General features: G+C 34.2%; 2 protein-coding genes across 8 annotated transcripts; both read right to left on the reverse strand.

Annotated features, from left to right (window-relative positions):
* Nucleotides 1-1,042: 1,042 nt before the first annotated feature.
* LOC120071408 (fasciclin-like arabinogalactan protein 17) lies at nt 1,043-6,002 on the reverse strand. Its single transcript, XM_039023680.2, has 3 exons — nt 4,528-6,002; nt 2,108-2,213; nt 1,043-1,436 (listed from the first exon to the last, which is right to left on the reverse strand). The coding sequence occupies exons 1-2, from the start codon at nt 5,852-5,854 to the stop codon at nt 2,140-2,142; spliced, it is 1,401 nt and encodes a 466-aa protein (XP_038879608.1). The 5' UTR covers nt 5,855-6,002; the 3' UTR covers nt 1,043-1,436; nt 2,108-2,139.
* Nucleotides 6,003-29,542: 23,540 nt separating this feature from the next.
* Nucleotides 29,543-35,973, reverse strand: LOC120070958 (E3 ubiquitin-protein ligase RHF2A-like). Of its 7 annotated transcripts, none has more exons than XM_039022892.2 (8): nt 35,614-35,973; nt 34,824-34,964; nt 34,694-34,740; nt 31,105-31,167; nt 30,912-31,020; nt 30,440-30,822; nt 30,251-30,358; nt 29,543-30,146 (listed from the first exon to the last, which is right to left on the reverse strand). In XM_039022892.2, the coding sequence occupies exons 1-8, from the start codon at nt 35,617-35,619 to the stop codon at nt 29,834-29,836; spliced, it is 1,170 nt and encodes a 389-aa protein (XP_038878820.1). In that variant the 5' UTR covers nt 35,620-35,973; the 3' UTR covers nt 29,543-29,833. The 7 variants fall into 7 exon arrangements, with proteins under 7 accessions (XP_038878820.1, XP_038878822.1, XP_038878821.1 ...); XM_039022894.2 differs by lacking the exon at nt 35,614-35,973 and adding an exon at nt 35,305-35,533; XM_039022893.2 differs by lacking the exon at nt 35,614-35,973 and adding an exon at nt 35,085-35,381.
* Between the last annotated feature and the right edge of the window lie 36,116 nt (nt 35,974-72,089).

Consider the following 72,089-nt stretch of genomic DNA (forward strand, 5'->3'; position numbering starts at 1 on the left):
TTAAAATATACTTGTAAAGTTGTTTTGAGTGATTGTTAAAACACCCCAATTTTTTTTAAAATAACTTGTTTTTTAAATTAAACATTTGAAAATTTATTTCAAACACAGTCTAAATCGAGTTGATATAGATCATTTCTAACCACTTTACGATACTGTAAAAAATATTAATTCGTAAAACTTGCTCATAGACATTTTTATAATTATATTTCACTTTTTAATTGGTAAAAGAGAAAAGTCAAACAAAGTCAATTAAAATTAAAATGAAAAAGAATAAAATGTAAACACTTTTTTTTTATGAAGTACATGGATATGAGATTTTAAATTGGATGGATTAAGAATGTCAATAGTTTTTTTTTATTCAAGAGTCAAGGAATATTTTTATCCAACCTAACTTCATGCCCATACATGTGAATTGTGAACAACTCCACAATTATCTTGTTTTCTACAATTTTACAACTAATGTGGCTCCTTATATTAAAATAGAAGTGCTTTTTGCATACCACACCAATGTTATGAAAAAAAAAAAAAAATTGTAAGTACTAATTTGATCCTCATATTTTCTATTTTAGTCTATGTATACTTTTAGATTGTCCATTTTAGTCCTTATACTTCTAACAAATAATCCTTGTGGTCCTTTAAAAAAGAGCTAACATGAACCAAATTTATAGAATGTACTTTGATTATTTTGGTTTTTATACTTGCAAGATCTTTATTTTGATCCATATACTATTTTAAAAAAGTGGTCATTTTAGCCTCTTAGAAATGAAAAGACCAAAACAATCAATAGTTTAAAATAAAGAATTAAAATGAACCAAAGTTTAAAGTACAAACGCCAAAAGAAATAGAAATTACAATGATGAAAGTAATATAAGTTTAAAAATTCAATACTAATCTCAAGATATTTAAAAAAAAAAAAAGATGAAAAATCAAAAGTAAGACATATGAAGTAATAAAACTTAAATGAATAAATAATAAAAAGTCAAGAAGTGTACTCAAAGCAAAGATTCATGTCATGATAATAAAAAATTAGGAAAATTGGTAATAGAAGAGGGAAAATACTAATTTATTGTATTGCACAAATTTCTGCTTTGAATTTATTATTAAGTGGGGGAATAATACAGAACAAGACACTCCACCCCCATCTATGTTGCCATTTCAACCACTTTACTCATCACCATAACATCTAAATTTTTTAAAAAAAAGAAAAATGTAAGAAAAAAAATACAGTTATGTACTAAACAGTATGGTTGAGGATTGAAATTCACAGTGAATTTTCCTTTTTTTTTCTTTTTTTTTTTTTTTTACTCACAAACTCACATAAAAAAAAAAAAAAAAAAAAAAAAAAAAAAAAAAAAGAGGAGAAAAAGGGGGATGAAGGGCATCCCAAGTCCACCCATTAAAGGAGGTCTACATCTTCATGTAAAACATTTCTGCATCTGAATCAACAAACATGAATATCTATATTAATCAAATTGCATTGCAACTCAAGAAATTGACAAAAATAAACAAACAACAACACAAATGGTTTTAGGTTCTTTTTAAAATTAAAAATAAAAAAATAAATAAAAAAATTAACTTCTTGATTGGTCGGAGATATATGCCTAAACTAATTGACCTATACTGAAATTGGTTGTGTTTTTTATTGATATATTGGAATTTCTCATTTTTAAAACATAAAATTTTCTCTATTCTTTAGTAAGTAATCTTATCTTATCTTGCTCATCCTTTATTAACATATCTTTATCTTGTCCTACTTTGATTTTGTATTTTAACATTTAGTTCGAGTTTTGAAATTGGTTTTGGAGGTAGATTACATGATCAAAGAGGAAAGTATGATTATTAGAAATAAGAGTAAGAACTATGATCATTATTAAACAGACCAAAACAAGGAATTTCAGAAAGAGTATTTCATCCCACGTGTTAAGTATCTACATTGAAAAAATCAAAAGACCTCGCAATATTTATAAGTCATAACGAATTGGTTTTGAAATGGAACTATATATTATCTAATACTACGAACAAATTAATCCAAGCAATCATACATTTGCAGAAAAATTATAAGATGGGCAGCAAGAAATGAGTTTTAAAAAAGAAGAATAAAAAAAACCTGTCTGTTTGAGAATTGTGGGCGAAAACTGTTCATTGGCAAGTTGTGAAATGAGAATCTTGTCCAAAGGCTCCTAGCATCCGACATGCCACTTCAAGTAATTTCCCTGCCATTGGAATAACACAAACAAAACAACACCAATTTTAAATCCCATTTACAACCTCTCAAATTTTACACTCATAAAATGTATTTCAATCTACTTTTCTTTTGATAATCATATGATTTTTTGTTTTTGAAAATAACACATATAAACACTATTTACATATCTATGAGTTTCTTTAGTTGTTACTTTTGAGAAATTTTTTTCAAAATTAAACCAAATTTTAGGGCTAAAGGAATTATGAAATATGAAAACTATTACTAAAGGAAAAACTAGAACCAAAGGGTATGTTTAGGGCAAAGACTATCCTAAGACTAATAATCATCTCTTGCTACAGTAAATACTATTTAATGTTCCTCAATTAACTACAGTCGTGTCAAAACCTTTATTTGCTATAGTATTTACTATTTGCTACAATTTTTACTATTTTACATTTATCATTTTTTCCCTTGTTACAATGTTTACTATTTCCTTCTCAAACGAAAATAGTTTACATCTCAAATACATACTATTATAACCCAAACTAAAATAATCTCCATCCTAAACACAAACTATTATAGCCCAACTATAATAATTTAGGACTATAATAACAACTTATTACCCAAATGCCTCCGAAATGTCTACTAACAAAGTCTTAATGGCCAAGTATTTTGTTTTGTCTACAAACATGGCATAAGAAACAGATGTATGCCAATGCCAAGTCAAGTTTATGCTAAATGATTTAAACAAAATTAATCACAATGAGTAGAATGAAATTTTATATAAAATTCAATGAATGTTTCTGTGGTCAGAATAAATGAGAATAATTAAATCTAAAACTTGTGAAGAGGCCAACAATATTTTAGGTAAAGAAGAATAATATGTAAAGGGGGCAACTTAATGGGCAAATGACAGGAGCTTTTTCTCTCTACCAGCTGTTGTTTTAAATGTTTTTCTCTTCAAAGGGTCCCATCCCTTAAAATTCCATAAGATATTCTGAGTTCACCAACCCAATTAATTATTTTTGTTGTCCTCTCATACTTCTCTTTTTTCCTATTCATTTTTTTACCTTTTATTAACAAAACAAATTGAGATAGTCAAAAAAAAAAAAAAAAAAAACTATTTAATTATTTTTCTACTCATTTGGTGATTTTGATAACTCAACAGCCACTCCATTGATAATTCTAATCATGTCCAATCCAATTTACATAAAGACAAACAAAACCCACATGCATAATTATCACAACAATCCAAAGATTAATACAAAATAGAATGTGATCTTAGTGAAAAAAAAATTTGTTGACAATGTCTTACTAAGTCAAGCTACTGAAAAATAAAAAAATAAAAAAAAATGAAACCCTAAGGAAGATTTTACTTGGAATTTTTGTTTTCATCAGATTATTATACAGAGAGATTCCAAGCAACCCCATTGAAGAAACTCACTCTCTTTCTTCAAAAGTAAACTTCAACCACAAAATTTGTTTCATAAAAGGCCCATCTCAACGCATCAAACTTTGCTACCAAATCCCCACATCCCAAGCAATTCCAATGAGTGAATTTCACTATACACCACAAAATTTCACTGTGTACCTATATAATTTCTTTTTAGGTTAAATTATAAGTTTAGTCTCGAGATTTCTATCTTTTATCTCTGAACTTTCAAAATTATAAATTTAGTCTTATGAATTTTTTTAATTCATTGATCTATCAGATAAAAAATTGAAATAATACGGTTCTATTGATATAGAATTTCAATTATATCGAATAGATCAATTGATAGATTGCTTTGAATCTGGTATATGACGCTTCAAACGACGAAGTACAAGGGTCTTGCTACACTATATAAACTCTCTAAGCCTAGAGGTGTGTCAATTTTGTAGTCTGTTCTCCCTAATAAAATGGTTCTTCCACCGTCCCGTAGACATAGCTAACACACTGTTAGTAAACTATTTAAACCTTCGGGTCGTTCTCTTTTGCTTTACGTTTTCTATTTATTTTTTATCGTTGATTCTTAACATCAATTATTATTAATTTTTTCAAATTTGTTCGGACCTATTAGATACCAAAATTGAAAGTTTAAGTACTTCAACGCAAAATTAAAAGTTCAAGAAGCTATAAGATATTAGTTCAATGACTAAATTGACACAATCCCAAAGTTTAATGACCCGAACTTGTAATTTAACATTTTTCTTAAATCCCCAATCAATCCGGCCTCCGGAATTAGACAACTAGAGCTAAGAACCGCCGTGAAACCCTAAACTAACAAAGATAACAGAGCAATAGATTCATGGAAAAAAATGTACTGCAAGCTAAAAGCAGCTGAAATTTAGCTTTCACATACCTCTTCTTGGCTTGGCCACTACCTTCACGTGTTGAACTGTTTTTGCCGACACTTTCGCCTCCGTCTCCTCCGGCGGAAGTAGAACTCCGTCGATCCCCTGCACTGAGATACGGCCGTCGGTGTAAATGTCAGGGTCGAACAAGTACGCCGAGCTATCTCCCTGCCCAAACTTCACCGAACCGTCGGCCTCTTGCGCCACCACTTTATGCGGCAGTCTCAATGTATCGTATCGGATTTTTCCAAATCGGCGAACCGCATTGTACATACTCTCCTCCGTTTGATACTCTGGAATCAAATGGTAGTACATGATTTGCTCCGGCGCCCCTGGCTCGCTCAGTTGGTCCGTCGTCAGTTTCGCCATCGCCTCATCGTTCGGCGCTAAAACGGTTAATACATAGCCTTCTGAAACTAACCTTCCCATTTCCGTGGCTAAGGACGTTAGATTCACTAATATGTCCGCCATTTCGTTGTAACCGCCGTAGTGTAAAAGAGTGTGAATGAAATCTTTCACTTGCCGTTCCCCGTTGAAGTGGTGGTGTGGTCCACCTGGTCCCGGCGCGGGAGCCGGAGCTAGCGATGGTCCTGGAGCCAATGCGTCGTATATTGGAAGAGCCGGGGGAGAGCCAGGTTCGGCCGGTGGAGCCGGCTTCTTCAGACGGTGAGTCCTCGGATCAACTTCTGGTGCTCCTTCCGGTTTCACGGCGGTTATAGCCTGGAGATTCCGTCGGCGGTTGAAGTCGTCTTGTACGGACTGAGGAATGAGGAGTCGTTCGATTCCGTGGATGACGCCGTCAGGCCGAGTAATGGCGTCTGGTTGAATGACCTTAGCGAGATCGACGGTTCGTTCGCCGGTGCGGTGGTGAGTCAATCGGAGGATGTGATTGGAGAGTGTTTGGTGGCGAGTCGACTCAGAATGCCTTGGCCACTCGCTCGATCCAATACGAGTCGGAATGACGTGAAACGTCAATAGCGTCTGAAGTGACTTCAAATTCCTTGGCTCGAGAAGAAACCGCTTGAACTCGGGGTCGAGATCGCGCTCCAGAGCTTCGTTTCGCGGTGCGAAAATGGTGAGATTATGATTTCCAACAGCATCTTCGAGAATCTGCAATAACAGAGCCTTCTCAATCAGCTCTGCAAGCTCGGTGTAATGCGAGTCCAGTAGAGCGACGAGGACCGAGTTGGAGTTAATCTGGCCGGAGGAATTAGCGGAAGGAGACGACGGGCGAGGCTTTGAATATTCTGGCGAGGCAGATGAAATTCCAAAGGAAAGAAGAAGAGAAGCGAATATGATGGAGAGCTTTACGGCGGCGGTGACAGTAGAAACCATGGCGGGCGGTGGCCGGAGAATGCGGCGGATTCCGACGAAGAAAAGACGAAAAAGCTTCCTTCTAGAGGGAGAAGGTAAAGCCACTGTGATAGTTTGTGAGAGCAATTCTTTTATGCGGTTTTTTTTTCCCTATGTTATTTATTTATTTGTTTATTTTTTAGAGCTTGTTTTATAAATTATAATTTTAATGCTTATTTTTATAATACTAAAATATATATTCCGTATTAATTAAAAGTACAACATATGTTTTCTTTTTTTGTTACATATTGAACGTGAAATGATAGCATAATTACGAAATTACCTTACATACTTAAATTTATATTAAATGAGAAAAGAGGTGGAAAGTCATTGGGTCTTTCTCGACAATCAATTACAACCAACAAATGGTTACATCTACCTAATTTTGTTAAATTATCAATCTGGTCATATTGATTAACTTAAACTTCAAAGGTTTTCTCATTAAAAAAAAAAAAAAAAAATCTAAGGTTTTTATAAAAATAAAAATTTCAAAAGTCATTTCTAAAAAAACTTTCTCACCTTCTCTTTTTTTACAATACGTTTGACGATTGGACCTCTAATCTCGAGATCGATAATACAAAATTATGTCAAATGAATTTTGCTCATTTTGGCTTCTCTAAATTAATTTTAAAAGCTCATTGTTAAGCAAAAGGTAAATATCATTTTTAGGATTAGCAAAATTTCTCACAGGGTTGGGTTCTTGGAAGGCCCCGATCACGAGAATCTCCTGTCTGACTGGGGATGGGATCAAATTGGGGACCTCTTTAGATTAGGTTTTTAATATAATTCTTCGTCCCCGGCCTAGCTCCAATTAGATTTTTAATATATTCTTCTATGTATATTAGGTATTCTAACTATTTATATTTAGTAGTTTTTCATTTAGCCTAATCTAAACCCAATTAAAGTGTCCAAGCCCAAATCAATCAAAATTTAAAAAGGTCCCCATGGAGAAACAAAAAAGGAAAACGAGGAATGGATCCCCATAGAGACCCATTTCCTGACGAGGAATCTCAGCCCCCATCCTCACCTTCAAATGGCAGGATGGGGTAAATTCCTCCATCGGGGATGGGAACGGGAACCCTCCCTGCCTTGCCCTGACCTGACCCCGTTGTCAATCCTATTCATTTTATACTTTTTTTCATAAATATATGAATCTACACACTCGTTCATATTCAGTTCGAAACATATTGTATGAGACTTATAATTTATGTGTTTACGATTTCTTTTTATTTTATTATTTTTTGTAAAAAAATGGTATTATTAATATAACTTAAAATATTATTTTTATTACTATACTTTGAATTTTGTTACATTGTTATCTTTATATTAAATCAACAATTAAAGAATACGAAAAAAATCATAAGGAGCATCAACACATATATACGTGGTTCATTAACAGTATGTTAGCTACGTCCACGGACAGAGGAAGAACAACATTATTTAAGAGAATATTTTCATAGTACAAAATGGTGTCACGGTTAGAGAATTTATATAGTGTAATTCTCTAAACCTTAGGTCATAATCGTAAATAACCATAAATAATAATATTTTGAATATGAATTCTGAATAGATTTACAAGACAATCGTATTCAGTTGTTCGAAATGCTAGATAATAAATTCAAGATATTCCAATATTTCAAATATTTAATTTTAAAGTTAGTTTATGCAATTAGTCCAAAATGAATCAACATGTTAAGAAAGTACAAATAAACAATTAAAAATATAGAATAAAAAAATACAATGAAACACAAAATATAGCAAGGAAAATGGTATTTGAACAATTTGTTAATTAATTTTGGCGGGGAAAACGAAAAACACAAAAATAGTTTGTGTGTCGGAAAACGTGGTGGAGGAATAAACGGGTTGAGTGGCCAAAGGAAATGTCGGCAATGGGCAAATAGATTCAGTACACGTGGCGATTTTTGATTGGCTATGAGAAATGGTAAAGAATAGAACTGAGAGTAGGTGATTGTTGAAGCTTCCGACAGCTCACAGTGGGGGCACTCTTCTTTCCCCATTTGACCATAGTTTTGCTTTTGTTTTAATTGCAGTTCAAATAAAAATATCTTTCAATATCTTCCATTACTTTATATATATATATATTTATATATAGGGTAAAAAAATAAAAATAATGACCAAATATTAAAAATGGGTAACTATTAAATATTTTAGGGGACTGTAAAATTCACACCTAAGGTATAGTCGTAATTACAATTATACCCTTAAACTTTTAATTATAGAAATTGAACTATATAATTTATAAAAGTGTTAAAATTGGACATTCGAGTTTATATAATTGTAAACATTGTAATAATCGTATAAGTTTGGATTTCGAATTTTATCATTTAGGGTCTAATTTTTACAACTATTATAAGTTTGAGGGTCAAATTTTTACACTTCTATAAGTTTGGAGGCTCGACTTTTAAAATTAAAAGTTTAAGGGTGTAATTGCAACTACCACGATGCTTCAGGAATAGTTTTTGTAATATGCCCATAATTTTGTCTCTATATAAAGAGTTTACTTGATATTATACCGTAAAAATTTTAATAAAAGAAGATGAAGTAACAAATTGTTACCCATGAGAATATATTATAAATAAGGTTAAACTACCATTTGGATTGTTGTATTTTGAGAGTTATTCAATTTAAGTCTCTTTACTTTCTAATGTTTAGTTTTAGTCTAAGTACTCTAAATAAATTTCAAATTAGTACATCGAAAATAATTTTTATTGAAATTGGTTAAGCAATAATAATAATTTTCATTCAAAAAAATACATTATGTGAATATATAACAAAAAAAATATATATAATGAAAATGCTTATAGATAAGAATAAAAAAAAATTGACAATAAACTCATAGTAAAGACCAAATTTAAGGTATATTGAAAATATAATGACTAAAATTAGATAAATCTCAATATATAACGACTAAAATAGTATTTTAATGTATAAATAATAAGCATTTTGGCTACTTAAAAAGTATAAAATACTTATTAATTAATTTAATCAAGTCTTTTAATCTTTTTGCTTTTATAACTTTCTTAAAATATCTCTTGGACATTTTTCATAATATTGAGACTTTTAAACCTTGTTATGTTATAAAGGTAAGATATTTATTTATTAGTTAGAATCATTTTTAACAAATTTAGAAAATATATTAATTTTTAACCTTGAACTCAACAAAATGCATCAACTTTCATCTTAAACTTTTCAATTTTACCAAATTCTACCTTAAAATTTGAAAAATGTTGTAATCTTAATTTAAACTTGAATTAAGCGTTTGCAAACTTTTTAATAAAATTTGATTTGTACAATTGTCAATGGAATTGATCTATATTATTTTAGATATATCATAAAAAAAATATTTATGTAATCAAACCTATATTTGATTGAAGAAGAAAGTAACAGAAACAACTAACTATTTAAACCATGCTTAAATCAATATAATCGGAACATTTTTGCTTTTAACTAATCATTTAGATAACATTGACTATTAAATTGTTCAATAACTCAGTTGACATACGAGTGTACTAGAAATCACGAATTTTATGATTTGAATCTCCTATCCCAATTATACTTTAAAAAAATAATGTTAGGTTAATTTTTTTTAATCATGTTAAAGAAATTAGGACAAAAAGAAAAAAGGCAATTACTTGGAAGATAGAAATTTTATTAAAGAAATATAAATATATACACTTTGGAAAGAAATTATACAAATATGATCTTCTAAGTGTTTCTAACTTTCTCTAACTTTTCTTGCTTTAGCTTTCTATAATTTGTCTAACAAAGGACACAATTCCTATTTTATAGAGGTGAGATCACTAAGGTCCAAGTTAAATATTTTTTCTAGATACTTCTCGAATATCTTAGATAATTCAATGAATGTTTTCTCGTGTAAAGGAAATCTCTAGAATTTTATGGTTTCTCGAGAAATGTTTGGATATTTCTAAAACCTTTTTTTGAGGTATTTATTTACATACTTCAACATAATTCTAGAAATTTAATTTATACACTTCCATCACCTCGTAGATACTCAAAGAAGTTTCTAGAATAGTTAATGTTGTCTTTTACCTTTAACATATCTATCTCTAATCTTGTATCACATCCCATCGTACACAACTATATGATATAAAACATCATTATATATATGCTTTCAAATTGTCATTTGTCTATTGTATTACATCAATCATAGTAGATTGTTAACCTTTAAATATTTATTTATTTTCATTATCATTAGACGGATAATCAAAATTTAGTCTAAAGAAATTTCTCTCAACGGTCATATTATTGTGTCAGTATATATTAAATAATGTTTCAACTTTTATGTATCTTTAATCGTAATAGTTATTTTAAATATCTCTATTCATTTTTCATATGTCATATTGTGCAATTAATCCTTACGTATTAATAAATATTGAAACTATTGAAGAATTTTGATAGAGAGAAATTGTTTTGATTTATTTTATATATACAAAGATTGTCTAATCAATACCAATAATAATATCCTTTTGAAAAAAGAGATGGCTAAAAAAAATACTTGGCTAGAAGAATTGAACACTAAAATGAAAAGGTGAAATACCCTTTGATGCATAAGTTGTACCAAATCTAGAGATTTGGTCAATCCAAGTAGGGAAAGTATTATTACATACTAAAAAACTCATTCCTTCTATTTAAAAACAAAAGGAGTTAATCCTTTATATGATGATATTACCTTCTAGTTTAAGTTTTTTTAAAAAAATATTTTTATTAAAAAATATAATTTTATGTAAATTTTTCTTTTCTCAGGTATGTTTTTGCAAAAAAAGTTTTTAAATTATCCAATTTTGTAAAGATATTTTTATTTATTAAGAATAAATTAAAAAATATATTTTTTTTATCCTCTAAAATCATTTTAAAAAAAGTTATGTGTTTAAATATAGGAAAATGAGCCAACTTATTTACAAATATAGTAAAATGTCACTATCGATCACTTACATGATACATGTTTATCAGTGTCTATCACCATCTATTATTGATAGACAGTGATATTTTGTTATATTTGAAAATATTTTCAACCGTTTGTCATTTAAAACAATTATCATTTTAAAAAACACTAAATTAAACACACTTATAATTATTAATTTTGTAAGGGCACATATAAATAAAAAGTGTTTTTGTTTTTAAGAAATAAAATGGTAATAAATACACTATGGTGCAATAAGTACACGTGTCATTCTTTTACTTGTTAATAAAATTAAAGATTTTCAAAGAGTAATCGTTTCAAATAACATAACCGTTAAAATTATTTTCAAATATAACAAAATGTCACTGTCGGTCAGCTAAATAGTGATAGATACTAATGGATACTAATATTAATATATTTATCATTGATATATAGTGACATTTTACAATTTTTGTAAATAAGTTGATTATTTTACTGTATTTGAAAACAATCCATTTGAAAAGATGGACTAGAATCTAGAATGGTAAACTTGCTTGGACACAAGAGAAACTTGGGATGAATTAATGATGATAAAATTACTTTTTATTCACTCTCTTATAAATGCAAATGTTCTAGGTTAGACCTATAATGTACTCATCCTATCCACTTTGTCTTATTTTATGTTTTGTTTTAATTGTTTGAATTATAAGTAATCCTTTTAATTGTTATGTACAAAATTATATTATATATAGATAACATATGGGTGTATAAATATTTGAAAATTTATCATTAAGAACGAATAATTATATATCATCGAGTATGAAAAAAATAATAGAGAAAGGAAAAGACTAGATAAAACTATCAAACGAAACAATTGGCACTCTTTTTGACAATCAAAACGGTATATAACTTAATTTGAGATTTTTATTGTAAATTAACATATTAAGAAACCTACTTAATGAATGATCTTAGAAAAGAACTATTCAAAATTTAGAACATAAATAATACTATCCTAATTCTTCAAAAAAGAAAAAAAAACTTTAAAATAGAAGAAATTAAACCTAATTTAGGGACTATTTCTATACTCTTGAAAATATTTTGAAGCAAATTTTAAGCATGAGAAATAACATGATGAATGTGACTTATAATAAAGCATACACTAAATATATAAAATTATGCCTTCAATTGAAATTTTTTAAAATAAACATAATATTTTCATGCATAAATAATTCAATCTTTTTGGGTTAGCTTGCCCATATATATTCTTTTCCTGTTTTTCTTTTCTTTGCCAAAATTTATATTTTGTTCCTTATAAATATTCATTCCCTTAAGAGAAACTTTACTTCAACCAAAGATTTTTTTTTTTTAAAAAAAACTTTTCCATTAATTTAATTCACAAATAACTTTGATTTCAATTGTTCTCCTCCAATTTTCTTTGCTTTCTTTTACATCTTTCATCATTTCTTTAAGTTAAAATCTTGATAATAAAAAAGAGGAAAAATAAAATGTTTTTTCATCTGAAAAATGTGTATATAAAATTTAAGCTAATGATCGATATATTTTGGTCTCTAATATTGTTTCTATTTAGTTTTTAATATTTTAAAAATTTTCAATTTCTAAATTTCTCGTATGTTAACTAATTTTTGTTTAAAAATAAGTCATAACTATCACAAAATGTGGTTATAATTAACTTATATAATATATTTTATCAATAGAATTAATATTAAAGTACTCTAATTTTAATTTGATGAAATTTAGATATTACTCTTCACCAATCAAATTTATTTAAAAAATTACTAATTTTGTACGATTTAGTGTGCAAAACTTTATGTGAACCAAAATTACACAATTTGTAGTATCTGTTATATATTAAGTATTTTAACCATTGACAAACTCATAAAATTATCGTTTTAAAATTCATTTATCATCATTCTTGTAATAATTAGTTATTGTAAATACTTTTTTACAAGAAATTTAATATATATGACTGACTAAATTGAAACTTTTAAAAATTTGAAATTGGAAAAATACACAAAAGTGGTCATTGTTTTTTTTTCTTTTTATAATTATATATTTTCGAGTCATTTTTTCTACGGGCATAGTAAGTTCTTATAGGGTGGGCTTCTAGATTACCACATTTATTTTGTGTATTATAATATCTCTTGGAATCGATAAATTTTTGGACATCCTAAGATGCTCTTGTAGAGGGTCTCTGGAGAATTTTGGATACCCACATGAAACATGAATTTTATGAAATTATCATGTTGAGAGCATTTCTATTTTATGTTTTTGCCATTCCTTTTTTTTCTTATATATAATTATAATTATAATTAAAATAAATATTATCAATCATATATATCACTCTTTTTTGCTTATATCATAGTAATTATTTTCTTAGCAAAATATTTAAATTTAAATTTAAATTTATTTTATAAAAAAACTTAAATTATTATATATTAATTTGTTGAGAAAAACAACATATAAAAATAATATAAATTGTATAAATTAATAAATGATCGATATGTTATATAAGTTCAAATTATATTAAATTAATTATAAATTAATAAATAGTTATAAGGGTATTCTTAAAATATTGTAAAGTGAAACAAACATAGTTATCAATATATTCTTAGATATATGCAAAAATATTCCAACAAAATAAATATGGTTAAAAAAATAATAATAATTTTCATGCAATAAAATATATCATGTGAATATGTAACCGGATTCATAATGAAAATGCTTATAGATAATAAAAAAAATTTAAAAATCAATAATAAACTAATAATAGGAACTAAATGTAAGATATATTGAAAATATAATGATGAAAATTGATCGAATCCCAATGTATAATGGCTAAAATTGTACTTTAACCTATAAATAATAAGCATTTTGGCTATTTAAAAGGTATAAAATATTTATTCATTCATTTAAATAAATTTTTTTTAATCTTTTTGTTTTTATACATTTTTATAATATTGAGACTTCCACATTAAGATATTTTTATTAGTTGGAGTCATTTTTAACAAATTTAAAAATTAATTTCTAACCTTAAACTCAACAAAGGTATCAACTTTTACCTCAATTTCACCAAATTGCACTTAAAATTTTGAAAAGTGTTTGTAATCTTAATTTTGAACTTGAACAAGTGCTTGCAAACTTTTCAATAAAATTTAATTTGGACAATTGTCAATGAAATATTCTCATGTGTATTGATATATATATCACAAAAAAATATTTATGTAATTAAACCTATTTTTTTATAAAGAAGATAGTAACAACTAACTACTTATACTTAAACTATGCTTGAATCAATATAGCTTGAACATTTTTGCTTTAGACTAATAATTTAGTAGATATTGGGTTTTCCAAAACATTTTTTTTTATCATGTTGAAGAAATTAGTACATATAGATAAAAACAATAATTATTTGGAAGAAACAAACTATTATTTAAAGAAATATAAATATGAATACTTTTAAAAGAAATATAAATATGAATACTTTTAAAAGAAATATAAATATGATCTTCTTAGTCTTTCTAACTTTTCTTCTTTTAGCTTTCTATAGTTTGTCTTAAAGACGGACACAATTCTTATTTTATAGATGTGAGATTGTTAGGGTCCAATATGATTAAATAATATTTTTACACACTTCTTGAATATTTTAGATATTTTTACGAGTATGTTCTTATGTAAAGATCATGGATTTTAAAGAAGTGCTAGGATAATTATAAAATCTTTTTTTGAGGTATTTATTGTCACACTTCAACATAATTCTAGAAGTCTAACTTATATATTTTGTCATCTTGTAGATACTCGAAGAAACTTTTATAACAGTTAGTTTTGTCTTCGACTCTAACATATCCGTCTCTAACCTTGTGTGTAACATTCCATCTTGAACAATCACACGATATAAATTAAAACATCATCTTCTTATAATACATGTATTTTCATTTTGTCATTTGTTTGTTGATCTCTAAAAATTTATTTGTTTTTATCTATGATCAAAATCTAGTTTAAAAAATTCACAATTTTTATGTACTTTTTACCATAATAATTATCTTAGATATCTCATATGTGTTTTTTTTTCATACATCATAGTGTATAGTTAGTCATTTCAGACTTATAAATGCGGTTACTATTGAAGAATTTTGATAGAGAGAAATTGTTTCAAATTTTATTTATATATACATGTGTTATAATCAATATGAATAATATTATTAAAAGAAAATAGGAGGCTAGAAAAATTAAATGAAAAAGGTGAAATACCCTTTGATGCATAAGTTGTACCAAATCTAGAGATTTGGTCAATTCAAGTAGGGAAAGTATCACATACTAAAAATCTCATTCCTTCTAATTAAAAAATGGAGTTAACCCTTTATATGATTATAGCTACAAACTTATTATATGATGTGTTTAGATTATCTTTTAATTAATTTTTTTTTTAAAAGAACATTTTTAATAAAAATGATAATTTTATGTCTTACATTTTAAAAAAATGTTTTTGAACAAATTATTTAGATTAAAAAGTAATAGTTACACATACTTATTTTTTTCCCTCACTACATAGTTTGAAGTTTTTGGGGTGATCACTTGGACACTCATTTTCTCAAGTATGTTTTTTTTTTTTTTTTTTTTTTTTTTTTTTTTTTTTTTTTTTTTTTTTTTTAAGTAGCTTTTAAATTAATCCAATTTTTTAAGAAATTTTATCTGTTAAGATTAAAAGAAACATTTTTTGATTCTTTAAAATCATTTTAAAAAAATATTAAACACACTATAAATTATTAATTTCTTTCCAAAGTACATATAAATAAAAAGTATTCATACTATCCTAATCTTTCAAGGACGATGATGAATGTTATGCTAGATTGAGTATTCTTATCCTATATATATCTGGTTCATAAGAAATTAATCGTTTTATCTTAACTTTATCCCTATCAATTTTAACTTTGATCTTTCAAGATGAGCTCTTACCTTTCTAGTTTTAACATGTATATTTTATGTTTTCTCTTACTGTTTAAGTTGTAAGCAATGTTTTAAATTGTACTGTATAACATTATATACAAGTAATATATAGGCGTATAAATTTGTGAAAATTTTTACTAAGAAGGAACAATGTATCATTGAAAAAGAGGAAAAAAAAAAAACTAGATAAATCAATCAAAATAAACTATTTGCTTGACTTTTTTACAAACAAATTGGGATATATAATTAATTGAGGTAATTTGTTTATTGTAATTTGTTCAATTTTAACATATTAAGAAACTTAATTAATGACTGGTTTTGAGAAGACTCTTCAAAATCTAGAACATAAATAAAGGGGGAAAAAAAGCTATAAAACACAACCTAATTTAGGAACTATTTCAATATTCTTAAAAATTTAGAAGCAAATTTTAAGCATGAAATAAAATAATATTAAATCTCTTTCTTAGGTAAGAATATGAATGTGACTTAAAACAAGCATATACATAAATATATAAAATCATGATTTCAATTAGAATTTTTTAAAATAAACGTAAGGTTTTCACATGCGTAAAATAATTCAATCTTTTTGGGTATTTTTCTTCGTCAATAATTCTATTTTGTATTTTGTAAATATTCATTCCCTAAAGAGAAACTTTACTTCAACCACATATTTTGTTAAAACTTTTTCCATTGATTTAATTCACAGATAACTTTGAATTTAATTCTTCAGTTTTCTTTGCTTTCTTTTACATTTTTTCATCTTTTCTTCGAGTTATGATTTTGATATGAAAAGTGAAAAAAGAAAATGTCCTCTTTTGTTAGGGTTGACTCTCCATGGAGTACCATCCCGATTGGAAAGGAAAATCTTTGGTTTGATCGGAGACCTCTTTAGGAATTCGGACCTAGACCCGGATCCAGACCCGGACTCTGATTATATATATATATAACTTTTTACATTTAATCTAATTTTTAATTTAGTCCAATCTAAACTCAATTAAAGTGTTCAAACTCGAACAAAGGAAATTTTAGGTTTTTTTTTTTTTTTTTTTTTTTTTTTTAACAAAGTCCTCAGGAGAAAATAATAGGAAAAATTGGGAATGATTTCTCCGACAGGATGGGACAAATTCCTCCATCGGATACGAGGATGGAACCCTCCCCCGGCCCATTGCCAACCATATCTTTTGTCAGAAAAATGTGCATGTATAAGTTAGACTAAAGATATATTTTCTAGTCCCTAATATTAGGTATTGTTTTAATTTAGTTTGAAATATTTAACAATTTTCAATTTCAAATTTTCTTCTCTATTAAATTTTTGTTTCAAAATAAGTGGCCGCTATCACAAAATATTATAATTAACTTATAATGTAATACACTTTATTATCAATAGAATTAAAATGAAAGTATTCCATGTTTTAATTTAATGAAATTAACATAATAGTCCACACCTATACAATTTGTTTTTCTAACCAAAAAAAAAAAAACTACTCATTTTGTACGATTTAGTGTGCAAACCTTATGTGATACATGTTTTAGTAAATTCATCCATTAATGTGTTTGGTAGTTTAACCATTGATAAGCTTATAAAATTATTGTTTTTAAATTCATATATCATTATTGTTTTAATAATGAGTTATTGTAAAAAGTTTATTAAAAGAAATTTAATATATAAGAGATAGTTGTAACTTTTAAAGGATTTGGAACTAAATTGGAAAAATACACAAAAAAAAAGAAAAAAACCGTCATTGAAACTAAAAATGTTGTTATAATTGTACCTTTCAATATCTCAATTTGAGAACACTACAAGAAATATCCTTTCATTTTCTAGCTTCACATGCAAGCAACAAGCTTTTTTACCCGTGAAAAAATTTGCTATAATTTGTCTTTTATCACACTTGCATTTGATCTCTAAAGAGAACAAATTGGATGGTTGAATCAATTCTAGCATGAGAGAACCAATGATGCATAATGCCAGAGTCAGAGTGCAAGTCTATCAAAAGAAGATTTAGGGGCGTTTGGCCCACTGAATCGAGTTAATATGTCGAAATTAGTAAGAATATGTTTGGAGTATAGAGTTGTAAAATAGAGTTCCTCGATAATTGTAAAAAGTAGATTAAGAGAGAAAGATGAAATTACTAATAAATGTGAAAAGTAGAGATAGAGGAGAAGTATGAAATTCCTCGATGAATGAGAAAAGTAGAAAAAGATGAGAATATAGAATTACTCAATAAATATAATCTTTAATAGTGTTTACTATTGAAGTTAAATTGTTTACACCAACTTAAAACGTTGGTGGGCTAAATAGTCACTTAGTGTCCTAACAGAATATGGAAATGCTTGACAAATTGTAACACCCTCATCATCACAGGATTCCCTTAGAGGTAGAAAATAACTTGGAGTGCAAACCTTGAAAGTAAAAGTTTAGCTAAGTCCCTAAACTATGCTTTGGCCAAAATTTAGATAAGTTCCAAACTATACTATGAGAATAAGAGTTGAGTTCATAGCATATGAGAGGATAGAAATCTAGGAAAATTTGGCCAAAGGGAGTTTTTGGACAACTTTGGATGCTTAGGGGATGTGCAAAGCTATGCTATGAAATTAGGTCATAAATCTAGGAACCATGCGTTGAACACCATCATTGACGCATAGGGAAGGCATGATGGACACATAAGGTACTATGAGAGAGAAATTGGCTAAGTGTTGGACAACATAAGGCACCATAAATGGAGAAACCCTAAAGAGGGAAGGGTTGGACACATAGACGGAGCATTAATGGCCAAGTGGACGCATGTCTTGGAGGGAAAAATAAGACACATGGTTAAGCCTTGAATTTGAAGGAGTAATCTATGCCTTGAGAAGAAGATAGAAACCAAGGGAGAAGGAAGAGGAAGAAGGATTGGCGCATGAAGATGGGATGGGCGCATAGAACTAAAGTTTAGTGCATAGGAGGTTTTGTGAATTCCATTTGGACTCTATGAGGAGTAAGATGGAAGCATAAGATAAATCTTTGGGAGAGAGTTACACCAAGGAAGCCAAGAACCCTAGTTGGATGCATTCTTATGGTAAGATGGGCACATACTTTTGCTAAAGGCCTAAGAGGAAGCTATGTGGGGAATAAGAGTCAATTTGGTGACATAGTTAAGAAGCCATGTGTCCAAAACTAAGGAAGCATGCGTTGGAAGCACCCTATGGATGCATGAAGGAGATGTTGGACGCATGGAGTGTTGTTGATGAAGTAACCATGCGCCCAACCTAGGCCAATATGCGTTGGCTTGAAAAACTTGGAGAGCAAGGTCAGATTGACAACAAAATAGGGTTCGTGGCTCAACCAAATAAAGTCTTGGTCGAGTCTAGGGTAAGGTGGACATATAATAGAACATGCAAAAAGCTGGAGCAACATCTCAAAAGGGCCTTTGCATTGGATTATGCACGGTGAAGACACCTCAAGCTCACATACAAGTAGGAGGTGTCAAGGACCTTTGTACTAGACTTTGCATGGTGCTGACACTTAGGATTTACATGCAACAAATGTGTCATGCGTTGGTGGCTTAGGAAGGGTGACAATGACGCCTTTAAGGGACTAAATACCTCGGGAGAACTTCATTTCAACATACAACTCAAACTCCCTTCAAAGAAGACTCAAAATGAGAGTTCTAGGGAAAATTAAGGTTTCAGGGTAAGGTATATGCATCGACCAGAGGAGGCCCATGCATTGATCAGTGTTGTCATGCGTCTAGCCTAAGTCCATGCATTGATTAAAAGATTTCTAGGGATTCTTAAGGTGTTTTCATGCGTCCAACTGCTTAAGGATGGTTTGCTTTGCGTCTAACTGCTGTCCAAAAGTGAACAGAGGCCTAGTTTCATATCAATAAGAGTTGGTAAGCTAAGTTTAGGGCCAATAAGGTATTCTAAGGTTATTTTAACCCTGAACATGAGACTCTAAGTTTATTATTGAAATAATACAGGTCCGAGGTTTGGAAGGAAACAGGGGGAACCAAGAAACTCGCGAGAGGAAGAAGGTTCTTGCGAATAAACTGTGAGTGGTATTTTTCTAAAGGTCTTGAGCATATCTATATAAATTATATGCTTGTATTGATGTATGAGTTGAATGAGGATGAGAATATGTGGCCCGAGATGGTCAAGGGGTCGGAAGACCTAGTTTCTGAGCCTGTGGCAGACCCTCACGGGATGGTCAGGGCGCCATGAAGCCTAGTTCCTGAGCCTATGAGAGAAACCTCGTATGGGATGGTCAGAGGGCTGACGGGCCTAACTTTTGAGCCCATAAGAGGGGGATCTATGTGCACATCATAGGAATATGAGGGATATGTTTAACTATCTTATGTGTAAGTAGAACAGAGAATGGACTCGTTCGAGCTTAAGGTTTGAGAATTGACCTTATGTGGATATGTTGTTTAAGCTATTTGTTTCTATAGGTTGAAAGAGACCCTGTAAGTTCATTCATTTCTTTTATGTTTCCCTTCGCAGGTACAAAGGAGTCCAAGTTTCTACGAGAAGACGAGGTTTTCCATGAGTAAATTGTTAACTAGAATAATTGTTAAAGAGGTCGGGCAAATGTTTTGTAAAAACATTTTTAAGCTGTATGGAACTGAATTTCAAAGGAATTATACTTAAAGTTGTTTTTCTTATTCCTAGTTAAATATGAGTTATAACTAGTTCAAATGGGCAGCAAGTATCACAAAAGGGTGGTATCTGCCATCCTCACTGAAGGAAATCAGACATGAGGATTTCCATGAGCAGCGGAATAATCATTCCAAATTCCGTTCGACATTGAACATACACAATTACAGTACAAGAAACGAAAACTTATGGGCCATGCATAATATGAAATTACAGCATGCTTTCATATAAGATCAAGGGAAAAATTATACATACCTTTGAAGTCTCATGGTTCAAACTCCCTTGATCACGAACGCTCGTTTAGCCTCCAAGACAACAACACATGAACGCTCCAATACAAGGACTGCAATTCAGCACGATCAATAGCAACCACAAACTCAATGATCTCCAAGATCACGAACCCAACGAACGGCCTCCAAAACCTCGAACTCAGTCGAGTTGAGTGAGAACACCACCACAATGGCTATCTTGGCATTCTCGGTGTGAGAATCCAGAAGTGTGGGCTCTGTGTGGACTTGGTTAGAGGAAGAGACCAGAGAAATAACAATCGTGTAGACGATTGAGCAAGTGGAAGATGAGAAGAGTCTATCGTATAGAAGAATGCTCAATCGTTTAGAAGACGATAAGCTATCGTATAGAAATATGCCCTGTGATCGTTTAGCTATGACCAACTGAGTAAACTATCGTATAGTGTCACTCCACGATCGTTTAGTCTCTCTTTCAGCTGTTTAGTGAATCCAATTCACTTAACAGCAAATCGTGAGTTTCTTTATGAGAATGGCAACTCCTTTTAAATTTAGGAAAATCTTTTTCTTTTTATCTCACGGTTACCATAAAACTACCAATAACCTCTCACTCAATTGGTTATTAGATAAAAAGAGATAACTATCCAATAATTAATATTATTATAAATATATATGATAACCAACTTACTATATGATATTTATAACCTATAATTAATATTTCATCTCATGAAATATATAAACCATAGTTCTTTTTCTATTTTATGGTACTTAATGTAAATCTCATTTACATTAATCCTCCACTTGATATATCTCATACATCACACCGATCATATCATATATAATCAAATTTCCTTTTGTCAATTTGAACATTTCAAATCAACCCCAAGAACTGATTCTCAACTTGAATCCATTGAGCTACCAAGGAGACCTTATGGACATGTAGCTTGAAGCTCCAATAGTACGTGACTAAGTGACTAAATTCTTTAGTCACGGGATCCACCATCTGTTAACTGCCAAACACTCCACTAAAGACTGACGGCTACACTCTCCTTACTACAGATATATTTTGTGTCCATATCAACCAATCAACAGTGCAATAACCCTTCACAAATTGCTTGTAAGTATAGCTGGGTCAATAACTGTTATGCCCCTGTAGTTACATCTAACTCTTTAAGTATCACCGATCCCTCTAATGAACACAAGTCATAGTTCTACTATGACCGAGTCCTCTCTTCCAAAGAGAAGTGTAACGCTGACTTTGTACTATGATGCAAGTCCATGCCTTGGCAATATAGATTTTATGCGATGATATGTGATACTACTTCTAGATATGCATTATTAACGAATGTTCTTGTAGTATGTTGTGCGTTGTCACAAGTTTCCTTGCGTTGAAACCAAGTATAATTTCACCGCAAGTTTCTCGTGTGATCCAAGGTCGAACATAGGGACTGTTTTAAGTTATTGCGTTATGTTTATGATATATGTGACCAGGGGTTTTTTCAATTTATAAAAGAGTTTTGTGTACAAGTAATTAAACATGCGATAAAGTAAAGTAAGCGGTAAAAATGCGATAATAACATAAATTGCATTAAAGTAAATTATGGTAAAGTAAATCTAAGTTAAGATGATACAAGATATAGGTTTCATGATACAAGATACTAAGGTCAAGGCTAGCTGTGAAGATTATGCAAAGATTGTGTAATGCGGTGACAAGTCTTATGTGCGAAGTAGAAACAGAAAAGATAACTAATATAAACAGTGCAAGTTCCTTAATTGCGTTAAAGATATAAATACTGTTCCGCTTTTCCCTTGGCGTACACCTCTCGGTGATCGGCCACGTTCCCACATCTCTGTGGTGAAACAGGGATGAACGTAATGAATGCAAGGTTGCTTCCATCTCTAGAAGTACTACTCGCTTTAGTTAACGCATTCTTCTAACCTTCTCTCGACAGATTAGAATGACATCTTCACTTGTGCTCTCACAGGTGAAGATGCCGTCTAGCATGCCTTAGCTAAACGCATTTATCTCTTTAGCACAGATTAAGTTACTCGTTTAATCCATATTAATTACCAAGGTATTAAGAAAACTTCATGGAGAAAACGATTAATGGAGGAACGGAAATAAACAGAGAAGTGAGAATGGAAATGATCGAGACATTCAATAAAACTATTTAGCGTCTGATACATGATTTGTGAATGAAAAGATTAAGAAGATGAAATACACTTGATGAAATAGAGTTAAAAAAAATACAAATAAGCGCCAACGTCTTAGCGCCGATCTGGATGGAGATTTTTTTGCCGGCGTGGATGGAGTGAACAGATGGATGAGCTTCCTTCTCAGGTTTGCTCAACCGGTAGCAGGGATCTAAGCACAGAGCTTCACAGCGGGGATCTGGCAGATTCGCACTGAGATTCACCTCTCGGCCTTGTCTCTTCTCTTCCCAGATTTCTTCCGATCAATACTCAGCTCAGCCTTTCTCTCAATAATCTAGCATTAATTAGCCCTCGTATCAATTATACCCGTGTCAAGTATATCTTCTCTGAATTCTATGGGGGTATTTATAGGTGAAAAGCTTTGACTCTTGGCTTGTGGACCCCACTTCTTGTTATGGAAATTTCGAAGATGGAGGAATAGATATTCTTTCTGTTATGCAATCAGACCGTCTAATCTGCACAACGGTTAGTTGTACACGTGTCACAATCCTCTACGTTTGCGTTGCTCAGCTGCATCTTTCGATCGGTTGCTTGCATGTGGTGTTGTTTTTATTACCGCATGCGGTTCAAATTCAACTCTGGATCGACTGTCACATTGCGTTAATCGTCTCTTCATTGTGGTTTGACGGGCGCAATGTGACAGAGATGCGTTGTTCAGTTTATCGTTGAGCCTTGATCGCAAGCGGTGACTTGGTTTGCTGCAAAGCAGAGTAAAAATATCATCTTCTACCATCTTGACGATGTTAGTGGGTGTAATTGCGATAATTCATAATTATTGTATTTCTGAGCTAATTTTCATACAATCGACGCATATTCCTTCTCTTTTGGCCGTAATATCCATAATAGGCAGTATAATTAACTTGTATTTCTACAAGTTATCAAGAAGTTGTGGCCACTATGGTTAAGACTCGAAACCAGTCCTTAAGGGAGCAATCTATCTATTTACCCCTGCTTCGGGGAATGAGTGAATTTCATCTTGTGTAACTGAGTTCCCAGCTCCCAAATCAAACAAATCCCCAAAAAGGTAGGCATGTTAAGTTGGCAATCTGGCCATTCTCACCCATATTAATCAAAGCACCGCCCTCAAAGGCAGAAGTTCCCAAAACACTCAGGATTGAGGTCATGTTACCTATGATCATTTAGGTGAGATTAAGTCTCAAGTATCAATGACGTTATATAAAGAGACTAGTCAACTCGTGGTCTGATCTGATACAAACTCTTTGTATATAATACCCTCGCTCACATATCTCCACATGAATGGTCAGGATCTACCATCTGTAGTAGTTCACAACACTTGTAAACCTCTATAAAGCGGGTCGTATCCGTAGTGTCACTAGGATTAGGTATCCATTCTTAATCCTTATACTACAAACCTATTTAGGTTATCACTTAAGGCATGTCCACTTGTATATCTCATATACATGCTTAAATTTTCATACAATAACTATGGAGCTTTGTTTATTGGATATGAGTAAATGCCAAATAAAATAACTCTTATTTTATTCATAGCAATGTGTACAGTTTACAAACTAGGAGACTCTGGGAGAATTAGGTCACCAATCCAACAATGCCTCATTCTGGCCTCGAGAGGTGGGCTCGGGAGGGAGTGTGACAAGTTGATATCAGAATATAAGATTTTGATAAATGGGGTTCACTAGTATGAGTATGATAACACTATAATATATCTAATATGTGATATATTATAGGAAAACCATGCCTCGCAGAAATGGCAGACTTCATAAGTAACCACCAAAAGGGACTCACAATGCTACCTCCAAGATGACAAAGGGAAGCGAAGGTGGATCCAGTCGCCCGCAAGTAAGAACAGAGGGAGAAGAGTAACTCCTAGGAAGATTTGTTAAGTACTTTTGTGATACCTGTTGCAAACTATCTCTAAGTCCTCCAAACTATTAATTTTGTCTCTATTCCTACGATATCTCTAAGTTCAGTATTTTGTCTCTAAGTCCTCCAAACTATTATTTTTATGTTTAATAGATCTGTGGATGACTAAAAAACGTAGAATACATCAATAACTTATAAGACATTTGTAAATTAAAAAAAATTAGAGATATATCAACTAAAAAAATTTTCAAAGATCTATTGAACATAAAATTATAAGTTTAGCAATATATTAGACGTTTGTAAAATTCAAAAATTTAGAAAACATGAAATTAATTGCTGAACATCATACTTTAAGGGCTAAATAAATACCACCTTCGAGAAGTTTAGAATTCATCATACTTTATTATTTATAACATTCTTTTAAAATGAAACTACCCCCACAAAATTTTTGCTTACGGGAAAAGAAATGCTTTCTAGTTTCTCAAATAAAGTTTTTTTCTTTTAAGTACCTTTAAGTAAAGTATTTGAGAAAATATTATATTATATTAAAGTTTAATGAAATTAATAATTAATATTGATTAAGATTTTCCACAAAATATTTTAAATTGGTAATTGGGAGTGTGTGCGCGGCTGTGGTTGGTCGAAATTTGTCGGTGGCTCTTCTTCGTTTGAAGTTCATTGGTTGTTGACTTAACCAACTAGGGTGTGAAATGACCGAAATAACCCTCAACAAAGAAAGTAGATCGCCATTAATGTAAGGGCAGATTTGACTGTTTTGGAAATATTAAAGATAATGATAATAAATCTTGCAACTTTGGATGCCCAATTAAATAAATGAGTGCTTTTTGTTTTTGTTTGTTCAATCATTGAAATTTGAAGTTTTATATTAGACGTATTTGACAAAATTTCCACGTTGTCTTATTTCAATTGAAGACTTAAATTATTTGGAAAATTATATATATATTTTTAGCCTAAATCTAAAGCGAATTTAGATTGTTTAATTGTGATAGTATATTGTTTTCCGATTTTTTTTTTTTTTTTGTCCAAGTATACAAATAAGGATCAAAATAAGCATAATCATAACATGTATTTTTTCTTTCCAAAGTAGTCTATAGAGTAGTCTATCGCATCTATCATTACACATACACAATGAAATTTTTCTATATTTATAAATATTTTGATTTATTTTGACATATTTAAAATAAATTAAAATTCAAATAAATTCAATTTGAATATTAGTAAAATTAATAATATTTAATTTTGAATTATTCATACTAAAAAATATTTAATTTACAAAGTACACATATTCAAGGTAAAAAAGAATGTGTCATATTCAAATTAGATAAACACTTCATTTTTGACGTAATATCTTTTACATAATAATTTAGGCAATCAGTTTAAACTAAAAAAAATATATGAACACACATTTAATTTTGAACTTAGTTATATTTGAATTATATATTTTTTTATTTTTTGTTTAACAATTTTTTTATTTTTTTTAAAAAGAGCAAATCTAAACTAACCTTATACAATTAAATATTTCATAAACTCATTTTTTTCAAATTTACACCTCATCAAGCTTCTTAAACATTCCTAGACTTCAAAGGCTAAACATGCCTTTGAAAACTTTTAAGAGTTTTTATTTATTTTTTTCCGTATATTTATGTTAAATAATGATCTTAAACCCTTGAGCACCGTTAATTCAGTTATAGTATGACTTTTTTTTTTTTTTTTTATATGCGAAGTGAAAGATCAAATCTATGACCATATTTTCTTTTTAACTATATGTAAAGTAATAATAAAATCAATTTATAACTTCGATCAATACTACAATCAGCTAAACTATGGACGCTCATGTTTGACTTGATATGACATTTTATTCCGCAAATGTTAACTTGACATGCTAGAAAATCCAAATAAACATAATAACTGAATGGTTCTATCAAATAAATTGACATGATCTTGGGAAAGAAAATTGACGTGCTGAGAAACGAAGGTACACAACATATGCTACTTTAAAACTATTAGTACCAATCAACCCATAACACTAAGACCAAATAAAAGAGATGCTACTCAACCTAACCAACTAAAACCAAAAAAGAAATACATTGTCAAACCATTGATACCAAACAATCCACAATATCCAAGACAGTACATTTGAAATAATCTAAGTGATTTTGAAGTGCCAAAGTTGTTTCTTTTTATTATAGTTGTTTGACAAATAAGCCAACAAAGTGTAATCGAGTATGCTTTAAGATTATTATTTTTTTAAGAAACATTGTAAAGTTGACTATCCTAGAAGAGATTTTCAAATAATTGGTCATAAATCACTTTAAGAGACCCTTTGGTTTAAGGTCTAATAGATACATCAAAATAAAGGATGTCTAAAAATAAGATACCTGAAAAAAAGATGTATGTTCAATTGTGCATAAAAAATGTTTGAACAATTATATAATTTTCTTATGAACCGATGACAACTTGTGTCACACGCTTCTTTTATTCTTTCGATCGGACAACTTGAAAAGAAAAGAAATGAAGTCAACAGTAGAGAAAAAACAGAAGAAATCATTTAAAACAGCGCTGAAAGATGTGAAAGAAAGTCATCTGTATGATGGGGTTCGTCATTTATTGACGGATTTTTCTTTCGAAAGAGAGAATCAAAATTTCTATGATTAATAGCGAACTCTATACCAAGTCATGAGCGATAGTGAAGCCAAGCCTTCGCTTATAGGCGAAGGGACGAAGGCCCGACAAAGGCCTATGATATAGTAAGAAAGTACGAAAATCAATACGTTAAGGTTACGAAGTAACTTAGTAATAGATTAATTAATTAAAATTAAATATTATTGATAAAAATTAATTAATATCTAAAAATTGACTAATTTATAATTAATTAAAATCAACCCATTAATATGTTAAATGAATGTCATATTTATTATAGCCTAGTACTTAATCAATGTAATTAATTTCAACATTAGTAATTTTAATTTTAATTAAATAATATAAGAAAATGTATTTTAATAAACAATATATCATTGAGATTAAAATATGATATATTAATAAAGAATAATAAAAAGTTTGATATATTCATAAGGAAAGAAAAAAAATAAGTAATCAATTATATTAGGATTAGACTAATTAAATACATTTAAGATATTATTAACTGATTAATTAATTGTTTATGTAAAAAAGTAATCACATTCATTTATTAAATGTAATGATAAGTTAAGTAAATATTTTAATAAATTATTATTGATTTATTAAAGTAAATATTTATATTAATTTTGTTAAATTAATATTAATTAAATAATTACATAAAATGAAAAACAAATGAAGAATGGAAAAGAGAGACCCCACCGTTTTGGAAGAAAATAGAAAACTCTTGTCCGTGAAAAATGAGGATGTCCAAAAGTAGCTAATTCCCAAGCAAAATCCTTAAAACTATGAAAAAAATCCTCCAACCAAGCGACTCCTAAAGTAATTTAATCATAAAATCGCTCTAGATGTACGGTAGAAATCAATTAAAAAAGATTACAACCAAACACACAAGAAAATTAGACAATCTATTAGGGGAGGGGAAAAAAAGAAAAAGGAGGAAAAAAAAAGAGGAATGATGCTACCTTTTAGAGGTGTGCATTAAACAAATGAAAAATAAGAGCCAAGGGTGGAGAATTGTATAACAATTGTCAAGTGTTACTTTAACTAAAAAAAAAAAAAAAAAAACACTACTTGTTGACTTGAATCTGTCAAACTATTCTCCCACACCACAGACCTTTTTTTAATAAGAAACTGAAAATTAATTCACACAAAGAACAAAAAAACAACCATAATCTTACATTACAGAAAACCTAATGAAATCAATTGAAATGGCCACAACATTCTCATTCCAATTCCAGCCAAAAGCCAATTCTGAGCTAATTTTGATCCTTGGTAAGTAAACAAAGCTACGAACATAGCTCAACTGGTATATAAACGTGTTGGCTATCAAGATTTGTGATTCGAATCCCTACTCTATCCCTATTGTACTTTAAATAATAATAATAATAATAATAAGGGCTTAAGTACAAAACCAATGAACCTCGACCCCAAACTTCCAAATATTCCGCAAAGGTTGAATCCAAAAGCTTAATTTCTTGAGATTAACAAAAAGAATCACCAACAGAACATCTACATCTTATTTAATTGGGTAATGCCTTAAACAATCTTATGATCTTACATCAGGCTCACCCAAGTCAACCAAATGGCTTGCAAGAAGAGAATTAGATAAAAAAAAAATGTCATAAGTCAGCCAACCTATGAGCCACTATCTAAAATCTTCGGATATTAAAGACATGTTTGGAATCGACCTTGAAATTGTTCGCATCATTTTTTTCATTTCTCTAATCACCATTCAAAATCTGATTTTGAATGGATTTTGAACCTAGACCAAAATGATACCCTTAAAAACACTTCCAAATTGGTGGAACACTAAGCACTCCTAAACTTCAAGAAAAGAGTATTACTGAAGAAGATATAGAAAAGAGTATCCAACAGTGTTTTCCACAGTCATCCACAAGCAAAAGGCCGCTCTCTGCTGTGAAACCTATTGACAGCAGTGGTTCAACTCACAGGTAGTTGGCACAATTTTTCCCTTCCATCAGAAGAAACCACCAAATACTATACTACCAAGTTCCAACAACCCTTCGAGACCAATCCCGAATCTCTACGACCTGTCTCCATTTCCAATAATGGCCTAACCTTAAAAAACTCATACAATATACAAGTTTTCCCTTCAAATCAGCTACCAAATTAGGACAGTACTAAAGGCGAACCTCTATCTATCAAGGTGGGAAAAAGTGGAATAGGAAATTTGGACATAAAGATTCCAATTAATTTATGAGTAAATAAGCTATTATAATACTAGTTATAAATGATACATGACTACTATATAATTATACTCTAACTAATCATAAAATAGACTAAAACTCAAGACATTTTTTCATATTTTGAAGTTTTTTTTCTTTTTTTCTTTTTTTAACCTAAATTTTGAAAACATGTCTACCTCCAGGCATTTCTTGTACATATGGAAGAGGGAAACAATCAATAGCAATATTCACCTCTTATAAGATGGCCTTTGAGTGAAGCCAATTCTGAGAATGTTCAACTTGAACTGGATTCCGCAGGGCGTGACCCTTCTTTATTTGTGTCACTTAGAGGATTGTTTCCTCCATTCTCTGGTATCTGTCTGTTATTTGATACTGAAACTGGACTGTTGTCCCCTACACTACTGGACTCCGGACTGCTACTTTTTCTAGCATCTCTTGTATCAAGACGTTCCATCATGCGTGATACCGTCGCTATCCCTGCATTTACTTCTCTTCTAACTTCAGAGCCAATATCTGACATTGAAGTGTTACGAGAGAAGAATTTCTCCTTCCATCCTCTTGTGCTCTTTGTGATTGAATCTTTGTATCTAACAATAGAAGGAAACATAGAGATGCGGTAAATCATGAAAGAATGAAATAATCAGAAATTACTCTTGGAAAAATGAAGGCCATTAAGACATGCATTACAAACCTCATTGATATAGCATTAAATCGAGATTTAAGAGAATCCGAAAATGATTGTAACTCTGATGGTCCAGCTCTATCTTGACTATTTGGCACTGGTTGACCAGAAGATCTCCTAAGGGTGCGGGGCAACAATATTAATACATGACCCAACTGAAATGGAACAAACTCTATAAATCCAACGAATGATGAATACCTTTCACTCGGAGGAGATCCAAGTTGACTAGCAGAAGCTGAACCGGATTGAGGTGCTGAAGGAGAAGAATGATCAGTTTGCACTGGAGATACTGAAGCATTGAGTTGCGGAGACTCTTCTCCTGCAGGTGGAGGCGGTGATATAGAAGCTACCATGATTCTTGGGGCTGCTTCACCCTCCCGATTGTCAACTGGAGGTGGAGAGGTTGACGAAGAATTGGGATGGGATGAAAACACCAAGAACTGGGGACGGCCATGAATTCCTGATCGATTTCTGTGGCCTTCCCTTCTAGAACTATGGCGTGCTTGTCCCATGGCAGCTGCTGCAGCTAGATGTTGGAGTATACGCTCTTCAAGATCAGCATCATTAGCACCAGCCGGCAGCTGCATTGAGGGAAAAAAAATTGTCCCAACTTAGATTTTGGCACCCATGATTTACTGATATTAGGCTAAGCAGCATACTGGGTACATACATGCTGTAACTCAAAGTCACCAAGAGTGGGATGGCGAAATATTGTTGAGTTTCTAGCTGGATTAAGTCTAAAACTTCTCTCTTGTTCTACAGCTTCGAGCAACTCCTGGCTGCAGAACCAACCCATATTAACAACCTTCACCTGCTTGTAAATTTAAATGAAAAAGTGATACAAATATGGAATTGGAATAAACCTGGTTGGATCCTTCAGGCTAATAGGTTGCCAACACATGGGGCATTGTGAGCTTCTCTGACACCTATTTAAAGATGAAACAAAAATAAACATGCTTGAACCAATCAAGTTTAAATCCGGTCACCTCAACACAGGAAACTTCCTTGTAATGCAGAAAATAATGTACAGCTTTATCGCAAGGTTCTTTCTCCAACCAAAGGTAATCGATAGGAAGCTAGAGTCTAATAGATCATATATGAAAAGTTATAAGCCCAAGGAAGGGGCACAGATCCACAAGTAGTCATACAGCTACAAATTAACTTTTCTTCTTTTATGTTGTCACCTTGATCATTGGTTTGCGGTACCAAATTCCTGCATATTTTATGTCAGATTTTTCTGTAATAGCTATTGTAGTGACTTCCTGGCTGAAATGATTTGTTTCTACCCTTCTGTTGGAAAATGTAGTGCACTTCGGCAGAGCTGGAAAAATTGACCATGCCATGGAGAATCTGGCTAGAGAGAGGGAACTTGAGGATTCTCAAACTATTCTGTTCAATGAAGACGAGATTTCAATTTCTGTGCAGATTTGTTTCATTTTGGGTCTAAGGCCTTTCATTTCACAACGTTTATCCCTTTTTTTCATCACTGTGGAGCTTTATATAAGTTCCAATTTTCTTAAAGGAAGTTTTCTTTATAACTATAGAAAGGATAGGCATATAAATTATTAAGTGATTCAGACCAGTTGAGACAATTTTTTTAATAATATCAGTACTATTTCATGTATCTCAATAATATTGCAGTTCATTAATTGAAGTATTTTATCAAGTTTTAAGAAAAATCATTTCACACTAAACAGAATAGAGAACAGTTCATTCATGAAGCACGTTTTAGTCAAAGGATAAAATATGTATCCCCTAAGCAATAAAAGGCACAAACTTACCTCAAGCATTTACCTACTGGAAAAAATTTAATAAAAAATAAAATACGTTTTACATTACTTGAAAAAATTACCTCCTCAACTCTAGCCTAATAGACTTGATATCTAAAACCTTCCGTAAAAAACAAATCCCATCTAAGCCCTACCACCCACCATAAAGGATCACAGGGCAAAGAATGAGAGGAATATATAGACAACAAAAACCCCTCACAATCTGACAGTAACAAATTACATGATCCATGGGATCAGAATCACAACACACAAAGCCCAAGGACCAGATAATGAACTAGCCAAGCAACCTGTTATTAGATAGTAATCCAAGCGATTAGATATAGCTTGGTATTCTGATAGGAAACATTTTTAAATGATTTTTTTTTATCTAATGAGTATATTGTATTTTTATACAAATAGGAGCCAAGACAAAGCTAACTAAAAAGATGATGGTGAAATTCAAGGTTGACTCTCAGAAGTCAGGATACAGGTCTAGGAAGTTATCTATTCAATTGATAGCTTTGGTCCATTGAAAAGCCAAATGGAAATGAATGAACAATTCAAAATGATATAAAGAACCAGTAGATCTTGTCCCAAAAAAAAAAAAAAAGGCAAGGCAAGAGTCCTTGGGTGTTGTTCCAAGTTCTTGTTAATTCTCAATCAAACTCAAACTAATTTATTTTGTTCCATTTCCATGTATGACCAAGCCCAGATTAAAAAAAAAAAGGGAACAATACAGGGTGCCTCATCTGAATCTTGTCCTAAGTATTAATAATGCCTTTATGAGAAAGCTATCAAAGAAAACACCAACTTTTTTAAAGAAACAAGAGCATCCGAAAAAGAAGCATGAAAATACAACCCAAACATAGAAGGCTCCTGTAAATCAATTAATAGAGACTTGGTTATAAAAGACCATGAGATTGAGTCATCGAATCAGAGTTGAAAAAGAAATGCCACAAAACTGGTTACGAGAATACAACAATCTTTGATGAAGGAAGCTTTTTCCAATGATAAAGCTTAAAGAATAGGGTACAAAACAGACAGAAGATGGGACCAACCTGATGTAAAATCCTTTGTTAGTAATTATTAGTAATCACCCGAAGGCAATCTCTGGATTTCCACTATCCACAACAAACAACTACGGTTCATTTTGAACTCTAGGAAACAATCCTGCAATGGATACTATCCATCTCTTTTTCTTTTCTTCTTTAGAAGATAATCTCCCATTTCAAACACAAGAGGTTGAAAGCATATTAAAGATCAATTGCAATCTAAACTTGAAATAGATAATGCAGCCAAAAATGAAAACACACATAAACGAAAATAGACGAACATTCAAAAGACTTAGGCGACTGCAAAAGATATTGACAAAACTAATAACTTAATAATGAAAGGCAGAGAAATATTTGCTGAATAGGACTGCTAAGACATTTTGAACTTAATTTCCTAGTATGGTCACATCAAAAGTGTTGTGGTGATAATGGAATGTCAATATAAGCTTCAAAGTACCAGATTATACAGGAATGATCATCAGGAGCCTTGTCTTGTCTTGAAGTCTAGACCTGATGGCTGCTTTTGAATATTATATTTCATTGCAGTTAGGAATTATGTTAAAAAGAAAAATCAATCTTTTATCACCTTAAGACTAGCAAGAGAATGGAAAAAAGCAACATAAAACTGTTACTTTTGTACCCAAAATCCTATAGCCGCCACGTGTATACCCTGTCAATTCTGTAACATCTCAAGCAGGCAATGTTGGGTTAATCCCACAAGCATTTGTTAAAACCTAGATTTTTTATTTTTTTTTATAATGAGAAACCAATATCCAAGAGTGGTTAATATTAAGACCACGAGCAAATGGTTCAATCCAAGAATCCTTTTACCACCATGTCCATCTCTTGAAGTTAGATTTCATCCTCACTATTTTCTTCAATCATCCAAGGAAAACACCCACATGGCAAGGGATCTGATAACCTTTTCTCTCGTCTCAATATTCTGGGGATAATATTAAAAACTCAACACGCCATTCCTCAAAATGAAAAGACATCCCCTAATTCTTAATTCCCACCATCTTATGCACTGGAAGCATATCACCTGAATGTTCAATACATGTGTCTTAACGATGAGAGAAGTAAGCCACAATGCTTACTAGTTTACAACTTATAAATACTACCATGGCCACCATCATGCACTGGCAGTCTGGCTAGCACACTAATCAGTTGAAGAATTGTCAATAGCAACAGACCCAGATTCATAAATCAATCTTCAAACCCTAGATCCTTCAAATTTGCATTCCTCTTATTAGCACTGATAAATCCACTGTTTAAAAATTCAAATATGCAATTTCCCACTTGCATGATTTAATAAACCTTTCAAAATCCAAGGAAATGAGATACTCTTTGAAAGGGAATGCCTTGTACCCCCCATTGGTTACAAAATGGTGTATGATGTATCCACTGAACTTAGACTTGCATGCATTTTTTTGATTAATTACAAAAAGTAACCACACTTAGATTGAGATTTTATTTTTTATAGATTGAGATTTTATTTTTTATTTTTTGGATAATAGATTGAGGTATTTGGTAGGCTTCAAACATCCTTCCACTTGTTTCTTTACTAGTAAAACAAGGTAATCACGAGTAAATCTGATATCTCAAACAGATATCGCAAAAAAAAAAATTACCATTCAAGAACGCACTGCAGATGAAACTCATGTTTGCAACTCGTCATCTGAACAAAATATAGAAACTGACTAAGTGGAGTAGAAACCATCTAACTTCCAATTGAATGTCAAATCACAATATAAGTAATACCGTTGAAGGATCACTGTCACAGAAGTTTTCTAGACATATACTGCAAGCGTCATCACAAGCATCCTGGATTCCACCTTCGACAAAAGCGGCAGCTGATGTTAAATGCACTTCAGATTTCTTAGTTTCGTCCATCGTTGGAGACTGTACGAACAAAAAAAAAAAAAAACACAGTTCTCAATAAAAACTTCAAAAAATATACAAAAAGCACATGATTTAGTGCGTCATAGATAAACAACTTAACAAGGAAATGACATTCAATACCATCAAGTATAATTTAGAGATACGACAAACATTTCCAGTGACTTAAATCACGAACATACTAGCCGACATAAACATCCATAAAGAATCGAAGAAGAAAAGCACTTAAATGCACAAATTTCTAGAGCTAAACGCAACAAGCCAGCGCCGAGAGAAGAGAAACACAGATCACAAAATCTACATACAGAAACAGCCAGAAAGCAAATTCAAGAGGAAAACACACTCAGAAAAGCTGTTCCACTCCACGTCCTGTTACTCAAACAAGATAAGAAAAGAAAAAAGAATCCGGCAACAGAATATATCCATCCGCGTCCACTTTATCCTCCGAATAACAGCCAAGAAAAACGGAATCCGAAAAAATGGAGAAAAGTAGGTAGAATACAAAGATATTCGAAGAAAGAACAATATTCATCGGAGATAGAATTAAAAGACAGAGACGTCAAACGCAACACAAACAAAAGCAAGCCAAAAAAAAAAAAAAAAAAAAAAGTCAGGAAGAGAGAAAATTGGAGGAAGGAAAAGAGAGTAATACCTCCATAAGAAACGAGGATGAGCAGTGCGATGTTGATTGGATTGAAATCAGTGAAACCCTAGGGAAAGGAGGAGGAGGAGAATTGAGGTGGAGGCGACGGTGGCGGTGGGGATGGAGATGGCGGTGGCGGCTCCGGTCTTGACTTGGTAAAAAGGTGGTGGTGAGAGCTGAGTTTGGGTCTGGTGGGTCATCGGGTGAGTCTGGGTTTAAGTTACATTATTAACGCGTGGAGGAGTTTTAAGGACTTTACTACTTGCGCCACTCGCTTTCGTACTAATGACCCCACGTCTATCCTTATTGTTATTGGTATACCCGTCAAATGCATTTCCAATTTTTTAATTGTATATTCAATTTCTTTCTACATATCCATATTTCCAATCAATATTTAAATCACCATGAAACTCTCAATCCATATTTATTGTAAAATATCTAAAAAGAAAAATGTTATTAATATAAATATAATATAAATAAAACACATGTAAACTTGTTTAAAATCGTCAAAATATAATCCAAAATTTTGATTTTAAAATCACATTTGATTTAAAAATCAAAATTTATTAATTTTATAAATTAATTTCATAAATTAGTTTTCTAATAAAATTAATAAATAATTATTTAAATAATTTAAATAATTCTAATTAATTTAATATCCAATATTAAATTAATTTTACACAAATCCATCTTCATATATTTAAATCATATTTAAATATATATTCTCCAATTCCATTTGATTCTAATTTGAACGTTTCAAATTAACTTATCATGTTACTCTAGAGCTAATCCATTTTCGAGCTAGTAGGGGAACCTCGTGGACCTAAAGATTATGGGCTCCAACGATTCGAGATTAATCGGCTAAACTCATTAGACCGATCTAACCCCCATTCATTAACTAATTGGTCACTCCACTAAAGCCCATAGTTGAACTCCCTCACTGTAGATATATTATGTCCACCCGATATAACCATGAATAGTATGTTCACCCTTCACAGGTTGTTCGTAATAACGGCTGGGTCGAATGTCTAGTTTACCCTTGAAATTACCTCTTGTTCCTTAAGTCCCCACTGATCCCCTAATGAACAATTGCTTTGTGATCCAATCAACAAAATCGAGTCCCTCTCGGGCCAGTGAGAGGGCAGGGCCCCTTGTTCAAGACCCAGAATTAACACTTAAGGGAACAACCTCTCTACTATCTTTAAAAGCGGGTAGGAGTGAATTCCGTCTTGCACCCTATGTCCTTAGCTATCTATATGGTCTTACCCCTGAAATAGGAGGTTATTGTGTCGGCGCTGTTGAGCCAACTCTCACCTATGCAAATCTAAGGATAATTCCAAATAAACAGGAGTTCATAGTTAGCTCAGAATTAGGGTCAAGTTACTTAGGTCATCGCTTTGAAATAGTCAGTCTTAAACAATAAACAACGTTATAAAGTAAGAGTGACTGATTTCGTGGTCTGATCTTGTACAAACCCTTTTGCATAAGGACACCCCCACTCTTTATATCCCAACATGAACGAATTAGGATCACTTCGTTTGTAGCACTTTACAACTCTTTGTAACAACTACAAAGCAGGTCGCATCCAATAGTGTTACCAAAATAAGGTACCCAACCTTATTCATATATTATAGATCATTTTGACTATTTACTCGAATCTGATCCACTTTTATGTCTACACATAAAGTTCAAGTACCCATCCAATAGTCAATGGACTTTCAGGTTTATTGGATTTCTCTTAAGCAAAACATCTATTCAATAACCCCTTATTGAACTTTCAAAATAAGTTCCATTATTCACATAACACGAGTTTTAGGACGTAAAACCCAACAAACATGATCTAAATTTCTTTCTACATATTCATATTCCCAATCAGAATTTAAATTCATATGAACTCTGAATCGATGTTTTTGTTCTATTGTAAAATATCCATAAAGCATGAAAAATAAGTAATAAAATGTTATTAATATAAATATAATATAAATAGTACACATGTAAACTTATTTAAAATCGTCAAAATGAGCTTAGCACAATGGTAATTGATACGGTTTTCTTTCTAGAGGTCGAAAGTTTGATTTTTATCCTCATAGTTGCTGTACAAAAAAACTTGTTTAAAAATCATCAAATGTTTATTTAATAATTTGAATTAGTTTTTAGTTTTTATAGTTTTTCTAGAAATATTCGCCAACATTGACATTTTAAACCTTGTATACACCTCAACTTTGTCATATGTTTACAAAAATACTGGTATCCTTTATTTCAAAGATACACTTAGGAGTCGTTTGTTTCGCGGAAATCAAAGATTCTCATGAAGTGGACATCTGGATTATCATGTTTGTTTTAGGTAATGTAAGATGCCTAGGCATCTAGAGATTCCTGGGCATCCTAGGATGCCTTTACAGATGACATCTCGAGGGTTTTGGATGTCCTCCTGAAACATGAGTTTTCAGGATTCCCATGTTGAGGCCATTATTCTTTTACTTTTTTAACTTTTTTTTTCTTTCATATATATATATATATGAAGGGATTGAATCCTACCTCGAAAGCGATTTATCGCTTTTGTTTTGATTTGAAAAGATGAAAATACAAAATTAAAACTAAACATACAGAGGACACATGTTGTACATTCAGTATTAGGTTAAGCAGAAAACTGGGATTACAAAAAATTACCTTCAAAACTTTCTTCAATGAATCTTAACAACGATTCCTCTACCAAATCTACTTCTTCTTAGCTAAGGACGCCTCTAACATGCCTTCTCACTATGACTCTAGCAAAAATCGACTCGTGGGAGCTTTTTTGAGAGGTTGAGGGAATTGGGTGGAGAAGATTTATAGAGATCATTCTCTATATTTTGTTAAGAGAATGAGAGCTTGAGAGTGAGGGAATTCTTGTATAGAGATCAATCCAACAAGACATAGAGACATTCTCTGTATTTTAATGTAAAGTGGGATAACTTCTTACTTCAATCCACTCTATTAATTTAATTAAATTAATTAAACAGTAATTAATTTTATTAATTAAATATCTCATATCTAATTAAATGAACATTTGAATCTTATTCAAATGTATAAATCTCATAACCTATAGTTTTAATATGAATCTAATTCATATTAATTTGTTATTTGGATCATATTCAAAAGTATAATTCTCTCATATTATATAGTTTAATTCAAAATTAACTCTCTATTATAATATATTTATATACATTATATACATTATATCATATACAATTAACATGTTATTCCCTAAATTAATTTGAACACTTCAAATTATTCTTTTAAAACATTGGTCCTTGTTAATTCGTTGTGAGCTAGCAAGGAAACCTAATGGGCCTATAGATTATAAGTTCCAATGATTCGAGATTAATTAATTAAAAAACTCCTTAATTAATTAATCAACATTCATTAACTATGGGGTAAACCACTATAGACTCATAGTTTCACTCTCATGCACTGTGGGACATATTGCGTCCATTGATATAATCATTACATGAAAGTCGATCATTCACAAGTTGTTCGTAATTATAGCTGAATCAAATATTTATTTTATCCTTGTAATTACCTTTATATCGTTAAGTACCACTGATCCTCTAATGAATAATTTGTTTATGGTTGTACTATAAACCAAGTCCCTCTCGAGGAAATGAGAGGGAGGGATCCCGTTGTTCAAATCTCAGAGTCAGGACTTAATAGAACTACTCATTTACTTTCCTTATATGGGAAAGAGTGAATACCATCTTATGAAATTACGTTTCTAACTCCCTATTCGATCAAGTCCCCAAAATGATAGCCTTAATGATTTGGAGACTCATGTCACTCTCACTCATGTAAATTAAAGCACGAGTCTCAGACAAAAGTTCATAACTCACTCAAGATTAAGATCGTGTCATATATGATCATCTTGTGAAATATTATTCTCTTCAATCAATGGAGTTATAAAGAATGATTAATTATTTCGCTATCCAGTCTTATACAAACTCATTGTATAAAATATCCCCACTCACATATGTTCACATGAATGACTAGGATTACATCATTTGTAATGATTACAAAGTACGTCGTATCCATATGTTACCAAGATAAGGTACCCAACCTTATCCATCTACTATAGACACTTTACGTTATTACTTGAACACAATCCATTTTATATCAACTACATACTGTTCAAGCTTCATGTAAATAACATTGAATTTTGCTTTATTGGATATAGTTATGCAAATTGAAGACATAATATAAAATAATAAATTATTTTATTAATCATCAGAAATTTGTTTATATATTTACAACCCACGAGTTTTGAGCATAAAACCCAACAATATATATATACACACACACAAAACGCCCAATTTTATTTTCATTTTATAATTAAAATAAATAATGTCAGCTACATATTTCATTCTCTTTGACTATAGTGTAGTTTTTTTAAGAAAAATATCTAAATTCATATTTATTTTATAAAACATCATAAATTAATATATATTCTTTTGTTGTGAAAATAACAATCAAATAATAAAACTATATTAATTTAAAAAGAAATCCAAATTAATAAAAACAAAGGAAAATTCTTATAAATAGAAAAATTTTAAAAATATTTACATTTTATAGCAAAAAGTTCCAAAACTGCTTTGTACTTTTTAAAGTGTAAATATTTTTAAATATTTTTTTATATTTAAAAAGGCAAAAAAAAAAATGTTATATAAGTTCAAATTATATTAAATTAATTATAAATTAATAAATAGTCGTAAGGGCATTCATGGGACATTATATAAATTTAAGACATTTTTTATAGAAATCCCACAAAACAAACATAGTTATTCAAGTATTTTCGAGATAGAACTTCTCTAAAATTTCAAATAAAAATCAAGATATAGAACTACAAAACAATAGGTCACTGCCACAAGATTTCATATCTCAAATTTTCTTCTATTTTTTTTTAAAGTTATACTCCAAAGTCATTTGTGAAGGATTTATAAAAGTTTAGGGGTAATTTCGTGCACATTAGGCTATAATCATTCATTTAAAATCTCCCTTCTAAAATGTTTATTGTTGTTAGATTCACATCATCATTCATAAATAATTTGAGGTAGCTACATGAACAAGAGAAATTCACAAATATATATACACTCTCCAACCCATCGTTTTATTTTGAAGAAAAAAGGGAATTTCCACTCATATAATATATATATATCTATCGTAGAATACTTTTTCAAATTTTGAATTTTCTAACTTTTTTTTTTTTTTCAAAAGGTTGAAATATATTTTATTCTGTTTTTTTAAATTTGGATATTATTAAGAATCTTAGTCTTAGTTTTCATGTATTATTTAATTGAAATTTGTCGTGTACATATCTTTTATTCTTAGCTATTAATTGTGACTTGACATGGTCTAAAAGTTTTTGCATACTTGAATACAAACTTTATCTAATCTCAAAAGTTAACATTTGACCCTTCTAACTTATTATACATTACATTAGCTCAACAATTACAATTTCTAAAAGGTCATATGTTCAAATTTCTAATTTCACGTGTTTGATAAATTTCCAAAGAGACACAAGAAAGGAGAATACATACAAGAAATATTGGTTGTATGGTTATTATTATTTACAATTACGGAAATAGAGATTGAGCCATCGACATTTCATATAGTTTTTTTTTATCAACCTTTCAAATATTTTTTTAAGGAATCTTCAAGATAGCAATTGATGCATCAATGAAATAAGTTAAGATTGACCATCTCAAACTCAATCTAATCTCAATCACAACTTAACATTTAGCCAATTTAGCTCATTCATATATTTTGTACAAAATACTCTTAAACTTTATACTTATGTCAAAAATACAGTTGAACTTTCAAAAGATTCAAAATTACATTAAACTAAAAAAAAAAAAAATTTAAAAAATGCCCTTAGCTGTAAGAACACAAGTTTTTAAGTAAGATTTTTTTTTTTTTAATATAAAAAAATTGGTTATCTTAAATGATTTGGGTGTTATTTTGAGTTTTTAGGCTAAGAATGAATTATTCGGGGTTATGATAACTCAATTTAAATTCAATTGATTTGAAAATATTTCAATTTAGAGAAGGTTTGTAATTTTGGTTATATTTGAGGTGGATTGATCGATTTGGAGATAATTCAATTTATTTTGTTGGGAATGAAGGATTTGGAAATCAAAATTGAATTTAAGGAGAATTTGATATTTTTTTTCAAATTTAAATTAATTTGACAAATTGAATTAAAATTGAGAGATTTAGAAATTGTTTATAATTTGGAGAAGATAATTAATTTAAATCAATTTTATAGATAATTGATTTAGATTTATTTCACAAAAGGATTTGGGAGTCCTTTTTTTAAAAGATTTGGAATTTGGAATTTTGAGAAGATATTTGGAATTTGAAGAGGTAAAGGAAAGGGATATATATATATTTTGTGATAAAACAAAAGAAGAAGATAGAAATTCCTTTCTTCTCTTAGGAAGTAAATGCACGTGACCCCCTCTTTCTCTCTGAGTTTCTTCCTCGCGTGAACATGCCTCCCCAGCCCTGGCGTCGTTGGAAAATTTCACGAAATGACTCAAAATAAAAAAAAAACTTTTTTACCAATGACCTCTTCCTAAAAACTTTTCTACCATGGACCTTTTGCCCATACGAAATTCCAAAATTACCCCTAGTTTTAAAAATCCTTCAAACCAAAGCCTTCCATCTTCTTCCTTCAACCATTCAATGTGTATTCAATACAACACCAACATTTCACCAAAGCATTTATTCCAAACTAATATTCTACAAATAACATTTAATAACATTGGTATTAACAGAATGAAAGGTCATCCTCAGTATTCACTTTTTGTTGAACTCCCTACGAAATTCTCCCACTGTTCTCGGAGTGTTCTCTCAGAGTTTCAATCCAACATCTTTGTTAATCGCTTTCATCGTTAGATTCATAAATGGAGATAATGTAAGAGATATTCTACAATATTTCTTGTCCCATATCGCTTTCATAATAAGCGTCATTTAGCACTAAATGAACGATCGTATAGTAATATATACACAATCGCTCATTACAATATAAGTGTTGTTTAGCATTACTAGAAGATCGTGTACCAAGTTATAAACGATTATGTAATAATTTATAAAAGATCGTATAGTCATTTATAAACGACCGTGTAGTAATTTATAAACGGTGCGTAGTCATTTATAAACGATCGTGTAGTAATTTATAAACGACGTATAGTAATTTATAAATGATCGTGTAGTAATTTATAAATGATCGTATATTAGTATTGTATATGCGATCGTATATATATTTATGAACGATCATTTATACAGTACTACACGATCGCTTATAAATCCTACACGATCGTTTATAAATTACTACAAGATTGTTTATAACTTAGTATACAATCGTTTATAACTTAGTATACGATTGTGTATATATATATATATATATATAAATGGTCAGTCATAAATTAAAATATTTGCTTAAGATTTGCTTATCCCATTGTAGATCAATGACGTTACTTCACATCTTTGTACGATTTGTAGGGATTGGGATGAGTTCAGAAGGAATTATATTGGAGGTCATATGAAAGGTCTGAAAATAAAAAATGATATAACAGTCAGTGAATTAATGAGCATGATGCACCAACGACTGAATATTGATCTGGATATGTTTGATATACACATAAAATGTTGTAACAATTTATTGGTCCCAGCTCTCCCGATCGACATAATAGATGATGAAGACCTTAGCTTTTTTTTTAGAAGGCAGTGATGCATCTCGGATGCCGTTATTTGTATCAGTTACACCTTGTGAAAGTCAGGAGTAAACATAGACAATATGTACTAGCATTGCAATCCAACCGATCAACCCATTTCAACCAGTCAAAACTTAGAGGATGATCGAAGTGAAGCTTGGTTTGGTCACAACAGTGAACCTAGATGTGCTTCACAATTCGATATTGAACATGGATATGGACAATCTTCAGGACCACAAACTTCTCCAACACCTTACATCCATGTTCCAACCCCACCTGCTCTCGTCCCACCAGTTGTGATTCCTTCGATTCAAATGTATTCCACCATTCCAACTCAACCATTTGTAGATACCCACACCATAAGAGGGTCCATCGTTTGACGACCTCATCATAATACCTCATGATTGTCTCAATGACGAGGATATAAAGGTCGGTCAAATTTTCTTTTCGAAATATAATTTGTTAGTTAAATTATCGATGCTTGGAATAAGAAAGAACTTTCACTACCGTGTAAAAAAGTCAACAAAGATCTTGCTAACTGTCCGATGTTTAGTGGAAGAATGCAAGTGGAGGGTTCGTGCGGAAAGAAAAAAAGAAAGTGATTCCTTCAAAGTGACTAAATATCCAAGCAATGTTTTCTTGAAATGAGAATGGGTAATCATCGACAAGCGAAAATTGGATTATTGGACACTTAATCAAGTCAAAATACGAACAAGTTGGTCAAACATACCGTCCAAGGGGTATAATTGAGGACGTCCGATGAGATTATGGAGTGAACATTAGTTATAGGCAGGCTTACTGTGCTGGTGTTCGCACGAGGGTCGTCGGAAGGATCATATGCTATTGTTAGGGCAGATGACGATGCACTTAAGCTTGCAAATCCAGGTACAATATTTTAGGTTAAAGTGGAGGACAGACAATACTTTAAGTATATCTTCATGACACTTGGTCCGTGTATTAGGGGTTTTTTGAACTGCATCCGCCCAATAATCATTGTTGATGGGATCCATTTGCACCAGAAATACAAAGGTGTGTTATTAATAGCAACGTGTATTGATGGCAGTAACAACATATATCCTATCACCTTTAGTATTGTAGATGGTGAGAACGATGCATCATGAACTTGGTTCATGACTCACTTGAAGGCTTCGATAGAAGAATTTAGTGATTATATCAGATCGTCACATTTTAATTGCAAAGAATGTTGCAAGTATATTTTCTGATGCATTTCATGTTCTATGTATATACCATATTCGAAACAACTTGGTCGACAAATTCAAGAATAAGGACATAATCCTACACTTCTACCTAACGGCGAAAGCTTATAGAATGTCTAAGTTTCAGATGTATTGGGCTAAACTCTATCAATATCTTAGTGTGACGGCCTATCTTGAGGAGGTTGGATTAGAATGGTGGGCAAGGGTTTATCAAGTCCATTGTAGGTATCACAAGATGATGACAAATATTGAATTCCTTAATGGAGTGTTGAAAGATGCACGAGAACTACCAATCACGAAGCTATTAGAGTATCTTTGCGAGTGGCTACAAGGTTGGTTCTATATCCGACGTACACATACAATGGCATGCACAAACATTGTAACTGATTATGCAATGAGTATTCTTAGGGAATCAAAATTGATGCCTAGAACATATCGTGTTTCCCCGGTGGATATGCATATAATTAATGTGGATGATGGATATTTAGGGGAGGTTTCTTGATCTTTGTTCACGGGCATATACTTGTATGGAGTTTAATTGTATCGAGATCTCATGCTCCCATGCAATATCTGCAGCGAACTTGAGGAACATTAATGTTCAAACATTATGTGTAAAATGATTTACAGTTGAGTGTGTGCTTGCTGCTTACACCGAACCAATCTTCCCAGTTGGACATAGACAAGAATGGAGTTGACAACCAGATTTTGTAGATCTTAAACCAATTCTACCACTGCGAAAGGTAACAAGTGTAGGTCAACGTCAAACCGTCAGGATCATTCTATTGGAGAGGTGCGACGACAAATACATAGGTGTCACGATACAGTCAGAGAGGACATAACAAGAAAACATGCAGACAAACATTGATAACACTTGACACTGGCCCATCTAGACTGAATGATATGTAATTATGCGTCACCATTTAGATAGTATTAAACGATCGTTTAGATTTTATAAACGATCACCTAAGTATGTGCGATCACTTAGTTAAACGATCATTATTTCGTTTAGATAGTATTAAACAATCATTTAGATTTTTATTAAATGATCGTTTACATTTTCTATACGATCATGTACATTTTCTATACATATTCTTAAACAATCTTGTACATATTATTAAATGATATTATAGTCAAACATCAATTCTATTACCATAAAAATTTATTTTCCCACAACTGGGCAACATACTATTTCCTATACAATTCTATATTAGCTTATGTTAAGTCAGCCCTATTAGCACCGGTTACACATTATTCTACAAATTTAGCACAAAAAATGCCACAATCAAGAGACTTGCTGTCTTGGAGGGTCCCCTTCGATCTCTTCACTTCCCATTGCTCGTATTTGAACATCTCATGTTGTTTGTCAAATTCGACAGAAATCAACATTGAAGGTATTGCTCTAGTCACGAGCTTGAGGTGACCATCAAGTATGTCACCATTGATGTAGTTTGGCATGGAGTCAAATACAAAGATTGTGCACCTTTCTAAATCGATGGCCAGCATAAGACAATGTTGTTTGATGTTGATTTGCCCAAATACAAAGTCAACATCCGTCCACGTTGGCTTATATTTTTCATACTGTCCAAACACGTAGTCAATAAAGAAGTGAGAGTCCGCCCAAAATCTTAGGTGTGCTTCATGATCCAAGTAGCTTGCCATTTTGCCACCCTCCATTTCAATACCTACTGACTGGATCTTAGATGCAATACCCTCTGGCTCCATCAAAGCATTATGGGATAGGCAAGATGTAAATACATGGTTGAGTGAAGAGTAGTTTCAACAAACATGTGAAATTTCCATACCGTGAACCTCGAGTCAATCACCGTGAATTGACACGTGCATAGGTTAGGTCTCAAGTACAACTTCTGATGCACATGCATAAAAAGGAGATCCATAGTCTAATCCAACAAACAAAAATATAAGTTGTCTGTGTGATAGCTTAAGAAACTTCTGAACGATCGATCTTGGTTAATGAATAAACAGAAATACTTACGTCTCCAAGCACCCATGTGCTCTACTCAAGCGTTTTGAAGAAATCCTTGGTCCTAAAGGTATATGCGACCGTCCACTCCTTGTTTTTGGTTTTAGAATGGTTTTCCATCTTTTGTATGCATTCCACAGAACATCTAGGACTGGGAAGCATGGCTCATAGGAACTAATGATTCTTATGGGGAAGTTAGGTACAGGGACTAACGGGTTGGGATTGACTGTGGCTGATTGGGTTGAGAATCTCCTTTCTTCCCTTTTTCCACCAACTCGAGTGTAAACTTGGCTGGTTTTTTCCTTTTTTAATGCTCTCGATCATTTTTTTTCTATATTTAAATTATAAACTAGTGACAGTACAATATTAAGAAGACTAATTCATGCAATAGTCATACCTCGACTTCAATAGCATTCTTCTGAGTTGACATCCTTACAACGTTGGCGGAATCCGCAATGAGGTGGCCCCTAAGACTGAACGCTTGAGTGAGGACTTCACTGATCGTCCCAACTGGCTGTTCATTGACATGTTCTTTTGTATCGGTCTGGGGGGGATCATCTACACTGTGAGTTTCTTGGTGGGTACGAGGGGGATCTTCTGCATCAGTCTGAGGGGGATCATCATTATTATGAGGTCCCTCATTATTGTCGCCATCATCATTATTATCATCACGAGGTCCCTCATTATTATTACTATCCCAAACAAATCAAACAAATTATTCTGTCAAGGGAGGTAATCGATCATTTAAGAAAATCTAAACGATCGTCTATAAAATTTAAATGATCGTCTAGAAAATCTAAATGATCGTCTAGAAAATCTAAACGATCGTCTATAAAACCTAAACAATCATCTAGAAAATCTAAATGATCGTTTAAGACTATTTAACTTATCGTTTAGAAATGCATACCTCATTCAGACGATGGACCATCATCTTTATTTTGTTCAATTGTTGGCCCATCAGATGATGTTGAATAGTAAATGTATCTACCATCTGTTGAACCTTGGTAGTCAAGTTCACCAAATCTTTGCGAACTTCTTTAATTTCCTCCCCAAGAATCTTGTATGATTTAGAATGACGATGCCTTGAGGACTTCTGTTGCCTACGTGGTTCCGACTCTATTGGGTTAGCTTGAACCGACATATGTGGTTCTAGCTTTATACCTTACATATTTTCGGAGGTTTCTACACGGGATTCATGCTCCTTGTGCCCCCCAAAGGACTTGTGAGTATCGATTGAGTGTTCAACCCTTTCAATCTTTCTTGCTCCAACAATAGAAACCACATTAAGTCCTTCCAGTCGGTCCTCCTTGTACCTTATCTCCACTACGCTAGGTACAAGTGATAGCATTGAAAATGTGCTATTTTCCTCTACTTAATTCTAGGTCGTTACTATTTTTAATATGTTTATTTGATGATTTTGTAGGTATTGAGCATCTTGGAGGTAGAATCGGTCGTCATGAGCTATTTGGGGTTAATTTGAAGCAATTAGGAGCTAATTTGAGCAATGGAACTTCAAAGGGACGTGAATGGATGAAAACACCCCTAGACGGAGCATTGAACGTTGCATAATGCTATAAGGCAATAGCGGCCTATATTGGACAAAATAGGGCGGGGCTGCAACGCTACGAACATTATGACGGATGCGCACGCTAGTCAGCATTGCAACGCTGTGACCCTACCTTATATATATGTTTTCCCCTTTTATGTCAAAAACATCTGCCCACCTTCGCCCTCTAGCTGATTTTTTCCCTTCTCTTCCCTCTTCCACTTTGTATTTTGGGCATTTCTTTAGTAGTTAATCGAGTAATGCCAGATTGTAACTTCTCATCCTTCATGGGAAGGTAAGATTTTTGTTTCTTAGTTTAGGGATTCGGAGGAACTCAATGTAATTTTGTGAGGTTTCAATTAAATGATGTATACAAACTTGTTTATGGGTTTTGATATGAATCTATATTTTTGAATTGCATGATTTTAATTGTTGATTGACATCCAATAATTTTGTCGTGTGATTCTAATGCTTTGAGATTATCTTGTAATATCTGACAAATATTTATAGGATAATCTCATTGGAAACAATAGGTTAGTTAGGAAAAAAGGACTGTTCCTAGTAACCTAGAGAAAAATCGTATTGATTGTTTAATTAGACGTTGGAAGTTAAATAATCATCTTAGTGTAATCCCTAGAACTTAATACGATTTGTTAATTTGTATGGAGCGGATTCATTTTCTGTGCATTTTGATTAATTAGATAACTAGGACCATTGGTTGAGATTCCAATCAATTGGGCTAAACATAAACAAGAGGTTTAAGTCATAAATTGGGTCAATGATCTAAATTACATTGGGTAAATCCATTCTTCTAAGTTAAGACATCTTGATTAATTGCACTTCTATCTTTATTTTTCTTGCATTTTATTTTCATGCAATTTCAATTATCCAACCACGTCAACCCCCCTCCCCCTCCTTCATTTATCACTTTAACTGAAAACAAGCTTTGATGCACTAATCTTCTGCGCTTCCCTAAGGCTCGACCCTAAATTTGTCGCTTGTACTACCAGTTAAGATAAGTAATTTTTTCGATGATTTATAAATATTATTTGCATAGGCGTGGGTTTATGGGTGACGGTAAACTCAATGCCATCCAAATTGGCGCCGTTGTCGGGGAAGCCAATTAGTTCTTCTTAGTTAGTTTTTTGTTAAAGTTTCTTTTGCTTTAATTTCTTTTCTTTTTGTGTCAGTTGAGCATGGCAAGATTTTTGAATCAATCTTCGATGTCCAAAGGTCAAGTTGTAAATTTGGATGACGAGGTAAATGACCTTCGCCACGAGCTTGCCGAGTTGACTTCCTCGGTTGGCCACTTGGTGAAAAGAAGATCACAACAAGTAGAGGTGTGCAGGAGTTGCCTACTCGAGGGGCATCCCATGTAAGCATGGTCGAGGTTGCAGTGGATGCCAGCACCATGTGGATTTGCTGAGGAGAGGTATTAGGGTCCTTGGGACTACGAGCCTCACCATTCTTGGCAGGGGAAGTCCTTTGACCATAGATACTCAAGATGTGATAGAGCTTTGGTAGCCAAGATTTCACAACACCACACCAGTCGACTCACGCTTAGACTTTAGGGTCAGGTATGTCTTTAGCGGCTTTGGTTATGGAGCTTGCTGACAGATCTTTTACGTTTGAGCAGGACAACCTCTGTAGGCAGTAAAAGTTCGAGCGCATCCAACAGGAGAGTCTTTGCCCCAAGGCAGAGGCTAGGACTGACTTGAAAATTTTGAGTGTCCTTGTTGCTCAACTTGCAACATTAGCTAGATGTCCAGACGAGCCGTTGCCAGACCATTCCTTTGATTTTCCAGAGTCTCAAAGGCATGAGGTAGTCCATGTTGACACGGTGGAGAAGCATGAATCGCTTCCTAGAGATTCATGCCCAGGTATGAATTTGGAGTTTTTAATTTATGAACTTGCTAATATTACTCTTCAGTCTCAATAGGATTTTCAAGCTCAGCAGTAAGGATCGATCACCCATGTTGCACAGCTAACAAAGGCCATGCAGGAACTGGAGAGCACACTAGAGCAATCCATCGTCTATACCTCAGAGGCCGAGTTCCTAGCAGAGTGCTACTACTCCAGTGATGATGAGGACGACACTCCATGCTTGCCAGTTTGTGAGGTTAAGGAGGATTTTGAGCCTAAATCTAACGACATCCAGGTGATAGAGTTAGAGGTCAAAAGACCTTGCCCTGTTCTAACTTCTGGTATTTCATATATATTCAAGTTTTGTTCCCCTAGTCATAATGTACGAAGACATCGTGGTCATCGACAATCCTAAATATATTCACATCGAACTGGGTTTTTTTGTCTTTCCCAATCATCACCGTTTCAATAAACAATGCCAATGCAACCTTGACAACATCTTCATCATTAGTAAAATTGAAGTCTTGAATGTGATCTCCACATCCTTGCAAGAACTATCCTTTCCATTTGGGCCCTTCAGTCCAAAAAAGAGTTTTCGCAACCTTTCATTGCTTGTTTCTCTTTCTACTATTTCCCTAGTCGGCCACAACCCAGTCATCAAGTTAAAATCCTATTGGGAGAATGTTACCTTCTTCCCTAGAATATTGAATAATATAACGTCTGGGTTCGCATATGCTACCTCTCTTAACAGAAAGTGGTGCAAAAGTTGTCCATTAAAAATAGGATCTATATCCAATAGTGGACCAAAGGTCGTTTTCCTATACAGTCTCATCTGTTCTTCTGTCAACTTATTCTTAATCATAGGGGAAATTTTGTGGACTTAGCAAGCAATTGTGGCAGGGAAATATTTCTCAACAGGGACGACCATCTTAACAATCTGACAATTGTGTACATTACAAGAATTAATAAACAATCGCCATCTTACCAATCTGACAATCGTGTACATTACAAGAAAATCTAAACGATCATCTAGAAACTCTAAACGATCGATAAGAAAATCTAAACGATTGTCTAGAAAACCTAAATGATCGCATAACAAAAACTAAACGATCGCATAATAAAAACTAAACAATCGCATAACAGATATCTAAACGATTGCATGATATAAACCTAAAAGATCACACAATAAATATCTAAACGATCGCATAACAGTTAGCTAAATGATTGCACGATATAAACCCTAAATATCTAAATGATCACACGTAACAGTTAGTAAACGATCATACAATAAATATCTAAATGCTCGTTTAGTATTCTCTATCTGACCGCTTGGTATTCTCTCAACGATCGATTACGAACGAATACGCGATCAAACCCTAAAAGATAGTCAAACCTCGAATATCCACATGCATTCTTCAAGGAGAAGAGTCCCATACCTTTTAAATCACGACAACAGTGGCAATGAAGTTCGAAGAGAAACCTGCGAGGAGTTCTCGACTGAATTTTGGAGAGAAAATGGAAGCAAATTTGAGAGAAAATTCTTCGAAGATAAATGCTTTGAGAAGGAAATGAAAGAAATGAAGTGAAAGGACCTATCATTATAAAGTATTCGTAGAGGCGCGCAAACAGCCTGAAGGATTTTTAAAACTAGTGGTAATTTTGGAATTTTGCATGGGCAAAAGGTCAGTGGTAGAAGAGTTTTAGGAAGAGGCCATTGGTAGAAATTTTTTTCGTTTTTGGGTCATTTTGTAAAATTTTCCAGCGTCGCCTGCCATTGAGTGAAGCTCGCCATCATGCTTGTAGTTCCTAATTGCCGTTGCGCATCGATCGAGCTTCCTCCAGATCATTTCAATTCGTCACAGGATGCCTTACTAGATCTAGCCATCAGCTCTTCACGTCTGTGTGTGTCTCGAGCCGTCAGTCGTATCGCCTTCCAATCAGTTGTGTGTCACCAGATTCACTGACGTTGTGCCTCTCTCCGTTGAAGTCACATATGAAGGGACTCTAAATCTAGAGAACCAATGAGCGGAAGTAGATCGTTCCAAATTTCATTGTGAAAGAACATCAACATTTACAATCTAACACATAACAGTTATGCATCAAGTCTAAATTATAGCATGCTTCAAAAAATAAACACAAAGGGATCGAGTAAACATAACCTTGAAGAACCTTTTCTTCTAGTATTTTCTCAATCGAACTCAACAACGCGTCCAATAACACGAATGCAACACACCTCTGGAATATCCTCAATCAGCAACGAGTAAAACTCGATCCTCGACCCTTGAACGGAAGCTCAACACCACCACTAGGCTACCTTGGTATTCTCGGTGTGAGAATCCAGGAGGTTTAGGCTCTGTATGGATTTGGTAGAGGGATGGAGGAACTAGACGAACAGATAAACGATCGAGTAAGTAGGAGAAGGAAGAAGTCTGTTGTTTAGACTTGGGTATTCGATCGTTTAGTAACGAGTATCTATCGTATAGAATCCGATTGACCGTTTACTCTCTCAACCAAGCTATCGTATAACTTGATGCTTTTGCACGTCGGATTTTCAAAATGAAAATGATTTTCACTTTTGTCCATTTGGTTGCCATAAAACTTACTAAAACCACCCACTAAGGTGGTTATTTCGAGAAAAACAGAAATCAATTATTTCATAATTAATTTATTATAAATAAGTATAATAACTAATTTAACATATTATATGTATAACATATAGTTTTAATATCATATCATATGCAACATATAAACCATAGTTCTTTTTCTCCTTTATGGCATTTAATATAAATCATATTTATATTAATTCCTCCAATCAAATACTAATGTATCAAATACATTAAATCAATTATATCATATATAATTGAATTAGTTTAATTATATCATATATAATCAAATTCCCTCTAGTTAATTTGAACACTTCAAAGTAACTCAAAAACTGATTCTCAACATGAATCCATTGAGCTACCAAGGGGACCTTATGGACCTATAGCTTGAAGCTCCAGCGGTACGTGAACAACTAACTAAACTTTTTAATCACGATATCTACCATCCATTAACTGACGTACACTCCACTAAAGACCGACAACTGCACTCTTCGCACTACAGATATATTTCTATGTCCATCGGATATAACCAATCAAAATTATGACGACCCTTCACAAATCGCTCATAAGTATAGCTGGGCCAATTTACTGTTTTGCCTCTGTAGTTACATCTAACTCCTTAAGTACCACTAATTTCTCTAATGAATAATACATCATAGTACCATTATGAGTAAACACTTCTCGGGCCAAGAGAAGGTGTGGCGCCACATTGTTCAAGCCCCGGAATCAGCCCTTAAGGGAGCAATTTATCTATTTACCCCTACTTCGAAGAAGAAGCGATTTCCGTCTTGTGTAGTTGAGTTCTCAGCTCCCCAATCAGACGAATCTTCAAAGTGGTAGGTTTGAGTCGGCGATCAGCCACTCACATGCATGCAAATCAAAGGACCACTCTCATAGGCAGGAGTTCCCAACTCACTCAAGATTAAGGTCATGTTACCTATAGTCATCCTAGTGAAATGAAAGTCTCTATCATGAACGACATTATATAACGAGGCTAAACATTTCGTGGTCCAGTCTTATATAAACTTCTTTGTATAGAGTATCCCGCCCGCATGTCTAATACATGAATGGTCAGGATCAGACCATTTGTAGCACTTTACAACACTTGTAACATCTACAAAGCGGACCACACTCGTAGTGTCACTAGGATAAGGTTTCCCTCCTTTATCCATATACTATAGACCATTTAAGTTATCACTTAAAGCATAATCCACTTGTATGTCTCCACATACGTGCTTAAGTTACAACGATAACTAGGGAACTTAGTTTATTGGTTTATGGTTAATGCAACTAAAAAATATCATATTTCATCGGCTGAAGTATATAAAATATCTCATATTATATATATCATCAAACTGTTTGTTCATACAGATGTTTACAAACTACAGAACCCTACGAGATTTAGGAGATCAACCCCAACAGTTGAAACATAAACAAATTCTATCATGAAATTGCATCTAAATTCAATTTTTAGCAAAAATAATAAACTAGGGCACTAAGGCCCAATACAACATCTCCCACTTGCCCTAGTCCAGCCGCGGTCGGTCTTGTAGACCAATGCTCTGTTGGTGACCCTCAAACACTGTAGCTGTGAGAGCCTTCATAAATGGATGAACAACGGTTTGCTCCGAAGCAATCTTCGTGACAATCACCTCCCCTCGATGCACAATCTCTTAGATGAGATAGTATTTCCTCTTTATATGTTTGTCACGTTTGTGACTCCGAGGCTCACGGGAATTCGCCATAACACCACTATTATCACAATAAAGTGTGATGGGCCTAGACATGTCTAGAACAACTTCCAGATCAGTCAGGAATTTTTGTAGCCAAACGACCTCCTTAGCAGCTTCATAAGCCGCTACATATTCGGCCTCCATGGTGGAGTCAGCGATGCACCTCTACTTGGTGTTTCGCCACATTACAGCCCTTTCGTTAAGAGCGAACACTGGTCCTGAAGTGGATTTCTGAGAATCCTTATCAGTCTGAAAATTAGAGTTCGTGTATACAGTAAGTATCAAACCCTTAGAACCATACAGAAGCATGTAGTCCCTCGTTCTCCGAAGATACTTGAGGATGTTTTTTACGATTGTCTAGTGACCCTGTCCCGGATTATACTGATATCTACTGACTATCCCCACAGCGTAGCAGATGTTAGGTCTAGTACATAACATCGCGTACATCAAACTACCAACGGTAGATGCATAGGGGACTCGTCTCATTTCTTCAACCTCTTGAGGTGTCTTAGGACACTGTACCTTAGACAATGTAACTCCATGTTGAAAAGGTAATAGGCCCCTCTTGGAGTTCTGCATCGAGTACTTGATCAACATCCTGTCAATGTATGATTCCTGAGACAGTGCTAGTATTTTGTTCTTTCGATCCTGAAAGATCTGAATCCCAAGAACAAATTGAACCTCTTCCCCAAATCTTTCATTGGGAATTGAGTCTTTAGCCAGTTTATAATTGAAGTCAGTAAACCTAAATCATTCCCAATGAGTAGGACATTGTCTACATATAACACTAGGAAAACTACTGAACTATTGAAGATCTTCTTGTAGATACAAGGCTCATCAACGTTTTGGTCAAAGCCATGAGATTTGATCGCAGTATCAAACCTTATGTTCCAAGATTGAGATGCCTGTTTCAGTCCATTAATGGACCGATTTAGCTTGCAAACCTTTTGCTCCTGACCTTGGACTATGAATCCCTCGGGTTCCACCATATAAATGGCCTCCTCAAGATTGCCATTCAGAAAAGTAGTTTTGACATCTATTTGCCATATCTCATAGTCATAATATGAGGCAAGGATGCAGATAGACTTAATCATGACAACAGGTGATAAAGTATCTCATAGTCAACTCCCTCTACCTGGGTATAACTCTTTGCCACAAGTCTAGCCTTGAAGGTTTGCACCTTACCATTAGCACCCCGTTTCCTCTTGTAGATCCATTTACAACCTATAGGTTTAACCCCATCTGGTTGATCTACAAGATCCCAAACTGAGTTAAAGTACATAGACTCCATCTCAAGATCCATGGCTTTGACCCATTCTTCTCTATTAACATCCTCTATTGGCTTCTTGTAAGACAACGGATCCTCAACTTCGCCATCGGCTACCATAGCCAGGATTTCAATTAAACCCAAATAGCAAATGGGTGGGTTCATAACCCTCCCACTACGTTGAGGTTCCCTAAATTCTTGTGGTGGATTTGACCTACTAGATGAACTTCCATCAACAACTCTTTTTGATGTAGCAGGATCTTCAACAACTCTCGTTGAAGTTTCAGTAGTTTCTTTAGGAAGTTCACTCAACACAATTTTACTTCTTGGACTGTGCTTCCTTATATGATCCTTCTCATGGAATGTAGTGTTTGCCGATACAAACACCTTGTTCTCCTTAGGATCATAAAAGTAACCCCCTCGTGTCCCTTTGGGGTAACCTACAAATAGACACAGCCTCGAACGTGGTTCCAGTTTCTTAGGATTAGCCTCAAGCACATGTGCAGGATAATCCCAGATACGAAAGTGACGCAAACTAGCTTTACGTCAGTTCCATAACTCCAAAAGTGTTCTGGCAATACTCTTGGAGGGAGCACAGTTAAGGATATAAGCTGTAGTCTCTACTGCAAAACCCTAAAACGAGTCTGGTAAGGAAGTGTAGCTCATCATCGATCGAACCATGTCCAACAGGGTTATATTTCTCCTCTTCGATACACTATTCTACTGAAGTGTACAAGGTGCTGAGAGTTGGGAAGTGATTCCATGTTCTATCAAATAGTTCTGGAACTCAAAATCCAAAAACTCTCCACCCCGATTAAATCGAAGTGTTTTAATTCGTTTACTTAATGCGTTTTCAACTTCAGCCTTGAACTCTTTGAACTTTTCAAAGGATTCTGACTTATGTTGCATTAATAATCATACCCATACCTCAAATAATTATCAGTAGAAGTTATGAAATACTCATAGCCTCCTTTGGCTCGCACATTCATCGGACCACAAAGGTCTGAATGCACTAAATCTAGAGGCTCTTTGGCGTTATAACCTTTTCTAGTAAAAGGTCTTTTAGTCATCTTGCCTTCAAGGCGTGACTCACACACAGGTAAATATCTTTCTTCTAACTCGTTTAGAAATCCATTCTTCACCAACCTCTCAATCCTATTGAGATTGATGTGCCCCAAACGAAGGTGCCAAAGTTGGGCATTTTCTTAAGGAGAAACTTTAAGTCATTTGTTTTGAGTTACAACAGTTTTAAACAACTCTATGTTATGTTGGGAATTTTTTGCTAATGGCCTTAGCACATAAAAATTATTTTCCAGTTTAGCTGAACATATCTCAACACCATCTTTCAGAATAAACACTTTATTAATTGAAAATTTTAGAATGTATTTACATTCAAGCAACGACTTAACAGAAATCAAGTTCCTCTTTAACTTGGGAACAACATATACATCATTCAAAATGAAAAATCTATTTTGTAAAGTCAACCGGAGGCTTCCCACTGCTACAATTGAGACGACGTGTCCAGTGCCAACTCGCATTGTCATCTCACCAGCCTCAAGCTACCATCAGGATCTAATCCTTTGAAATGAAGAACAAACATGGTTAGTGGCCTCAGAGTCTATAATCCAAGCAGAATCATCATTCTTCACTAAAAAGTCTCCTAAACCAGTAAATCATATTTACCTTGTTTGGTTTTCTTCTTCTCCTTTAAAAAACGAGGGCAGTTCTGCTTCCAGTGCCCATCCTGGTTGCAGTGGAATCATTTTCCTTTTTCAACCGACAGTAGTCGCTTACCCCATGGAGCAGCAGATGGTGGGTTAGCAGGTGCCTTCCCCTTCCCCTTACTACCCTTCTTCTTCTTCCACTTGCTGATGCTGGAAGAAGAAGGTGCAAACTTAGTTCCTGAGGTTGAACCTTTATGGAACTTTTTGGAAGATGAAGCAATAATTGTCTCACCGACTTTCTTCTCCTTACTTTTCAGCAAGGATTGGAATGTTTGCAACTCGTTGAGGAGAGTTGTAAGGGTGTAGTCAACCCCATTCAGAATAGCGTTGCTAACAAAATGGAGGAAGCTTTCTGGCAACGTCTCTATAATAATGCTAACCTGGCTAGCATCATGATAACAGACAGAAATGCATGTTATCATAGTGCTAAGTTCTTAAACAATGTTGGATTGCGTTGATAAAACATGTTAAATTGCGTACATCAAGCACAAATTTAATAATATTGCAGTCGCATGCATTCATCGCATAGGAACAGTTGATTTTAGTGTTTTTATGCAGAATATACGTTTACGCAATGAAAGAATTACGATCATAGGAAATCATTGGTTGAGCGCAGCATCACCACAAGGCTCACTGCAACTTGGTCAGGGCAACATGGTGGGCAGATCTGGGTGAAAGGCTAATTAATCGCGATGGGACAAAAAACTAATGACAGTCAAATCCGAATTAAGTTGATAGCCAATAACGATCACAAGTACATTCAGCTTTTCGGTGACAATTATTCGGCGCATCAGTCAGGATTTAAAGCCGTCCCATCTGTACAATCATGAGAGAGAAACTGCCGTTCACCTTGGATGTTCTATAAATACCAAGGGTGACCTTTAGAAAAGGGGTTTAGCAGTTAGAGATTTCATACTTCAGTTCGTATGTCCTTGTTCATAGTTTTCTTTCATTTTAAGGCGGACGCAAGAGAGGAGGTTGTGCCAATAGATCGTTCCGGTAAGCTTGGGAGAGCGCCAGAAGCTTCAAGGATAGTGAGAGGGCCGACGCCTGCGGAAGCGGGAACATCTTTAGACCGAATAGAGATTATAGTGTAAAAGCCTCGGTCAGCAAGGAATTACTACCAGACTCTCTACCTTTAACTTCCATTTTTATTTTGTACTCCACTCATTTATTGAAATGGAATCTACTTCTCTATATCTATTCACTCTCTGTTATTTATGCATGAGTAGCTAAATTAGTTGAATGGGTTGAGAAACATTTAGCGAGCAAAACTAGGGAATCTTCACTCTATGCGATTATTTTGTATTATGAGTGCTTCATTCGTCCATTAGAGATACTCGGGAGGGTAGTCTAAGGACAGGATCTAGGCTTGAGAAGGTCAGGTTAGAATCTAGGCTTGGGAGAGTCAGATTAGAACGCATAATCAAGAGATAGGAGCTTAGAAATAAGCACTATTTGGTATCAACGCATCGCATGCATCCTAGAGATAGGATGTGATTGTATGCAGTCACCTTGCTTTTATGCATTTTGCATCATCGCATAGGACAAGAGTAGAGACTTAGGATAAGCTCTATGGACACTTTTGCATTCAACACATGTGTCCTAGACTTAGGAGTATCATATTTGCATTAGAAAATGACTTGCTATGCATGGTGATAGCATGATCGCATAGTCTGACGCATTCCCAAGTAACGCTAGCTAAAGATCTTCTCAACCCGTTCATCACATACTCAGTGCATCTATCACACAACTGACTTTTCTTAAATCCGCCGCATTTGTTTACTTTTTCATTAATGCGATCAACAACAAATCAACAATTTATTTATTTGGCCACCGCAAAGTTTTCATAAAAATTACCAACGCAACCTGTTTTCACAAGTCCCTGTGTTCGACCCTGGACTTACCAGGAAATTCAGTAGAATTTACACTTGGATTCCGCTGAGGAAACTTGAGTGTACAACGCAATTTCATCAATGCATATCATCCACATTTCCACTTCATAAAAATAAGCATCAAGTTTTTGGCGCCATTTCCGGGGACTTCGACAAAATAGAGTGCTAAAGGTAATTTTTTGATTTCTTTGCAGACTCTCAATCTTTGGCGAATTATGACCCGGAGATTGAGAGAACATTTAGATGGAGACTGAGAGACCGCCAACAGCACAATCAGATAAAGAAGAGATAGCGGAGCATCCTGGAAACGGAGCACCAAATGATAACAATGTCATGGCGAATCCAATCTTGTTGGCAAACAATCGCAATAGACCCATTAGGGACTGTGCATCGCGAAACCTCTACGATTTCTCTCCCAGAATCATGAGACCTGCCCTCGACAGAAGTAGATTCAAAATGAAGCCGGTGATGCTGCAGATGATCTAGACTGCAGGACAATTCGAAGGAAGGCGTGGCGAGGACTCGCACGCCCACCTCCGAAGTTTTATTGAAATCTGTAATACTTTTGTGTTCCCGAATATCTCTGTCGAAGAAGTTCAACTAACTTTGTTCCCATTTTTTCTCTGTGATCAGGCTAGGAAATGGGCATATTCTCTCGAGCCGGGAGAGATCACTTCTTGGAAACAGGTCGTGGAGAAGTTTATGAAGAAATACTTTCCACCTACTGAGAACGCCAGACGACGAAAACTAATTACAAATTTTGAACAAGACATGGACGAATCGTTCAGTGATGCCTGGGCGAGGTTTAAGAGGTTGGTCAGGGATTTTCCACACAATGGGTTGCCAGACTGCCTCCAGATGGAAATTTTTTATCATGGTTTGAATCCCGCTTCACAGACCGCTGCCAAAACGGCAGCCGTTGGTGGTCTGCAATAATACGTATGACGAGGCGAAGAATATCTTGGATCGTGTTGATTCGTAGGTATGTATGATATGAAATGCTCAAAATGATGCGATACTACTCCTATTTATGCGGTAATTAGGAATATTCATGTAGTATGCTCTGTGTTGTCACAAGTTTCCTTACGATGGAGCCAACTGTAATTCCATCGCAAGTTTCTCGATATGATCCGAGATCGAACACGGGGAAATGGTTTTCGGATATTGCGGTATGTTCATGGTATATGCGTCCAGGTTTCCAATTCTTTATAAAGGAGTTTCTACAGGTATGTAAATTGCAGTAAAATAAAGGAAAGCAGTAAAGATATGATAAAACATAAAAATACAATAAACCTAAGCTAGATGTTACAAGATACAGACTTCATGTACAAGATTCTAGGATTAAGGCTGGCTATGAAGGTTGTGCAAAGATGTGGGATGTGGCGACAAGTCTTATGAACAGAATAGAAAGAGAAAGATAAGTATTACAAACAATGCAAGTTCTTAATTGGATTGAAGGTAAAAATACTGTTCCACTCTTCTCTTGGCGTACACCTCTCAGTGATCGGCCGTGTTCCTCACATGTCTGTGGTGAAATAGAGTCTAACGTAATGAACGCAAGGTTGCTTCCATGTCTGGAAGTACTACTCGCTTTAGTTAACACACTCTTCTGACCCTCTCTCGATAGATTAGAATGACATCTTTACTTCTGCTCTCATAGGTGCCGATGCCGTCTAGCATGCTTTAGCTAAACGCATTTTATAACTTTAATGCAGATTAAGTTCTTGGTGATTCGTATTGCTCATCAGGAGATTAAGAAAACATCATGAAGAAAGTGACTAACGGGTGAATGGAAATAGACAGAAAATGGTAGATGGAATCTATCGAAACATTTAATATTTCTACTAAGCGTTTGATACATGATTTGTGAATGAAGAGGTAAAGAAAATATGGAATACAATGAAAGAGAGATAGAATAGATACAAACAAGTGCCAATGTCTTGGCACAGATTCGATGGAGATCTGCTTGCCAGATCGGATGATTTTGATGGCAGGAAGAGCTTCCTTCTCAGGCTTGCTCCATCGGTAGCAGGGATCTCTACACAGAGGTTCGATCGGGTATATGGTAGGTCGGATCTGAGATTCAATTTTTGGCCTTATCTCGTTCTCTTTCCGAATTTCTTCTCTTCAGCATCCAGCTCAGCCTTTTCTCTTTAAAATCTTACAGCACTTAGCCCCGTATCTAGTAGCATACTTTTCTCTGAAATCAATGGGGTATTATAGGAGTAGATCTTTGACTCCGGCCTTGTGGTTCCCACTTGATGGTTATGATAATTCTGCAGATGGAGGGATATTATTCCTTCTGTTATGCAATCAGACCATCAATTCTGCACAACCGTTAGTTGTATACGTGTCGCAATCCTCGGCTCTCGCATTGCTCAGTTGCATCTTTCGATCATAGGTTTGCATGCGGTGTTTGTTTTTATTACCGCATGCAGTCGAAGCATAGCTCTGGACCGACTGTCGCCTTGCACCATCACTTCGGTAATCGTCTCTTCATGGTTGATCGACTGGCGCAATTGTGACATAGATGAGTTGATTAGTTTCTCATGAGCCTTGAGCGGTAGCGGTGACTTGGTCTCCTGTAAAACAGAGTAAAGTTTGGCTTGTCTTCCATCTTTTTGGCGTTAGTGGGTGTAATCGCAAACATTTATAATTATTGTCATACTAGGCTAATTTTCATACAACTGGCATATAATTACTAACTTTTGGCCGCAATATCTAGATAAGGTAGCATAAATAACTTGTATTTCTACAAGTTATCAGATCGCATCTCCAAGAACCATGAAGATTGGAGAGAGAGTGACCAGAGATTGAGACTCAGAGACAATGATGCAAGTAATGGTGCTATTGTTTCACTACAAAACTAGATGATCGCAATGATGAATCCAGGGAATTGCGATCAGCAGCCCAACACCGCAAAATGGGCAAATTAATGCAATCATTCAAAACACCGCAAGGTGTGCGACTTGCGGTGATGGGCATGCGATGGAAGATTGCCTGCAAAATCCACAATCTGTTTACTTTGTAAAAAATAATCCCTTTACGAATACCTACAACCCCGAGTGGAGTAATCACCCCAATTTTTCTTGGAAGAATCAGCAACAGAATTTCCAACCAGTGGTGCAGAAAGAGGGGCCATTAGGATTCTTCCCTCGCAACAACGGTCAAACGAGCAATCAAGCAAGTAGCTCATAACCACCGCAATCATCTTCTTCAGAAAGCCTATTGAAGCAATACATAGAGAAAAATGAAACCGTGCTTCAAAGTCAGGCTACATCCATCCGCAATCTAGAATTACAGATGGGCCAGATTACGAGTGAGCTGAAGAGTAGACCGCAATAAGTTCAACTGAACTTCCATGCAACCCAGGGGTATCAGGTAAAGAGTAATGTCAGGTTGTGACATTGCGAAGTGGTAAGGCTGTGGAAGGAGAAAAGAAGAAGCTTAGTTGGATAGCTCCCATTGCGGCAGAATCTGAAGTTGCAGTGATGCAAGAAGAAGAAAGAGAAAAAGAAGCAGTAGAACCAGAGGTTGCGTCGACCTCAAAGCCAACTGAGACGAGAATTGTGAAAGTGCAGTTACCCCCTTTCTCACAGAGACTAAGGAAGAAAAAGAACGAAGAGGTATAGTACCAACACTTCCTATCTATGTTAAAGCAATTACATGTTAATATTCCTATCAGTTAAGCGATTGAGGAAATTCTTGCCTACGCAAAGTTTCTGAAGAATATGCTAACTAAGAAGAGAGGAGCTGGTAAGTTTGCCACGGTGGCAGTAACACAAAGTTCCAAATCAATAATTCCACCGAAGATGAGCGATCCTGGGAGCTTTACCATTTCTTGCTCCATAGGAGGACTGTACATCGGGCAAGCCCTGTGTGACCTGGGAGCCAACATAAATTTGATGCCTTTGTCAATCTTTAGGTAGCTAAATGTGGGGCAACTTGTGCCCACAATAGTGACTCTCCAACTGGCCGATAGATCTCTGGTGCATCCAGAGGGAAAGATGAAGGACGTGCTGATAACCATTGACAAATTTATCCTGCCAATCGACTTCATCATTTTGGACTATGAGGTCGACAAAGATGTGCCCATCATTCTGGGGCAACCTTTTCTATCTACAGGTCGTGCTAAGATTGATGTGCATAAAGAGGAAATCATTTTGAGCATTAATGAACAGAAGCTCAAGTTTAACATAATTCGTGCCATGAAGTTTTTGGATGAAGAAGACCTGCATGACTCAGATGATGACCAGAATGTGATGGAAGAAGAAAAGTTTGATGAAGAAAATGAAGAAGAGGATGCTAGCGCATCCGTTGCTGCCTGTAATGCGATCATAACAAAAACAAGCAAGGAAGATGAAGAAAATAAAGAAGAAGAAATGATCGAAAACTAAGAAGAAGAGCCAACAGAAAAAGAAGAAAGAAAAACAATGCAACCTTCCCTAGTAGAACCACCAACACTTGAATTAAAGACCCTACCAACCCATTTAAAGTATGAATTTTTGGGGCAGAATGAGAAGTTGCCTGTGATTATTTCCTCTGCACTTAATGAAGACCAAGAGGATGCGTTAATGAGCATTTTAATGAAGCATGTGTGAGAAATTGGCTGGACGCTTACTGACATTAGAGGAATTAGCCAGCGTACTGTTTGCACCGTATTCGTCTTGAAGAGAACCACAAAGAAACGATTGAACATCAATGCAGACTCAACCCTGCGATGAAAGAGGTCGTCAAGAAGGAGATCATTAAATGGCTAGATGCGGGCATTATCTATCTAGCAGATAGCATGTGGGTCAGCCCCGTGCAGTGTGTGCCGAAAAAGGGCGACATAACGGTAGTCCTGGATGAAAACAACGAATTAATATCGCAAAGGACCATCCCTGGATGGCGTATTTTCATGGATCACAGCAAGCTGAATGCAGCCTCAAAGAAAGATCATTTCCCTCTACCATTCATTAATCAAATGCTAGATCGTCTAGCTGGAAATGACTTTTATTGCTTTCTGGATGGTTATGCCAGGTACAACCAGATTATGATAGCTCCAAAAGACCAAGACAAGACTACATTCACCTACCCATATGGGACATTTGCTTTTCGCCGCATGCCGTTTGGCCTCTGCAATACGCCAAGCACGTTCCAAAGGTGTATGATGACTATCTTTTCAAATTATCTTGAGAACTCTGTTGAAATCTTTATGGACGACTTCTCTGTTTATGGGAACACCTATGAAGTCAATCTAGCCAACTTGGAGAAGATACTGAACAGATGTGAAGAGAGGAATCTATGCTCAACTGGGAAAAATGTCATTTCATGGTGAATGAGGGCATAGTGTTGGGACACAAGGTTTCTCGGGATGGGTTGGAGTTGGACAAGGAAAAAAATCAAAGCAATTGAAAAATTTTCACCTCCAACAAGCGTAAAGGCTTTATGAAGCTTCTTAGGGCATGCTGGATTCTATAGACGATTTGTCTCAGACTTTTCTAGAATAGCATGACCATTGAGTGCATTGTTAGAGGTTGACAGAAAATTTGATTTTGATAACAACTGCTTCAATGCATTTTGAGTTTTGAAGAATGCGCTGATTATCGCACCCGTATTGATTGCGTCGGACTGGACACTTCCTTTTGAAATTATGTGCGATGCAAGCGAGTATGCGATGGGAGTAGCTTTAGCGCAAAAGAGAAAAAAAATATTTCATCCCATCACATATGCGAGTAAAACATTAAATCCTGCTTAGACAAATTTACCACCACAGAGAAAGAGCTTCTGGCGGTAATTTTTGCGTTGGAAAAATTTCAAGCATATCTGCTGGGGACAAAGGTATTCATCCATACTGATCAAGAAGGACGCAAAATCGAGATTGATCAAATGGGTTCTCCTCCTTCAAGAATTTGATATAGAAATAATTGACTGGAAGGGGACAGAGAACCAAGTTGCGGATCACTTGTCGAGACTAGAAAATCCTGAGGTTGATCGCAATGAGTCTGAAGTGAGAGCAGTGTTCCTGGATGAGCAGCTCTTCCATATTGAAGAATTGCCCTGGTATGCAGACATAGCCAATTATTTGGTTTGCGAGCAATTTTCTGAAGATTACACCTACCATCAACAGAAGAAGCTCAAACATGAATGCAAACATTATTATTGGGATGAGCCGAATCTGTGTAAAAGAGGGGCAGACCAGATTTTTCGATTATGCGTACAAAATGCTGCTCAATAATGCATATCATCACAATTATTTGGTGGGCCTTTTGGAGGGCAGTGCACCACAACCAAAGTATTACAGAGTGGATTCTTTTGGCCTACATTGTTCAAGGATGCAGCTGACTACGCAATGAAGTGTGATCGGTGCCAGTGCACGGGTAACATTTCATGGAAATATGCAATGCCAATGAACACCATCTTAGAGCTTGAATTGTTCGACGTATGAGGGATTGATTTCATAGGACCATTCCCTCATTTAAATGGTAAACATTACATTTTATTGGCTGTCGATTATGTATCTAAGTGGGTAAGGCAATAGCATGCGCCGCAAGTGATGCGACGGTAGTCTCCAAGTTCCTGAAGAAACATATTTTCACTCGTTTTGGCACTCCCTGTGCCATCATAACTTGTAACATCCCACACCTTTTTATTTATTTATTAATAATGTAAAACTTTTCCTTTTTCAGTAATTGTCCTTAGTTGAAGGGCATGTTTGGAATTTTGAATTTAAAGTATAAGTGCGAGGATTTAAGTGTCTTCGTGGAAATTATTAAAAAATTATTCAATTTGAAAAGTTATGGCAGGAATTAATTATTTTTGTAAAAAGAAAAGGAATTAAATAGTATAAAGTGGGTTAAGGAAAGGATTTAATTAGGGTCATACTATTTTCATTTTATTATTATCATTATTATTATTTTTTATTATTTTTATTATTATTATCATTATTATTATTATTATTAGTATTTTTTTAAAATAAAAAGGACCCCCCCACGCCTTCTCCCTCACGCGAGCCCCCCCTCCGTTTTCTGCTTCCACGTCGCCTCACTGCACCGCGCCTCTCAGCCATCCAATTGCCGCCGTTCGTTGGTTCCGGCTGGCCAGATCCCACCGATCAGACACGCCACCAGTCGCCCAGCTCTCCAGCCGAGTGCTCGTCCAGACTGTCGAAGCCCGAGCCCAAGCTGGTCTTCACTGCCGCTCGCCGTGTAAGCTTCTGCCTAGTCGAATCCTTCGCCGCACGTCTGCCGCTCTCAGCCTAACCAGATTCGAGCCGTCGACGTCCTCTCCGCCCAGATCCGAGCCGATTCTCTCCTCCTCTGCCCACCGCGTCGTTGCCGGCTGCTTTCAGCGCCGCCAGCCCTGTTCGTTGCCAGGACCCGCCTACACCACTAGACTTGTGTTTTGAGTAAGCGATTGATTATATTTTTGGGCAAGATTTTGGTTGATCTTATTTGATTACCCATTTGGATTTTGGGTTAAAAATTTGTTATCTCTATGTTTGGAATCCAGATCCAAGATTGGAGTACTTCAGAGTGCGCAGCGTACTGTTTAGCGGATTCGAGTTCGTTCGGCAAGTATTTTTGGTAAGCGTTGTGACCCTTGTTGTTGATTGTTAGGCACCTTTTGGTTGTTGGACTGATGGAGAGTTTGGTTTTAGTTTCTCGAAGGTTCCAAGTCGTCGTCCTTTGGGTTCTAAAATCTGCTAAGAGGAAATTTTGAGTCGAAATCTCGCGACTGTTGGTTGATCAAGTTTCGTTGGGTAAGTTCATTGGTGATCCCTAAATTTAATTTGTATGTATGGATCTTGGTTCCAAGAATTTAAAATTTTGTTATGTTCTGTATTAGGGGACTTAGTTCAGGGGTTTTTGGTTGGAGATCATTAGCTTGAATTAAAATTGGAATTTGATTCCGAGGTAAGTAATCTTACTACTGGAACTGCCCAGGGGCCAGGCTTTAGTTGTATGTTAGCATGATAAGTGTATGTTATGGTAAATGTTAGCATGTTGATTGACAGTATGACCTGAATCAAAGTATGTTCTGGCACGAATTCTGATTTGCTTGCATACACACTTAAGTACTTGATCGTTAGTATGTGATAATATGTGTTTTCATATGTCGATGTCTGATCTGCTAGTGTTGAGGCATACTTGCATGTTGTGGATTTGTGATGTAAGTTATACATGGATGATGTATAATATGTTATTAAGAAATATGTGTATGTGATGAAGCCATGGTATCAAGAATTTTTATGTATGTTTTAGAACTGTACAATGTTGAATCTTAGCACGTTAAGACTGTGTGAATATCCTCATTGATTAGTTAGATGCTCACCAGTTTTTGTTTCCTTCGGGATTCACCAGTTTTGTGTTTCCTTCGGGATTCACCAGTTTGTGGTTCCTTCGGGATTCACCAATTTTGTGTTTCCTTCAGGATTCACCAGTTTTGTGGGCATACTTAATTACAATAGGATAGGACCCAGTCTCTCGTTTGTTCTATTTGTTTATGTGCCATAGGTGGGTATCTAGAGGACATAGATGCCTAGCCTGACCCCAGTGGTGGGGTTACTTACTGAATATTTCATGCTCATTCTTTCCTATGTTGATGTTTCAGGTAAGGGTAGAGATGCACCGGCGATGGCTCAGCGGAATTCGTGATCGTGCCATTGGGACTAGTTTTTACGCTTCTGCATCATGACATTTAGAGTCCTTATTTTTCCCTAAATGTTTAGTTTTATTGTTTTAAACTTATTATGAAGGATTATTTCTTTTATATACTTTTAATAATCTTTACGAATTATGGGTACCCTATTATTGTTTTAACAATTGCATTTGATAAATGTCTTATGAACTTCTCTTGTTTAATTAACATTTATTTCAACATAACTAAGCGTCGTTTTAAATTCTATGCATGCATTTATTTTAGTAACGACCTAACCTAAGTCCTAGGCATATCGGACTGCATTTAAAACACCTATAGGTATGTCCCCATATGCGTTGGTATTTGGTAAGGCGTGTCATTTGCCTTTGGAGCTGAAATATAAGGTACTGTGGGCGGTAAAAGAAGTTGAACTTTGATTTGGAGAAAGCAGGAGAGGCGTGAAAATTACAACTGGTCGAGCTAGAAGAATGAAGGATTAACGCATATGAAAATGCGAAGATTTATAAAGAGCGCACCAAGCACTGGAATGACTAACGCATATACGGTAAGAACCTTTAAGTCGGGCAAAAGGTCTTACTCTTCAGCTCACGTCTGCGGCTCTTCCCGGGAAAATTAAAATCATGCTGGTCCGGACCATTCATCATTAAAGAAATATTCCCACATGGTGTGGTGGAGCTGATCACTGAGGATGGAAGCCGTACATTTAAAGTTAATGGACAGCGAGTGAAGGCATATTGCAGAGGTGATTTTCAGCCAGAAAAGACCTCCGTGAAGTTGAAAAACCCAGAATACCCTTTGTTTGATTCTTGAACTCTCATTCCTTCGTCACTTTAATCATTAGTTATCTATGTACCTTTTATTCTTTATTATCTAAAAAAAAAAAATATTTTGTTTAAAATCATTTGACCCTCTTTTTGTTTGTTTACAACGATTAAGGCATAGGATTGCGGAGATGTTACATGAAGCAGCAAATTATCTCACTCGATCACCGCAGTCCAAAGAAGAGAGATTGTCGCAAAGAAGGATGCGTCAATACACAATGCGGGCGACAGCGTAAATTTAGGGATGTATTCTTCCTTATCCCTTTTTTTTTCCTTCAAATTTTGCACTATTGCATCGCATTTTAGTTTAGAAGTCTTATCACTGCATCCTCTTTGATTACCACAATCATTTGACATAGACAAATTTAGTAAGTTACCGCATGCTGTTTCTTTGCCAAGTATGATTTCAATGATGAAAAATATGCTTCTGTTTCTTTCATATATACTAGAGTCATCTTTACTTTAAGATAGTCACCTCACAAAATATTTCTAGAAGTTAGGGGTTTGCTAGCTTTCTTTCAAACTCTTTTTACGAAACTTTCTAAGAACATCGCATGACTTATATCAATCTTTTGGCAATGAGGACATTGTCACATTTTAAATTTGGGGGTGAACTTGCTATTTTGAAAAAAAAAACATTTTTGAGAATAACAACTCCACTATCAACGCAATGGAGAAATCCATGTTGATAAGAGTTAAGTTGTGAAAGGTACTTACTCGTAGTTGGATGTCCGCATGACACACGTGAGGGCAAGCCAAAACAAAAGTAAGTCACCAGGATCAATGTATAAATAAATGACCGCAACTCCACTGCCAAATAGGTATGAGTTTCGTCTGAGAAAGAGCGCATTGCTTGTAGTTGGATGTCCGCATGACACCCGTGGGGGCAAGCCAAAACGAAGGCAAGGCACTTGGATCAATGCAAGGTTAGAAAAAAAATAACAATGACAAGAAATATGCAAGGATAAAATCATTTGACACCCTGGTGAAATTTTTTCTTTTTGAAATAAATCATGCGATGTTCCAGAAATTAGTAAAGTCCTTTTGAGGGTTAAGCTTGCAGTCCCTAGGTCTTAGAAATATTTTAAGAGAAGACATGAATAAGACTTAAGGAAACTTTGGTATATAGGATTTGAATGAAGTATCCTTGAGAAATATAGGAAAAGAACATTGCGATTGACTTGCTAAAGGAAGTCTTTAGCTTATGCTTGAGGACAAACATTGTTTAAATTTTAGGGTGTGATAACGGGCAGAAATGCACGTTATCATAGTGTTAAGTTCTTAAACAATGTTGGATTGCATTAATAAAATATGTTAAATTGCATACATCAAGCATCCATAATATTGCGATCGCATGCGATCATCGCATAGGAACAATTGATTTTAGTGTTTTTATGCATAATATGCGTTGACGTAATGCAAGAGTTACGATCATTGGAAATCATTGGTCGAGTGCAGCATCATCGCAAGGCTTTGCGGTGATCGTGTTCGCAAATATTCGCCCGAGAAGGATCGCCGCAACTTGGTCAATGCAGCATGGTGGGCGCATCTGGGTGAAAGGCTAATTAATTGCGATGGGACAAAAAGCTGATGATAGTCAAATCTGAATTAAGTTGACAACCGATAACGATCACAAGTACATTCAGCTTTTCGGTGAAAATTATTCGACGCATTAGTCAGGAATTAAAGCCGTCCCATCTGTACAATCATGAGAGAGAAGTCGCCGTTCACCATTGATGTTCTATAAATACCAAGGGCGACCTTCAAAAAAAGGGTTTAGCAGTTAGAGATTTCATACTTTAGTTCGCACGTCCTTGTTCATAGTTTTCTTTCATTTTAAGGCAGACGCGAGAGAGGAGGTTATGCTGATAAATCATTCCGGTAAGCTTGAGAGAGCGCCGGAAGCTTCAAGGATAGAGAGAGGGCCGACGCTTGCAGAAGCGGGAACATCTTTAGACCGAATAGAGATTACAGTGTAAAAGCCTCGGTCAGCAAGGAATTGCTACCAGGCTCTCTACCTTTAACTTCCATTGTTATTTTGTACTCCACTCATTTATTGAAATGGAATCTACTTCTCTATATCTGTTCACTCTCTGTTATTTACGCATGAGTAGCTAAATTAGTTGAATGGGTTGAGAAGTATTTAGTGAGCACAACTAGGGAATCTTCACTCTATGCGATTATCTTGTATTATGAGTGCTTCCACTAGAAGAAATTCGAGCTTTAATGTCGGTTGGAAAAAGTGAAAGCGGATGTATAATGTTGGTTTTTTTTTAAAAAGAAAGCAGATCTTTAATGTCGGTTTTAAACCGACATTGAAGATGGGCTTTAATGTCGGTTTTAAACCGACATTAAAGGTGTAATGTTTTTTTTCTTATTTTATTAAATAATATATCCCTAATTTATCGCGTCCTTCTTTGCCTAAACCCTATCTCTGTGTCGCGTCGTTCACCATTCTTCCTTTGCCGGATCTCCTTCACCTTTCTTTGCTCGCTGTCGATCTCCTTCACTTTTCTTCGCTCGCCGTCTCTCGTTCTTCACCTTTCTTCGCTTGCCATCAATCTTCTTCCCATGTCCACCAATCTCCTTCCCGTGTCGTTGATCTCCTTCACGCGGTCGCTCGTCCGTGTCCGTCGATCTCCTTCACGCCGTCGATCTAGTTCTCTTCCGTGTCCGTGAGAGAAGTAAGAATACATATATTGATGCTTCTTAATTTTTTGAGTTCTTTATCCTCAAATTTCCGAGTTTTGCTCTTTATCCCTCCCAAACGTTTGTGGATTTTTATGTACTTTTTTGTTGACTGATTATGGCATATGATTCTTGTTGCAAGTTCATCTGACTTCTTTTTCCTCTTCCACCCCTTTCTTAAAAGGTATAATTGTCTATATTCAGTCTCTTCTTGTCAGCAATCTTTCATTTGTACTTCAGCTTTCCTGAAATTTTATCATTTTAAATGTTCTCTTTAAGAAAATTAGCTTGTCAATTTAAGGCACATCATAGAAGTCGTGGTATTCAGTTACCTGTTTTAGTTTTGAAATATTTAGCCATTAAACCTCAGACTTCATTAGACGGTGCATTGTTACACAAACAACAGTGTCATGAATCACAATGAATGAAAGAAAGGCTGAACAAATGTTCTAAAAATAGTCGAACCATGAACACCAATGTGTTATCCATGTTTATGTTACTTTCTTCAAGGCATTGGAGATTAGCTGAACTTTCTCTCTCCTTGAAGAGTCCTTTCATCCTCTAAATTTCATAAACGTCCTTGAATCTCAATGCCATATACAACCTAGTAGTTGTTCTGTTACTCATCCACTATATTCTGGAAACTTTCATGTGTTTACATTTACTTATAATTTACAAATGGTTTAATAACTCTTTATATCTAACCAATCCATCTTTTGATCCTCTATCTTGTTGTTATTCAAGTTGAGCAATATG

This window comes from Benincasa hispida, chromosome 2, assembly GCF_027475165.1.
Source record: "Benincasa hispida cultivar pf3 chromosome 2, pf3_genome.v1.1, whole genome shotgun sequence".
In the NCBI taxonomy this organism is placed as follows: Eukaryota; Viridiplantae; Streptophyta; class Magnoliopsida; order Cucurbitales; family Cucurbitaceae; genus Benincasa; species Benincasa hispida.

What these genes read in the sequence shown, in the direction of transcription:
- LOC120071408 (XM_039023680.2), bottom strand. Translation starts at nt 5,854, where the DNA reads ATGGTTTCTACTGTCACCGCCGCCGTAAAGCTCTCCATCATATTCGCT. An exon ending in AGTGGCCAAGCCAAGAAGAG is followed by an intron (nt 2,214 to 4,527) that starts GTATGTGAAAGC and finishes TTCCAATGGCAG; the next exon opens with GGAAATTACTTGAAGTGGCA.
- LOC120070958 (XM_039022892.2), bottom strand. An exon ending in GTGACAGTGATCCTTCAACG is followed by an intron (nt 34,741 to 34,823) that starts GTATTACTTATA and finishes TATTTTGTTCAG; the next exon opens with ATGACGAGTTGCAAACATGA. An exon ending in GGATCTCCTCCGAGTGAAAG is followed by an intron (nt 30,359 to 30,439) that starts GTATTCATCATT and finishes CCGCACCCTTAG; the next exon opens with GAGATCTTCTGGTCAACCAG.